This window comes from Epinephelus moara, chromosome 24 (genome assembly GCF_006386435.1).
Source record: "Epinephelus moara isolate mb chromosome 24, YSFRI_EMoa_1.0, whole genome shotgun sequence".
Lineage (NCBI taxonomy): Eukaryota > Metazoa > Chordata > Actinopteri > Perciformes > Serranidae > Epinephelus > Epinephelus moara.
In genome coordinates this window covers 38,125,273-38,197,361 of record NC_065529.1, presented here as the reverse complement: position 1 = coordinate 38,197,361, position 72,089 = coordinate 38,125,273, and the positions used below count along the sequence as shown (strand labels likewise).

The 72,089-nt window shown below is 40.1% G+C and overlaps 4 protein-coding genes and 1 long non-coding RNA gene across 6 annotated transcripts; 3 read left to right on the top strand and 2 right to left on the bottom strand.

The window, feature by feature from the left end:
- Window positions 1-14,357: 14,357 nt before the first annotated feature.
- On the bottom strand, window positions 14,358-17,863 carry LOC126386814 (adenosine receptor A1-like). The gene is made up of 2 exons (XM_050039410.1): window positions 17,488-17,863; window positions 14,358-17,217 (listed from the first exon to the last, which is right to left on the bottom strand). The coding sequence occupies exons 1-2, from the start codon at window positions 17,814-17,816 to the stop codon at window positions 16,566-16,568; spliced, it is 981 nt and encodes a 326-aa protein (XP_049895367.1). The 5' UTR covers window positions 17,817-17,863; the 3' UTR covers window positions 14,358-16,565.
- A 14,935-nt stretch (window positions 17,864-32,798) lies between these two features.
- On the top strand, window positions 32,799-34,856 carry LOC126386813 (adenosine receptor A1). Its single transcript, XM_050039409.1, has 2 exons — window positions 32,799-33,368; window positions 34,220-34,856. The coding sequence occupies exons 1-2, from the start codon at window positions 33,013-33,015 to the stop codon at window positions 34,854-34,856; spliced, it is 993 nt and encodes a 330-aa protein (XP_049895366.1). The 5' UTR covers window positions 32,799-33,012.
- Window positions 34,857-40,646: 5,790 nt separating this feature from the next.
- On the top strand, window positions 40,647-42,689 carry LOC126386818 (uncharacterized). Its single transcript, XR_007569538.1, has 2 exons — window positions 40,647-40,821; window positions 42,136-42,689. It is a non-coding gene; the product is annotated as an uncharacterized LOC126386818 (long non-coding RNA).
- Window positions 42,690-45,161: 2,472 nt separating this feature from the next.
- rplp2 (ribosomal protein, large P2) lies at window positions 45,162-47,821 on the top strand. The gene is made up of 5 exons (XM_050039412.1): window positions 45,162-45,211; window positions 46,993-47,116; window positions 47,201-47,249; window positions 47,340-47,435; window positions 47,688-47,821. The coding sequence occupies exons 2-5, from the start codon at window positions 46,994-46,996 to the stop codon at window positions 47,762-47,764; spliced, it is 345 nt and encodes a 114-aa protein (XP_049895369.1). The 5' UTR covers window positions 45,162-45,211; window position 46,993; the 3' UTR covers window positions 47,765-47,821.
- A 4,429-nt stretch (window positions 47,822-52,250) lies between these two features.
- On the bottom strand, window positions 52,251-58,016 carry LOC126386676 (uncharacterized). Of its 2 annotated transcripts, none has more exons than XM_050039169.1 (6): window positions 57,668-58,016; window positions 55,629-56,257; window positions 55,416-55,526; window positions 55,038-55,099; window positions 53,063-53,329; window positions 52,251-52,911 (listed from the first exon to the last, which is right to left on the bottom strand). In XM_050039169.1, the coding sequence occupies exons 1-6, from the start codon at window positions 57,679-57,681 to the stop codon at window positions 52,873-52,875; spliced, it is 1,122 nt and encodes a 373-aa protein (XP_049895126.1). In that variant the 5' UTR covers window positions 57,682-58,016; the 3' UTR covers window positions 52,251-52,872. The 2 variants fall into 2 exon arrangements, with proteins under 2 accessions (XP_049895126.1, XP_049895125.1); XM_050039168.1 differs by having other exon boundaries at window positions 55,629-56,260; window positions 57,668-58,015.
- Window positions 58,017-72,089: the final 14,073 nt, after the last annotated feature.

Sequence of the window (72,089 nt, the reverse complement as noted above, 5' to 3'; positions counted from 1 at the left end):
GGGTCATGCCTTTGCCATCCTATAAAAAAAACCTCACTTCCTGTATGTCGGTGAGTAACTAGCAAGAAGTCATGGTGAGGGACATAATAATGCAAGAGAGCGTTTCATTGGATGCAAAATTAATAAATGCCACCGAGTGCGGAATGAATCATCAGCTTTTTTTGTTGTTGTTTCCACAAAATGACAAACTTTCAAAAAAATAATAATAATAAATTAAGAATATCTACATAAAAACTTTTTGGTCATTGTTGGACATCTACTATTATTATTATTATTATTATTATTATTATTTTTCAAAATACTGAGGCTGATGAGAATTTTATAATTTGAGTTAGAGGTTCCCTATCATAACCTGAATTAATCAAACAAAGCAAAAGACTTTCAGTCTTTAAGGGACTATGCCTGTCATGAAACAACTTCCATAGCTACTACTGTCTCTGTCCAAAATCTGGCATCGTAAAAACAACAACAAAAAACTGTAATAGGACAGGGTTTCCTGAACTCGTCTGCATTTAGAAGTCCATGTCATGCCTTTTTTTTAGAGGACTTTAACATTTGTTTTGGGATATGATTTGGTAAAAACAAAACATAACAATTGTACTTTTTTCCGTGCTGGTCAAGTGAATTGTCGAATCAAAACTTTACATAAGCAATGTAAAGCTTTAACGACTCCACTTATGCTAACGAGGATGTGTACAATGCCCAGTCAGTGCTGATGACGTCACCGCTGTATTGTAAGCAGGCTCTCAACTGGATGTTCCCAGTGGAGAGACAGGATCCTCAGACACTGGCGCCATAGAGACTATTAAGGCCAGCTCAATTCTCAAAAGTACACTTACGTAGATGCAGATATATACAGATATGTGAGTGAATGCTCATATGCATGTACACAGTCATGCTACATGAACACAGTATCAAGCAGAATGTTAGGAAGTAATTAATGCAACAGCTGGAAGATGTGTTATCACAAATTATTCAGTGTGTTTTTTGAGGCTTCCTACATGTACAGTATGCTGTTACCATTAATTCTGAAGTAAATAGTGTTTTTATAACCTCTGACAAGGAGCGGTTGTTTCTCATAATTTTTACAGTTCACAGCAGGTCATGCGTTCTTTACACCCTTCCCACTGTGTAGATAGCTGTGTGAAGGGTCACTGTGTTTCTGGACTACAGACAACAGTAGTTTACAAAGTTGTACAGCTTCTTAGACCAGCAGGAAACAAAGAGGAAAGACTGTTTCACTCTCATTTCAAAACATTTAAATAATTTTTCACATATTTCAGCGTGATTTCTGTTTGCACTGTAATCAGTCCTGTCATTATTGAACTTTGGGCACACTGGGGTAAGAAAAACATACATGTTGGCAAATATTATTTCACACAGATTTCCTTCCTGCTTGCTCCTGGCAGTGCACAGCGCTCAGAGAACTGTGTCCTCCATATGACACCTGCACAGAGAGGCTTTACAATAAAGCAGGCACAGCATAAGAGGGAGAGGTGAGAATAACACAAGGGAAGGTTAAATTACTGTATGTTTGGGAGACCACTGGTTGTGTGAACATAAACCTACTTCTTTTGTGCACTTATTCATTGAGTACATTCTTTTTAGTGTAGGTGACGCAGGGAAAACATGGAAAAAGAAAAAAGAAACATATGCAGCATTATTAAGTGTCAAGAAAGAAGCAACGTGGAAGGTTAGATGAGAATCCCTGAGCCACTCAGAGCAGAAATAAAGGCAAAGCAGCCAGAACCTTGTGTGAACTGTAACACAAGCAGCGCTGAGCCTCGTGAGAGCTTGACACACATCTGAAATGGAGGACAAAGTATCCAGGAAATAGTGCTGTAGCTTGTATTTCCTATTCTCTGGGTGTCTGTGATAGAGACCAGCCCCTGCAGAGCAATCCAAACTGCCGCGGATCCCAAACAGATGCCTGAGCTGGCACGAGGTGGCATTACCCTGAGAGCAGAGAGTAAAAGTCCTGGGAGCGGTCACTGCCCCGAGTCCCAGAGAGAGAGAGAGAGAGAGAGAGAGAGAGAGAGGGAGAGAGCAGAGAAAGAGTGGCGGGGGGAGAGGGAGCAAAGAGCCAGCGCTCCCCTTGCAGACTTGTCCCGTCCGCTTTTCTGAAACAGGCAGTGCTCTTTTGAAACGGTGCCAGTGGAGGCTGGCCCAAAACCCTTGCAGCTGAAACTTTTATAAGCTCAGTGTTTGCGAGCAGGAAGAGAAAGACACAGAGTTAAGATGTGTTTGCAGCTCCTCTCCTCCTCTCCGACCTGCCTGAGATGTCAGCACAATGACTCGTGCTTGCTTTTTTTGGTTCATTTAAACAACAGATTCTTCAAGAATGTGTACAGAAATGCTCTGGAAAGAAGACTGCATGAGGAGAGAAAGGATTTAAAGTATATATACGGACGTAATTGCTGAAAAAAAATGAAGAGTCAGTGACGTCACACAAGAAGCTGTCTTGGATACTGCCTGAGGAAAGATACTCAGTGTCTGTGGCACTGTGGCGTGGACACATTTGAAAATTAAAGCTCCACTCAGGACTCACACATTGGATTATTTTAGTGTTTTTCTTGTAATTCTTGGTGGTGATCCACATGAAATATTATCTTTACATTTGCCTGTTTCCAGATATTGACCCCACACTTGCCCTTATTTTCACTGCAGAGCTCCATGACACAATTTTGTTACTTGAGGACGTACTGTGGTAAACATACCCGACCGCTCGCTCGGTCTGTTATGTTGACTGTAAACACTGGTTTCCACACACCACTACAATGAAATTAAATCAGAACCTCAGTGGTTACCATTCTCTCCTATAGGCTCTGCAAAAATTCCGAATGAAAACACAGGCAGGTGCAGAACAACTAAAGACGTCCGGAGTGACTACCGAAAATGGGAACTATGAGGCATATACTACCTGGGACTGATGCCAACTGCTGACAAAAGGCTTTACTGCACGGTTCTGAGAGAAGCCTTTAACTCATTTGCTCTGCAATGCTTCAGGAATATCTGGCACTGAATTGTTTGGCCAACTGTAGATAAATCTGTCAAACCCTTTGGCTTTGTTACAAGACAGCATGTAAGTACTCACTTCTGATTTCTTCAACCAAGCTTATTTCTCTGTCTGTTCCCCCCCGCCCCCTCCCAGCCCCTAATCCTACTGTCAAGTGAGATGTCTATTTGATGACACATAATCTACAGTTCATGTGACTGCTCCCCTTTATGTGGTGAATGAACTCTGTCAACTCTGTGACTTCACCTCAGAGCAAAACTCTACTCTTATGCGTTTTCCGGGTGGATTTCGTATCTTTGCTAGGACCGTGTAAGCACAGTTTTGTGACTTCATGATTTCTTTTCCTGCCTCCCTTTCTCCTCGCTGTCTCTCCCTCTTGGCAGCAGGGCAAAAGTGGGCAGGGAGAGAGGAGGGCATGGCCCAGAAACTGCTCTCAAGCCCCAGCCCCTGTTCAAGTGGGGTTGCTTGCTGGTACACTACTCAGCCTTTCCCTCGACTTGCAAGCGAAAGAGAGGGATGTGGAAATGCATTCTTGTCTCTTTTCAAACCCGCCTTTTTTTTTTTTTTTTTTTTTCCCTCCACCGCCACCATGGCCTAATTCTCTGCGGGTGAACACTCGCCTGACCTGTACAAAAAATCTCACCTCCAGGTATTTCTCATTTTTGATTCTGCTTCTGTTTCGGCCTTGATATTCCTCTTTGTACTGAAGTCTCCCTTGATTTGTTTCTTTTGCACTTTTACACTTCCTTCACTGTCACCTTCCACACTGTACACGTGTCTGCTTTGCTTGCACCGAACAATGCCTAAATCTCCACCGTTTCTTTTCGATCAACACACACCGGAATATCGTCTTAAATTATGTTGTTTTTTGAGTTAAATGCATTAAGAAATAATGACCAAAGCATTTGTATAAAGTTACTGTAATGAGCAGTTTACATACGATAAAAACACATGCCCCGAGTCAAAAGAAAGTGTGGTTGTTTAATTGCCTCTTAAAGTACAAGACTGGTAAAAAAGCAACATTTAAGTATAATTTACTGCAAGTCGGAGCCTATAGACACTGCAGCTACAGTGGCTCGAACAAACAAATTTCCCCCCATCAAAAGTGATAATTACCTCTAAGTTTCAAACAGGAAATTCTCTGAGATAAAAGGTATTTAGCCCTTTTTATTAAACATTTTGGTTTCTGTGTTGCAGGGTTGCTACAGTACGAAGGTGCGAGAAATCTGCACCACAGGCAACACAAAATATCCTTCAGCTGTACTGCGGCTACTGTTCGCCATGTATTTTACCACGAAATGAAAAAGAATCCCACGTGGGTGGAATAAGCATCTTGTAAAATATGTGGTTTGTATATCACACAGGCGACTCGTATCATTTTCTGATGTGTTCTTGAGCGCTGCGGTCTGATAGACCTGTTCACAAACCAGTAGGAACCAGATTTCTCTGATGCAAGCATTGTTCTATACATGAAGGGGCTTGCATTGTAAGATTGCAAGGTCTCGGTTTTTACATCAAGCGTTTTCGGTTTGTTTGGGATTTTTAACCACAGGAAGTATAAAAGCTTTTAAAACATTCACATCAAAATGAGGAACATTTACAAAAACAACTTTTTTTTTACTTACAGATTACACTTCTTTATGAACTGGACTTATTGCAAACTGGGTGAACACTTTGGCTCATGCTACTTGGTGTGCAGCAGCTGTGTGTGGTTTTGTTTGCATACAGTCGAGTCAGCGTTTGGGTTTGTGTTAGAGTGTGTGATAACGGCAGATTATGGCATACTGTACTGTACAGAAAGGGTGAATGAAGGGAAAAAAAGGGGGAGGGCGCAGGGAGGATGGGCTGACAAGGGAGAAAATGAACTTATTTCCTCCTCCCCCCCCTGCTCTCCTCAGATGAACTTGCTTGATGACATGTTGTTTGGAAAGCCATGTCCTCCGCTATTTGCGTTTCTCTCCTCCCCTTGGTTAGAGTGACTCTGTGGTTACCAGGATCAAAGTCTCTCTCTTTTTTTTTCGTTGTTGCTTTTATCAGGTCACACTGCATACACACATCCAGCTCTTCCTGTTTGTTAGCAAAACAGATTCATGGGCTATAAACAGCATTTGATTTGATTCTTTTGACTACAGCTGCTTTACATAAACTATACCACTTAAAACTGTTCTGGTTCTGAGCAAAAGCCATGAGAGATCCATCTTGAGAGTAACATCTGGAAGATCCAGATGTTCCACAGTGTCCTTGCATTTATTTTAATGTGTGGACTATTGGATTGGCAGGTTTCCCGTGACAAGATAGAGCCACGTATGACAAAAGATCACTGAACAAACCCCTGAGACTGTCTAAAGTTTCAGGCACTCTTTGTATTGACATCTAGCCGCTAAAACTCTGACTACAACAAACCATAAAAAGTACTTGCAAAGACTTTTTTAGCCTGGTCTCTTGAGTATGTCAGTGTGTAAAGTAAAGCTCCATCTGTCGTACTTTACTGAGCGGTAAATACAGCAGGATATGGATACGGCGCACAGGCCAAGAAACAGGAAACTTTCATAGCTCGTAATAAAACATACACCACAAACAACAGTGCTCCAGCCTCATCACTCAAATAAAACAGCATGCTATCAACAAACCCTCAACGAAGCACTTAAAAACACTTCACATAACATGAAAATATTTTAAAAAGTAGATAGTGGATAATATAATGCTGAAAGTATTAACACAACTACTGATTTTTTAAACACCAACGGGAGATATGCAGTCAAGTAGCATTTTAAATAGACATAGGTTTTCACTATGCCGACCGTTTCTGTGATACCATGTCAATTAATACAAAAATATGGTATATAATATGTAATATAAGATGGTGATTTTAAAAACCATTTTAGTTTTGTTGTGTCAATCTGCATGACACTTGTTACAATCAAAAAGTATTTGAAATGTCCACCACCTTTGGTACAGGGGTATTTTATGTTAATTTTGCCTTGCATTCAATTAGCACAAAGGAAAAACAGTATGTTATCTTAAAAGTGTAGCACTAGTTCTGACATCTATTGACACTAAAATTAAAGGCGACAGCAAATGTCTGGCCACATGGCATTTATAAATTGTCATTCCCTTTGCTAGACGTATTGCCTGAATCCCTAAAGTTCAACCAGTTCATCTAATGACGTCCTGACATAATATAGGGGGCCATTTCCTCTCCAATTAGGACAAGTCAGATATTGAATTGAGTAGTCCAGTGGTTTCCAGCCACAAGGGGTCATGAGATTCATCTGAGGGGTCACAAGATGATTACTGAGGTAAGAAAAAACTACATTTCATGACACAAAAAGATTCTTTTTTAAATCTTTGGTTCTGTCATGTTAACTACTACATAGTTTTACCACATCAGGATTGTAAAAATGATTCAAAATTATTCTATCTACTCACAACTCAGCCCATTGTCACAGGCTGCATGACTGAGGTATATGTTGCTCTTTGTTCAAGGTAACTATGCAGGAAGTGTCAGCTACTGCTTGCAAATAGTATCACCAGAAAAACACTCGTTTCGAATGATCTCTGTGCGCTTGGTGTTACACCACACTTTATTTGCAGGCTTTTTTTTCCAATGCTGTGTTGGCGATTTTGCTGCTTACAGTCAGGCACCCAGTCGCTAATCATTTATAAAGTCCCAACCTCATCAGCAAAATACTTCAAGAAGAAAATAAGAAAATACAGGCAGAGTCTCTGCAGATAAATACACAACCACACACTTCTACTGGATCATAAGTGATGATTGAGGGGGATTACTTTTGTATGAGTCTATACATAGTTTTTTGGGAAAATCCTGCAGGTCATAAGCACAAAAATCATTGTGGGACACTGGCTCAGACAACAGTTGATAAATTAGAGATATGACAAATTTTCCCAGATTACAAATGGATTTTAAGTTTAAGTCTTTTAAATCGTTTTTGGTTTTTATAATGTGTAGGTTTGGGAAGAAATACTGCAAAATGAAAATTTAAAGTAAACGGGAACATGGCAAGAAAAAGAAAGGCGAAACTCCCTACAATACCTGATATCTCCAAAAAATTAATATTGGAATGGAAAAAAACTGATATAACACCTGACTTGAGGAAACATCGCCGCCGCCAGTTACACCACCAAAAAATAAAATAAACAAAATCCTCTCTCCTCTCTAGTTTGAAGTTTCCGGCCCTGGATAAGTGGATGATTGGCTCCACACATTAAAATGCAGCATATATACTGCAACTTTAATGCACTCAATGTCAATCTGTGTGTGGCCAAAGTAGACAGAATTATTTTTCTGGATTCAATATGCAAGTACTTTTCAGAAAATATATCTCATATTTGTTGCTCCATCAACATTAAAATTAATTTGGAAATTATGTCCCAAATCGAGACGCCAAGACAGACATTGGCCTGTTAGATGGAAGTGAACTCCTGCTGACCTGAGTTTGTTGGAGAGGATGCATCACAGATGATGAGATTCAACTGGAACCTCGGGCTCACACAAAACATAACCACTTGTCCCACATATGGACAAAGTCTGCTTATAGAACAATGGACCTTTTCTCTCAACGTGTGAACACCTAGCTCACATAGCACAAACAGTGCACTGAGCATCTGGCAGCAAGCTATGCCACCATACCTTACTGTGTGGTATCATAGCCCCTTTCTGACATGGCATCCTCTCATTGCTTGGCTGCCAATACTCTCCTCCCCCCTCAGTGGTGGGTTCTGCCATGCTGCATCCACGACATCACCCCCTTTTTTGTCTCATTGAGATTCAGCTTGGCACGCAGACAATGCCCATTTCTTGGCACCAAATATTGGAGAGAGCTGCACAAGAGAACCAACCTCAGTCTTTTCCCTCACATTCGTCCCCCCGTATTCCGCCGATCATCATGGACCAACGCCAACTTGTAATGGGTATTTTTTTGTGCCTTCGTCTACTAAATTCTCAGTTTGTTCGGCACCTGGCGTTTGACAACACGGATATCTTTAACAAGTTGAACGTTTACAACTGTAAGACGAGCTGCTTTATCTGAAGCAACAATGAATGACCGTGTCAGCGATATGTTGATTGGCATGAGTCTTGCATGAAGGTCAAGGATTTATAACACTATTCCTTCGTTATACTCTGCAACAGAGCAGCCATTTTACTATCGACAGCAGCCTGGGGAAAAACAAGTCAAACCATCACTTCCGGGTGTTAAAAAAACACCACTAAACAAACAAACAAACAAAAGACTTGCTTCCATTCTTGGTTACTCCTACCCACCCACCCACGTGGACTCATAATGGAGGTGCTAATTATTGTTAACCAATAGCATAGCTTTTGTCAAAATTCACAAACAGGATATTTGGAAACTATCAAGGTAAGAATGACTAAAAAAAATCAAAGTGTACCTATTTGCATGCCTCACTGGCCTGTGATTATAAATGTATGACTCCTGTAAATTATAACTACCCTATCTACAGTTATGGAAGCGGATTCGCGATCACCAAATCATGTAAAGGTAAAAGAATGGACATTTGAATCAAACTGATTGCTGACAATTCCATGAAACAATGCAAACACTTAATTTGTGCTTGTGTGGGCTAATCTAATGATTGTTTTCATTTTTTAAATTTTATTTTCTATACATTGCTTTTATAGTAAGATACTGAAAATGAAAAAATAACTTGTGAGTCGTATTGCTTCTGTCCATATTGTGGTGTAAGCTCCAAGTGGTTGATAACTTTAAATACTTTAAATGGTTAAGCAGCTATAAATCCAAACAAATAAATTACAGAGTACAAAGTTAATGTTTTGTTCACTTGCCCAGTTGGCCAAGTGGGTCAGAAATCTACTTGGTCAAAGTCAATTTTAACTTGCCTCAAAACATTGTTTTATTTGTAAGTAGTTATCAAATCTTGCTCTCAAACTTGTGGCATTCTGCGCAACACATAGTTGGAGTTTGCTCACATCATCTAACGCCACCCAAGTAAACCTCTGTTTCCAGTATAACTGACATGGTGGCTTGCGCTTCAGCTTAGAAACTTTGTCTTTACAAGCTGCTATTCTTTCGCAGGGGTCTGATCAGTACTGCCATGTGAACCTCTCAGGGATGGCTCACTCATTCTCTACTTCATCTACTTCATCGTCAGCTCCAGAAAAAAACTATGTCTTTAATTCTTTTTGATCAGGCAAGTGAGTTGCTAGATTTACGAGCCAGACATGGCACTTTACTTGACCCAGGCAATCCTGATATTTCACCAGAGAACGACACAGTAGTGGTCCATGTACACACGTTTTCTTGTATAAGAAGTTAAATTGACTCCTGAGTTATCAATCCCAACAAATAGCCTAAATTACAGAGTTCAAGGTAAATGCTTTTTTCCAGGCAAGTGGAAATTCCCCAACCAATTCCCCTAATTGGATCAGATATCTACTTGCACAGAGTCAATTTAGTAATGGTTATCAAATCTGGCTCTCAAACTTGCAGTAAAGTGTGCAATACATAGTTGGAGTTTGGCCCACATCCTCTAACCATGCAAGTTAACTCTGCGCCCAGGATAATTGAAGAGCTTGCTTCAGGTCATAAACTTTGTCTTTACCCTCCGCCATTTTCTCTCAAAGTGCCTGACCAGTACTGCACATGTGCAGCTCTGAACAGAAATGAGAAGGAAGCGAGATGGCTCTCCTCTCAGCTACTTACATCATCGGCTCTGGAAAAAAACTGTCTTTAATTCTTTTTTACTACTTGCGCAATCGTAGTGAATTGCTGGATTTACTAGCCAGACGTGGCATTTCACTTGCCCCAGGCACTCCTTAGTGTTGAGCCCTGAGTTATTCTAGAAGTTATGTTTCACCAGAGAACCACACAGTAGTGGTCCTTCACCACAACAAATTGTGTTTGTAGTCCACACAAGTTTTCTTGAATAAAAAGTTGAATCCACTCCTGCTTTCACTCCATTCCCTCTGCTTTGGCCAGCCAGTTAGAAGAGTTTGATACCATTTACCGTCTAATTAATTCAACATCTCAATTAAGGCCTCCCACTCTCTGATGCCCTTGTGCCTTTTCATTCTGCCCCAATGAGCATGCCCTGGCACCACCGCCGCACAGCCTGCCAAAACATTTCAATCACTGTCGGCATTAATTAGGCCAAAGAGGAATTCAGAATGTTAATGAACTGCCCAGCCGCTTTTCAGCGACCATGGTTCACATGCTAATTTATGCAAAGCGTCCTAGCCTTTGCGTGGGTTGACCATCGTCGTCTACCATAACAGTGTCTGGGCTCAGTCAGCTCAGCCAAAGTATGGCTCTGTCGGGGCCCAGACAGCTCTGCCCAGCTTGTGTCCCAGACTCTAGCTGGCACAGTAAACAGACTCCTTTTTCAATGGACTTGAAGTGGCTTTCGCACTGAGCAAAAAAAGGGCAATATTCTGAAGTCAGACCTTCAGCTTTGCTATTAAAACACTTCAAGCAAAAACAAAAATCACTAGCAGGATTTTCTTGGCACGTATTTGCAAATCAGCAACAATCAACCCTCTGAAATCATCTATAAACAAGCAATTCCTTAAGCCAGTCTCAACACTCCCTTTACTATTATTTGGGGGGGAAATAAACAGTATGGATAGAGATTGGAGGAAGGAGGCAGAAGTTAACAGGTTGCACCACAGATGTTGGGTACGGGTGCCAAACAACTCCCTAAAATGGCCGAAGTGCTGCCATTTTCCATCTTTCTCCTGTTGTATTCTGGTTGTAGAGACAGAGGGGACTGAACTGGGGAAAAACATGCTTAAACTGAGCTAGTTTTTCTGTCTGTTGGGAAGTCAAGCTGGAAAGCCAAGTTTTGGAGTAAATAGGTACTAATTCTTGGCACAGCTGCCCTTCATTATAAGCCAATTTCCCTAAAAGTAAGCTCTCTGTGGTGATGGAAGTGTATTTTGTCTTTAATGTGCAGGTCATTAAGAAAGTAGTGGCATTTCTTTTGCACATTTCTAGTGTACACTAATGTGCAGTGTATTTGACACCCGTCGTTCAAACACAATGGTCAAATACATTTGCGCAGACTGATGCAAGTGGTCAGATACTGTCTATCACTTACATGAACACAGTAGCACTGTCAGGCTAGTTGTAAGTCTGAAGTACCAAACCTTGACTTTGTAATTCAGGCCACAATGTGATGAGTCAAGAAGAAAATGCTCCTGAAAGGTAATTCCTGATAAAACTGCTACCAGACAACCTTCCATGGCAGGGGTGCCATTTGAATAACATTGTTTAACAGTGTACATGTTTTTATGACTATTTTGGTTACAATAACAGTCGTTTACTACACGCACACAAAAATCCTGAATGTTTTAACAGTTAGTTTTTTTTCTGGAAAGTGCTGCTACTAAACATGCTCCAAAATGACTGCATGTGGTAAAACCCTCACATCTTGACCTCTACACAGATTAGAAAATGATTTTCAGCCACTGTTTGCCAAAGGTGGATCAAAAACCTCACTCATTCTCTTTTTCTCTCACAGTTCAACCAACAAGTTTCCACTGCCACCTTCAAAAGTGTCTGTCCTTAAGGCTGAGGTAGTAGATTGAATAGTTGTGGGGTTTGTGTCCTCCCTCTGAGATAACTATACAATCTACTGTCTTTCCTAAGGAGACAGGTTGATCTGCTGTGAAGACGAAGCCTGTATGCACATGGAAAGCTCCGTGGATAGAAGGAACTCAGATACACGGACTAAAGTAGATTTAAGAGATAACCTGTCACTCATCTCTCCAAGAGAAGAATGCAGATACAACAAAGACATCATATATTTACCAGACACAATAATAGATCTGCTCTACTCTCACAACATGTATTAAAGTTGGTACATATTGGGTAAAGTCTTGTTTTAAAGGATATTTACTGGTGCCTGAAGTTGAGCCTAGCAAGGTGAGGTAGTAGGTTGTATAGTTTGTGGGATGGAGTAAATCCTACTCAGGTGATAACTATACAGTCTATTACCTTCCTTGAGAGGTACAATGAGTGCTTGGAATGAAGCTCTCTCACACTGACCGGAGCCACTCTGACACCATCTTGTGGCCAAAGACTATCACCACTCTGGAAATTATTAAAGCTTTGGGAGCTCTATTGTGTGCATCAAAAAAACATCCACGTTTAAGTAACCACTAGCTGGCAGAGTTAGGAGAAACTCCAATAAATATGGGGTGTGTCAATCCTAAAGTCAGAACTCCTAAGTTTTGTACTCAGAGAAGTTGGAGGCAGTCCAAATGATTCCTAAGTAACTAAGACCTCCTCACAGTCAGTAATGTGCTGAAGGTAATGCTTCTCATTGCATCAGTGACTTGTAAAAACAAAAGCCACTTAATGCGGATTCAATGAGATCACCAACAAAGCAGAGCAATCCAATAACATTGGAGATGACAGTGCACAGCTCTATGGTACTTGGACACCTTGATAAATTCAGCCTCAGCCTTGAGACAGAACAATTCTTCAGTCTGTCAGTTCTGCAACTGCAATAAATACACAAATGAAAGTAATATCATTGCCATGGCTGGATTATCCAGTAAAATCTGTGCTACTCGTACCCAACAACAGTGAAGAATGACAATTTGTTTTGTCAGCTGACATGCTGATTTTTGATGCAAGATACAACATACTTAACTAGTCAGTATTTTACTTTGTTTCATGTATGACATTTGTGGCACAGTTGGGAAAACATCTGAAATATCTTTTTATTAAATGTATCCACTTATGTGCCACATCTATCAATTTATTTATTATTGCCAGCACACTATTGTATTTCCAGCATGTCTTATCAGTTTATAACTTAAATTATTGCTCATTTTAAACAGTCTGATTTTATTTTACTCTCTCGTTGCAGATGGTAATTGCCTGAAACATTTTAATCCTGATTATATCATGTTAATCATGTCACGTGACACTTTGTTTCTGAAAAGTGCTGTATTAATAAAGTTTGTTCTTATTCTTAGTTATTTTTATCATCATTATTATAACCAATGGTAGTAATTTGTCCCGCACATTCTTGTATTAATTAATTCAAATCACATTCACTGACACAGCCTGTCAAACACCAATCACTATGCCATCTTCATCCACAGCAACACGGACAACCCCGCCCTTTCTTAGATTAGAAGTTGTCTTTATTCCTCACTGAAAGTTGCTCTCAGCTAGAGCTTTCAAGAGGGAACTTTTAGCACCATAAAGGAGGACTCTTGAGGCAAAAAATGAAAATAACTGAGCTGTAAGTGACAATAATGTGTGATTTAAGAGTAAGCTACACAACAAAACCTACACAAGTGTGGGAGCAGCACTATATTAAGAACTTCTCAGTAAGTGAACAACAAAGAAGTCAGATAAAGTACAAAGAAAATCCAAACTAAATCTGATTCCCTGCTGCTTTGAAAGGCTGCTGTTAGAGTAACTGTTAATTACAAAACCCATAGAAATAGAAAATTCATAGAATTATGACGTTTCCCCTTAAAGTTAAGACTACATCCTGGTAGAGTTAAAAGTTATTCACAAAGCATCTCAGCCCTTAAGAGAGCTCCTAAGGTGAATACTGTTGGGAGTTGGCATGAGAACTTTTTCAGTGCTGAAGAGAATAGTGGAGAGACAAGAAAGCAGGAGCAATAACACTGCATTAAGTAATGGCACGCTACAGATTATATCATGGAAAGATAATTTTTGTGGTCAATCTTATTCAAGATAGGCTTGCATCTTCTACCCAACACAGTTATGCTTTAACACCAGAAATGAAGTGATCACAACACTAAGGTATTTGGCAACTGGAATACTGCAACAGTGCAGCAGTGATGACTTGGGTCTGTCTTTACCTTTCATCAGCAGAGTGATCCACAGACAGTGCTTTTATATTGTGATGCAGTTCATTTAATTTCCACTGGGTGTCCACATCTCGCAGGCTCACAAAAGGGCCTGTCTGTGCCAACCATTCACATCTTTTATAAAATACCTCACAACATGGTCAACAACACTTCCTTACTAAAGTAAAAATGTTTTTCCCTTCCTTGCTTAGATTTGCTTTAAATCACTCCTAAGATAGGATTCCTTGCTCCAAATTTTAAGACTAAGTTAAGAGCTGTCTCTCACAATGTTTGTGAATATAGCCCCTGATGCATTGCTAAAAAAAAAAGACCACAAGCCATAAATATTCAATATTCTTTGAGTAAAGTTTAGAATATTAATCTCACTGCAAACCCACAGTGTAAAAAGTTATTTACTAAGATGCATGTTGTAGTTGAAGTCAGAATACACGGAAATGCGTGGTCGTTTTATACCCAGAATCAGATCGGGGGACTGATAATAGATTGACATCGGTTTAATATCTCAAACATAGTTATGTCAAACATGCAACAGCCAAAGTCTAACACAAACAGAAACTGAGACATTGTGGTTTAAGCCTCTGCACATACTGCACATTAACATTTTACTGGAATTGTATCTGACATGACTGCTGATTAAAGTTTAACTTTACTTCAGAGTCACTACCTACTGTATGTACAGAGGAAAACAGGGCTGTATCTGTAGCTCCTAAAAGTGAGGAACTGAAACTATGGTCTTAACTTTAACATATCTATCTAAAAACGTGCAAACATCTGATTATCTGACATCTGACTAAATTTCTGAAATAAGAACTTAAGATAGAAACATAAAAACAACTGACAGCATAATGAAAAAAATACTGATGAGTCAAAGAAGAAGTCCTATTAATCTCTTGATTAAAGTAATGTACCCATTAAATCATGAGCAAGTGTTAATGCCACATTATTTTGAGAAGGTGATGTTATATTCCTATCTCGTTATGACACTGTACGTAAGAAAACTACAAAATTGCCAGTAGCTATCACTGAAATATCATTAACGGGTTTTAGGTTGGATTTCTTCTTCAATTTAGCAGACGCATGAATTTCTAAGTACCTACTCTTGCTTGTTAATAATAAAACAGACAGACAGTTATTACAAAACAGTACAATAAATAAAATCTATACAGTGTTGTGCTTATGTTTTTTGTTATTGGTGGTAGCATAACTGGTATTGGTCAAGTATTAAAACACATTAAGCAGAAAAGGTTGCAGCTCTGTAGTAACTGCAACCTTTGTGAAGCTTGTAAGGTTTGATTGTTGTTAAAACTATAGTTGACTCAACTCTTTGGTCATTTTTAAGGTTTTATTTTGTGGTGCTGTCATGTTACTGCGCTCTTTTGAAATGTGTATCTAGTGTTTTTTCTTCTTCATAATCCATTACTATGTAATCTAATCCAATACAAACACAGATCAAACTATAGATTTACTAAAAATGATCACTCAGCTGACTTCACAACACATTCACAATCCTAACTTGACAAATACCGATGCTTGGTCAGAGGCCCGTCACATCAAAATATGACATGCTAGGTATCCCTCCTGCATCATTTTTGGACGTTCAGGGGCAGCTTGTCAATTTACGGTCATTACATAAAGTCTTTTTTAAAAATAAACTTCCATTTTCACAGATAATATACAGTTTGGCTCCTTAGAAGCATCTTTTGATAGTTAGGTTTAGAAAATCACCATGGTTGGGCTTAAAATAAGTATGATTGTCACTAACATAACGGCACAAGACATACGTCACAAGCATAGCATTATAAACATACTAGCACACTACGTTGTTATTGAAACAACTCTTTGACTTTTGGTTTCACACGGGACACAGACAGCCGTCTCCCAGCTGGAAGTCCACAGTTTGTTTGACCCCTACCTCCTGCCCAATGTGGATTTTTTTTCTCTTTATACTACGATAGCTGCCCGAAGCGTCAACAAAAGCCGCCGCCTGGGTCGTCTCAAACCACCAGCTTCGGGTGCCTGTGTGCGTTGGTGTCTGACACCGACAGGCCACTGACCAAGCGTCTGTATTTGACAGGAGTGAGAAATTGTTGCAGCGCTGTTCTGTTGGATTATATTACATTGTACATGGGTTTTTTTCTGGTCAGGTGTACATGCAGTACAATGCATGCCCCCAAAGTCAGGGTGACAACAACGCTTAAAATTCATCGATTAATGTGGACAGACCTAGCATCCATGCATCATGTGTAAAAAATTTGATTCTTTTTTCAAATATAGTGACGGTAATTTCCAATACAGAGTGTGCTTTCTGTTAAAACGGACATGAAGAACTGGAACTTGAGCAGAAACAGAAACACAACAGTGATATGAAACTTCCCAGTAGCCCTTTTTGGCGACAACCCAGATTTCACAACACTCACACACATGCTCACCTACATATACAGGACACACACACACACACAGATTCCTGAAAATGACAGATAACAGATCTTTCAGTTCAAACGGTTCGATGTGTTGTATGAAAACACAGAATATCTTACTTGTCAACTAAAAGTTAGCTTTTAAATTTCAGTTCACTTCACATACTGTACATGACTTTAACTTTTTACATAATATTAATATGTTTTACAATGTTTATTGATGCTTGACAGTCAATCAAACCTGCTCCTTGAGAACAAACAAGGAAATCTTCCTTCACTCAATTTGTGGCACACTGTTCGGGTTACTACTGAGATTGTTGTCTGTTGTCTGGCTTGTCTGAGATCCATTTTCATCTCCACATGCTAAATGCCGTCTCCAGAGCTTCAGGTACGCTGTCTTGATCTTCTGTATTTTGAACGCGTACACAACTGGGTTTACAGCCGAGTTAGCATGAGAGAGCAGGATCCCGACATAGAAAGCTTCCTCTGGTACAATATTCAGCCCACCGAGGTAGGCAATGCAATTCATAATGTGGAGAGGGATCCAGGACAGGGCAAACAGAGCCAAGACCAGAGACAGAGATCCTGCCAGCTGTTTCTCTTTCTTCAGGTAGTTCTGAGACTGGATTTGGGCACCGTTGCCTGGTTTGTCTCGAAGGTTTCCTCGGATGATGCGGAAAATGTAGTAGTACAATACAGTCATCACCAACAGAGGTGTCAGGGTGCAGAGGAAAAAGTTGAAGTAAACCAGGTATGACATGGGGATCACATTTATAAACCTGCAGACCTTAGTTGAGTTGACTGGAGCAGCCAAGGTTTCATGGTTGTACCATCCAAGCATTGGAGAAAAACTCAGTGGCACTGCAATAAGCCAGCATGCTGCTACGACAAGCCAAGAATGTCTCTGTGTTACAGTCCTTTTGTACCTAAAACAGAAAACAAAACAAAACTGAACTGAAAAAAAAAAAATCACAATGCAATTCCAAATGATAAAAACAGTCATGAAATCTGCAGAAATGTACAGTAAATCAGGTCCTTTTTGCAGTAAAATCCATCTGAAAGTGTCAGAGATGAGGTTGAGATAAAATGGATGATGACAAAGCTTATGGCAACACTTATTAGCAACACTAGGTTACTTTTCTCTGCACAATAAACTGTAATAAAAAAATGAAAAAAAAAAACAATAATAATCTTACCTGAGAGGGATATACACCCTGAGAAATCGATCCACTGCAATAGCCGTGAGAGAGAAAACCGAGACCAGTGTCAACAGGATGACAACACAGCTGATGAAGAGACAACCATGGAATGACGTCTCCACTCGTCCGTCCACCAACACAGCCAGCGGTATGGCCACACAGCCTACCATAAAGTCAGCCACAGCCAGGCAGATAATAAGGCAGAAGGTTGGTTGCTGAATGATCTTACTGGTCCACAGCGCCAAAATGACCAACATATTACCCAATAAACAGCTGATGGCGATCAGCACCTCCAACAACGTGTAGATCACTTCTCCCACATCCATTGTGCTGCCTATCTGCCTAATGTTTGACAGTCAAACGGTGTGGCAAGTCTGAATGTGGCTCTCAGGCTGAATGTGCTGTGTTGTGACATTTATCATTCATCTCGGTCTTGTGAAACCTTTGAGGAAGTCCTGTTTTTTTTTTTTTTCCAAGCTCTGATAACACTCTGAGATACTCTGCCTGCAAGCTGTGCATCTGCATTTTTTGTAGGTTTATCTAACTGTACTTGTATGTTACTGTATGGTAATATTTAACTTTTAAAGCTGTACCATGTCCAGTAAAAAATAACATAAAATCAAACTATATGCTGTTGCAATAGATTATATGGATAATACAAAGGTGTACAATATGAGCCCTCGTGTCATTTTTGTCCAGAGGAAATGAGACTGACTTCTTGACAAGATTTGTAACTGGTTTACAGATAAATAGTTCCAAGCACTTGTGAAGGCGTTCATTCTTATCAAGTCGTCTTAGCTGCATAAAGTTCAGTGATAACTGACAGTAGTTTGTCACCATGTTACTGACTCCTTGTTTTTAAACTATCACTCTGGAGCCTGAAAGGTAAGTTAACCACAACCACATTAAGATTGTAAACATCCAGGCCAACAAGTCACAATAAATCCATTGATTTCTATCAAGAACATTGGTACAGCTAGCATTAAAAATTTTTGACAGGGGTGGCCAGATGGGGCCACTGAAAATCCTAAGGCAGCAGACCAAAAAAGGCCAGAACTAGGGCTGCATGATGTTTGACAAAATGATAATCCAGATTATTTTGATCAATACTGATATACCAATTATTTACCACTATTATTCACTGATTTTTAGGGACAGAGTATTTTTATCGCACTTCCACATAAATAAACAGCGCACTGCTTTCACTTCCATGTTATGCAACATCCCCACTACTGTACAAATCTTTGCATCAAAAAACAACTGGGCCTTACTCATAATTTATCCTCTCAAAAACCACATAAAATTGTACCAAAGCTTTTTTACGCAAAATTAAATCAACAGAGCACTGCTTTTATTTTCAAATTGTGCTACATTGCTGCCAATCAACAAATATGGAATGTGATTACATTGGTTATTTCAGACTGTCTTTAAGAGTTGGATGGATAGGCATCTGCTGCTGCTGTATGTTTTTTCTTGTTTCAGTGGTTACTATACCGTGACATGCTGTACAGCGTCAATGTTATAGATTTTTGAGATGACGCTGGACAACGATTCAGAGATTCAGTGTGGTAACGTTAGCTTCATTATCTTGGCCTTTATGCATTCACTGAACCATTTGTGGTGTTTTTTTTAGGTGGTTTAAAGTTAGCTGTGTTGCTTTGCAGCACTGACACAAGTCTCATGTACTCTTTGTTCTCCCCTAAATCCAAAATACTTCCAAACAACGGATGATGATGGTTGATGAACAAATTATTTTTGTTTTGCTCGTCAGCTCTTCAAGCTGGGGCTGGCTTCAGGCTGACTGTTACTTTGGGAAGTACTTGGTTTGATGAGAAGCAGAGTTTTTTTTTATGAACAGAGCATGTATTTCAGACCTAGAGTTTGCTTATTTTGGTCCTAATCAGGGACTAGTTTTGTTGCAAAGTTGCATAATTGCCTAGAGTTGGTTTGTGTTCTCATGGCAGCATTTACAAGCGGACCAGATAAAATGCTTGTGCAAGACAGCTGCTCTGATTGGTCAGAATTTCCATGCCGGAAAAAATCGAGGAAGTAAACAAAACGTTGAAGAAGAGTACACTTGCAAGATAAATGTGACACTTTTTAATGTCACAATGGAGGGAACACTACGCAGGTGGATTTTAGTGCTGGTGACTGTGGACTATATTGCTGTTATTGTTCATTTTAGGCAAACAAGGCGCGGCTCCAACTAGAAAAGAATGTTTTGATGCATTGGATGTGCTGAATGTGCATATTAAGGCAGTACAGGAGGAGGTGCACATTAATAATCCTCCAGGACTGTAACATGCTCATGTTTAACCCAAACAATGTGTCACGTGACTGCAGTTGGTTCGGATCAAGGTCGGAACATGTTCTCACCACAAACAAACCGCACCAGAGGTCGCTTACAGCCGGACAGAGACCACCTCTTCAAGAAGGTCTCGGTCCGGTTGTTTTGATGCACACCTGAGTGCGATTACTGTGTTCACACCTGCCCAAACGAACCTAAGGGGGCAAACGAACTTGGGCAGGTGTGAACTTGGGCAGGTGTGAACTTGGGCAGGTGTCATGTTCATTTAATAGTGGGAAGCCAAAATTGTGATCATGATGAATATTCAAAAAACTCTGCAGCCGTAGCCATAACTGGATTTCAGGAATTCTATTATGCTGTTGACAAATAAAGTCTAGTTGAAAACTATGCAAATATGAGTTAAGGATTTGCATACTGACACTTTTACATGGTACTTACTCTGGCCTTTGTATCTCTTTCGATATAGGCCACTGATACATAGTTTCCAACATGGGGTTTCAATCTTTCGTTTCATTTCTTATATTATATTACAGTTGACTTACAGTACCATTACACTCAACATTTTGAGTTCCTTAATAATCCTGTTTCAATATTATGTACAAGTTGGGTGATTCATTGTTCTCCAAATAGGCTGACTGCTCTTTTCCTTGAAAAGACAATTTTTATAATTTTATCAGACAGTCAACTGAGCTGACTGGTATTGTGCAGCAGTGATCTGACGTGCTGCTTTGCTCAGTCAGTTCAAGTAATCCTAGTCATAGATTATCATATTTGTATATCAATATAACATTTATTTTCTCATAAGCACCGTACACAGTCTCTGAGAAATGTCCCCGCTTCTCCCACCCTGACACTAATCTTAACGCTAAGAATGTTCTTGATATTGATCTTGATCATCTCAAGTTTTGTGTCTGTGGTTGTGGTTGTAGAGGTGGTGATACGCGTCAAATGATGACGTGCAATTAAGTTGCCTATCTCAGTGTTTACTGAGCTGTGGTGTTGTCAAAGAAAAATCTATTCATCCATAGACATTGATATTTGAAACGGTTCCAAACCTAATCTTCCACAGTATTGATACATCAGTACCAGTTGTGACTTTCTTGCTCTCTTGTTAACGTTCATTACAATCATTCTGCTATTCTCCAGAAAAGTTGTTGTCATGTTACATATATGTTATATTTTGTAATGTATATAACATGATGTAAATTATCTCAGTTGTCTCACACAAAACAGTAACAAAACTAATACAGCAAAATCAGTTGTCTTGTTGTTAAACACACTCTCTTTCAAATATCACGAGCCTAAATTAAACCTACTTTTCTGTTACTTCACTCTTAAAAATGCCGTTGAGTTTGTTCATGTTTATAATTCGTACAGTAATTTACATTAAGCTTTACATTAAGTGCAATTACATGGATATGAAGAACCCGTGTATGAGGCTCATCCCTGTTATGATCATATTCGGGGTATGGTGTTTACATGAGCACAGAGAAATCAGGTTATTCATATTCCCTGTATACATCGTGGTTTCTTTCAGAGTACTCCAGCTGGCATACTGGGGTTACTCATAAGCAGAATATGGGGTTTAATTGCTCAAACACATGAACTAGATGCTCCAAAAACCCGATCATACATGGATTACTCATGTCCATGTAAACACACTCACTTTCTATAATTAAAAAAGAAAAAATCACATTTAGTGTTCACATTTTGCTCTCCTTGACCTAAACAGAACAATCTTCTGGAAATTGTTGCATCATTAACACTTTGCATATTTGATCATACCTATCAAGTTGGATCTTGACCTCACTGAAGCTGCCTAACTTCTGATTGATAGATCACTGTGCGGGTGGTGCACATAGTAAACACTCATCCATCACTAGAGACCATAGTTAATATGCCTACAAACCATTTCTTCATTGGTTTCTCTTCCTAGTCGCCTGCTTTCCCTGTTTTTCTCTTCAACATTTGTGTCAGAATAAAGATTTGAGAAGGGCAGGGTGGTGGGGTTTTGCTACTAGAGCTGATTTTAGCCTTATGTTTACAACATGACAATGCAAAAGGGTATGTTCAGTTCTCTGGGTTAGGGTTACGCTGGTACTTTCAAACAGATGAGGTGATGACAAGGGTTGGTCACAACTGGTATGTTTTTGAGAGGGGCCTGTTACGCTTTTATAAAGTGATTGCTGAAAGGTGGAGGTTAACACTGACTTAGAGTTTTGGCCAGATTAATGTGCCGGTGTTGTGTGATCAAGTAATAATAACAAAATGTGATTACAGAGCACAACCTCTTAAGAGTCACCAACTCCACGTCTTTTGGAGGCAAGAGTATTACTGAGCAAGCATGACAGAGAAAAAATATGTGCTAGCAAAGCAAACACTGACTTTTTCGAAAATGCACTATATTAAAAATTAAAGACGATAGTGAAATATGAAAGTGATGATAGCAGCAGTGCCACGAGGAACTGAGAATTCTTGCAAAAAAAAAAACTTTCATCAAGCACTTTCACCTCTGACAGAACTCAACAAAGAAGGAACCATGAAATCAACTTTTGACCTGACAACTCATGTTGAAACTTAACGCATCTTTTCAATCACAATCAATCTGAAATTTTAAAAGTGGCTCATAATATGTCACTCATTTCTTAATTATACCAATTCCAAGAGGCATGCTACTGTTGACTATGGGTATGCATCTGCTGGCACATAGGCTACATTCATACACTTAGCTGTGGTATTCAGCAAGGGCTTTAGCCATCATGCCTAAATTAGTGATAGGGAAAACTTAAAGTTGAAAATAAATAAGTTAAAAAAACATATGAAATAGAAAAGTAGATAAAATAGTCATAAAAACTGTTAGGCAGTGACAAAATGTCTGCCGCAAATGACAGGTGTCTTGCAAATTATTTTCAAGTGCACTTTAACTGTTATTTATTCAGCACAGACACAGACACAGTAATGTTATAAACAATATTCACACTGGGGCAGGAGTGACGTTAGCATCGTGTTGATGCTGCGTTAGCATTAAGCTAGTGTTAGCTAGCTTGTCTATGTGGCTAACGTTAGCCGTTGGCGGCAGTTATGACTTTTACAACGAGGCTTCCCTTAAAATGAGTGATGTTATTTGTGTTTCCCGAGTACTTCTAACGGATAAATGCTTGAAAGACCAAAATACTGTAGACTGTTTATTGTCTGAGCATTGTAGAACAATATGTTGCTGTTACTCGGACAAGTATTGCATGATGACGTACATTTAACAAACGCTACTGCCCTCTTCCCCGTTTGGACCAGAGTACATTAGCGCTAGGTCAACCGTTGGTGTTAAGCTAACTCACCTGAGTGACTTTTTTACCCCTGATAAAAAAGAAAACTAACTGAAGCTTGCATAGCAAACGTCAAAAATACATTCACTTATTAGCCAATATAATGACATGTTCATAGACACAGTCTTTAAACCTGCCCATTAACTTTAAATCAAAGTAGACTCACCACTTTGATGTTGATAGGAAGAGAACACAGGCCACAGAGAGAAGTTTTAAAATCGCCATCTGAGTTCATCCTCAATTAACAGCGCGTCCATGTCTTCAACAGTTGGTTATATCCTCCAAAATTCGCCAAAACCGAGAAAACCGGCGACAATATTTTGTTTTCTGTCTTCTCCATGACACGTGACAGGTGAGCCCTTGGCCTGACGTGACGTCACTGACTGTTGCACGCGGTTGCACGTGTGTGGGGCAAGGCAGTGCTTGTTTTTTATATTATCATGAAACATCCAAAAGATTTTAGACCGACTTGGGATATAATTTGTTGTTCTAATAATCCAGATTTTAGGGCATTTGAATATCTAATGAATTTTGTTATTCTAGTTGCTAAATTTAGTTTTCACATACAGAAATTCACTAATGTCACCTCCTGATTTTTTTTTTTTATCTTTTCTCCTAAAACATAAGACTCGTCTGTCATTCAGTTTGTTCACTTTGTTGAAAAACAAAACAAATGCCAGGCTTTTGGAACTTATGTTGATTTTTTTCCCTCAAATCCTCTTATAGACCTTTTTCTTTGCATGTACCCCTGTTTATCTTCTATTTTTTTTGTTTGTTTGTGTGTTTGTTTGTTGTTTTTCATATTCTAAATTATGTTTGCTTGGTTGTTTTATGTAACTTTGAATTCTGTTACTTGTGCTCTTCACTTTTGTCATACTTATTTGGTTTCTTTTTTTTAATTACATAATGTTTTCACATGCTGTCTTTCTCAATAAAAAATAAATAAATAAAAAAATCAGAGGCTGAACACACAGAAAAGAAAGAAAGAAGAAAGGACAGTCACTATGAAAGAAAAGGCAATACTATGGGGTTGAGGAAGGAATGAGGCCTCGTTTTTTTTGTTTTGTTTTGTTTTTTGTTTTGTTTGTTTTTTGGCTACCCAGTGTCACAGATTAAAAAAAAAGACTCATTTATTTGCCAAATTAGTAATTAGTAAACCTGCTTAAGACAACATTGTTAAACAGGCAAAGTCCTGTGTGTATTTATTTATTTTTTTTTAACAAATGTAGCCGACTTAGTTACTTTCCACCATTGCAGAATGGTAGTATACACACCCATGGCAGCCAGAGCTGGCCAGTACTTTTTGATGAAGATAGGACTATTGTGTAAATGGTCTATTCTACTCTGTAAGATCAGTGGTGTTACTTTTAATAACCTACAGCATCTGTACAAAGAGAGATCACCTCTAAAGCTCCGTCAGTTGTCTCAGACTCTGTACATCCCCTCCATGCTGAGTTTCAGATGCCTTCATCAGGGCAGAGGTTTAGCCTCCCTAAATGTAGCACTCAGCTATACAGGTCATCTTTTGTCCCGTCTGCTATCACTTATCCTAACGAGCAGTGATCCTACATGTCCATGATTTACCCCTGGCAGTGTGTGATACTGGATACTGTGTGTTATGTACTGTGTCTGTTTTGTTGTACTCATGACTTCTGTCTGTGTCTCAAATGGCCCTCGGGGACATTTAAGTTCTACCTTACCTTACCTTACCGTACCGTAATGCTCCAACAATGACCTGTGTAGCAACAACTACAACTGTATAATCGAGTGTTTGAGGTCAATAGGTCAAATGCATGAAATCTGATACCCTAACAATACTATTAAGAAAGAGAAGAGTGTGCTCCTTCTAAGGAAACACTAGAAATGTTAGAAAACAAACATTAAGTAAAGCAGTTAAAGCTCTAAGGATATCAATTCCCCAAATAAATGTTCTTGATTGCTTCAATGACTTGTCTTTATTTAGTGAAATACAGCTTTCCCTGACTTTGGCAGCTAATTCCCTTCGAGGCACAGCCAATAAATGCATGTGTAACAGTTCGCACTTAGCAGGAAAGAGTTTTGCATCGAGTAAATCTTCAACCCTGCTGCATCCGTCATCTATCATTTGCTTATCAGGACACCTTCTCATGTGTTATTTCATCAGAATTTGCACCCTCCCATTAAAGCTGAGCTATTTCCAGCACACACACTGACTATAATTATGCCCTGTATGTTACCCCATCACACATTAATGGCAAAGAGCTTAAAGGAGAGAGTTTAGAGGAGACCAAACTAGAGCTAAAAAGCAAATTATGGTCTTATATCCAGTCTGCAACAAGTTATGTGCAAGAATAGACAAAAGTGACTTTAAAACCAGAGCACAAATGTGTTGTTATCATTTAGCTTTAATTTGCATCAGAGGATGTAAGCTGTGGGTTTGAGTTATCACGTATCTGCGCAATAACAACCTTTGCTTTTATGGAAATGCGGGAGTACGAGTTATTGTTTACTCGTTTGCATCAAATTTTCCTACCACAGCTTTCAAAGGGTCAGTGTAAGGATAATCTCTTCTTTAACACCTAGTTCCTGTTTGAAATATGTGACAAAACAAGAATAGCACACTGTGAAAAAGATGTTTAGATATTCAAATGAACGACTGGAGTGACACACAACAACAAAAAACACCACAGCACACTGCCAGCCATCTCATTAGAGCCATTAACTCCTGTCGAGGGAGATGGTCTGCTAATATTCAAAGCCACTCCCTTATTTATTTTTAATTTTCCGCTCCATTCAGCGTATTAATTTGAACACTCATATCCTTTCAGAAAACTTCTGAGACTGACCGATTAATATAGACACAAACAGACACAGAATAGCCGTGGAGTCATTATGTCAGAGTGAAATAATGCTGCATTACGCTGGGATGCTCGCTGAGGATGTTGAGAATAATTTTCTTAATTGGAACCGGTAATAGAAGATTTACTGCGGCACATGCGCAAGCGGTTCCCTGCACGGTCATAATCGAATTCATTACTTCTGTCTGTAGATGATGACGAGTTGTGTGCTGCAACCAAAGGGAGTCTCCTGTAGAAGAATATCAGTGGAAGAAATTATGATGTGTGTGTGGTGATCAATTATAGCATATGTCTAATGTCTTTTTTTTCCATTGGCCAAAAGAGTCTTCATATTTGCATGATGATGATGATGATGATGATGCATGTATTTTTACTGACATTTTTCTATTTCTATTTCTGTTATAATTTCTCTATGGATGCATGGATGCCCCACCACCTCTCCTATATAGATCGAATCACAATGTTTATTTCCAATAATTTCCGGATAGAAGATCTTTGAGTCACGCGTATAAAATCAACTAAGCAAACCCTGCCACAGTTAGTTAGTTTATAGCCACCTAGAAAGGCCCACATGAAATCAAAATCAGTTTAGGTGTCTGCTATATTTAGAATATTTTCACTGCTTATCCTTGCTGTCAGAGTTTTTCGACGAGAATTAAGGCCGTTACAACAAAGCCACCAAACTCATGGAATTAGTAGAGCACAGAGTTGCTGGTCTACTGCTGCCTCGATTGGTTAGTGTGTAAGGTAAAGCAGGGCAAATATTCAAATATAGTGTACACTTACACTGATATTGATTTTTTAGGTAGCTAAAATAGGTTTTGCTGTGGCCCTGTCCACAGAAGTACATTGCTTAGCTTCCATGCTTTATCAAAAATGATCGCAAAGCAACAAAGCACAGTAGAAATGTTAGATAGGTCAGGCGATAGCGATTAACTTTTAATCTTTAAATGTTACAGCTATGGCTGAAAATGAAAACAGAAATCATCAAGTTTGCAGATTTTTATGTCTCCCCATTTTAATCAGCTGCCAGTTGTCTACCCAAGGGTTGCACTGATATTTTTTCAACCGATAACAATAACCGAATAACCGAATAATAACCTGCTTCTCATGGCCAATAATCGATACAGTAACCGATAATATCACATTTTGTATTCTAAAAAAAAAGTGTTTAACCTGTAGTTTATGAACACCTGAGGGTAAGAAAAGCTAAGATGTAGTGAGAAAAATTTTATTTTTAATTTTATTTATATATACTTTATTAAATTCAATTTTTTCACTCTGTTGTCAATTACACACAGGTCCAAACAGGACCTATACATGCACTAAGTGGAGAGATGTCAGAGTGGGGCTGCCCATGACAGGCACTCCGAGCGGCTGGGGGGGTTCGGTGCCTTGCTCAAGGGCACCTCGGCAGTGCCCAGGAGGTGAGCTGGCACCTCTCCAGCTACCAGTCCACGCTCCATATTTTGGTCCGGACGGGGACTTGAACAGGGGACCCTCCGGTTCCCAACCCAAGTCCCAATGGACTGAGCTACTGCCGCCCCTAAAATATGGATATTGTGGATATAATATTCCATAGCTCTGACCGAACCAAATCAAACTGACATCACTAATGCTAACACAACACAAACAACCTCACACATTAACACATTTAACTCCAACAAACAAGCGGCTGTGTCTCACAGACACGCAGCCAGAGAGGTAACGATACAAATAATCACTAACTGTAGCATCACATGGCTAGTGGTCATTAATAAGTTTAACAAAAGAGTCAAGCCTTTTAAAAGCTCAGTGTTGGATGTTAGCCGCTGCTGCTAATTAGCTCGTGCTAACATTCTGGAGACAGTCCTTCAGCGCTGTGTCTAACCTGTGTCGGGCAGGCGGAGATCAGACCCTCGGTGCAATCCTTTTGTCTTCCTCAGGAACTGTGAAAGATGTCAACAACGTGACATATTTTGCCCTCTAGACAGCGAGCTGCAGTTGTTATTTTAATTCCCTGTGTTTATTGGCAGCTTGCAAACCAAGTTTAAGGGTACATGTACCGTCACCCACTGTGTCGGGTGTGTAGATGCTGCCCTTGTCATGTCAGTGAAAGCAGTCTGGCTTCGTGTTATCGGCGCTACTTAAAGGCTACAATTTTAATGCATAATTACAAAAATGTCCCATTATCTGCCTGATACATATCATGCATCCCTAGTCAACCTGGAAGTGAGTGTTGCTGCTAGCACGACATCATTGTGATTCAGTCTATAGGAGCAACACACACAGATTGTGGAGGTTTTACCTATTTCTTTGTTGTTTTGCGTGTCTTTGTAGTCATTTTACATCTATTTGTGGTTTTGTGTCTCTGCTGTAATTTCGGGATAATTTTGCATTGCTCTATAGTCTCCATGTGTCTATATAAAGTAATTTAGTCTGTTCTTTGGTAATCCTGTGTCTCTTTGAAGTGGTCATGTGTCTCTTTAAAGTAATTTGGTGAGTTTTTGTTTTGTGTTTTTGGTCAGTGTCCCCATTTTTTTTGTTTTGCCCCGTTTTGTTATTTTTGTCTGTTTGCTGTTTCTTTGCAACTTTTTTATGCCTAGTTAGTACTTCCCAAACACATGTATTTTTGCTTACACCATACTATTTTTAACTGAACTGAAAGTCAAATTTATCGATGCTATCTTCAAAGTTTTTTTGCAACAAAAGCATGTACTTGCGAAACACTGGGCATACAACTGATATAAATGACTATAAACTATAAATGATATACTTTATTAATCCCCCCGAGGGGAAATTCAATTTTTTCACTCTTGCTGTCAATTCCACACAGGTGCAAACACACACATGCACAAACAGGACCTATACATACACTAAGTAGAGAGATGTCAGAGTGAGGGGGCTGCCTTGGCCAGGCATGGACTGAGCTACTGCCGCCGACTTGAATTATACTGCACGAGTTGTGTGAACGGAAACGGATGTTTTGATATAGTTTTGCTGTTCTTGAACACAATATCCAGTAAATCAATACCACATTATATTTGCTGATATACAAATAGCCATTTTGTGGGTGACATATCCTTTAATTGTTAATCTATAACCACAAGGAAGATTTTTTTACTTCACTGAACAGATCCAAGACAGGAGAAAGGAAACAAAGTGCTACGATGACATGGGCGGACACTAACAGTGCAACAATTACAGTATAACAGAGCTCTTAAGTACTGAACCAATATGTTCAACACACACTGCAGTATTTGTGACATTTACTGTTAATGCCTCTCCAGATGTAATAATGCATGGAGACTCCCACTTGAGCTAATGAAGCATGTGGGATGACAGAGGCCTAATAAAACTGATTCAGTGTCAGCTCACAAACACTCTAATGCACACACCAGAGCCTGAAATCATATAGGCAATGTCCCAAAGCAACATCCTGAGTCATGGCTTTCTCTAAAAAAGTAAAGTGATTGGACTGCATCTATTTGCAGGCAGACATTGAATTTGCTTCCTCAAGCAACTGCAGACCATCTCTTTGATTGCTTGCTCAGTCATACTTGCTGCCAAATTCTTTTCATTCTCTGACAGACCATTAGATTAAGTTTTTATAAGTAATTGAACTTTTGGATCTTATTCCTACTTGCAGTTTACCCTGCAGAGTCCAAATTAGAGAGAGCATGGACGTAAATTATGTGGAAAACAAAATAAAGAATAAGAGATTTTAAAAATAAAATGTAAGACTGACCGTGACACTAAAACATTTCATGACTATTTTCAATGAGCACCATTTTAATGTGCACATAAAACATTAAAAATGCTCATAAATGACAAAAGAATGAAAGGTTTTTGCAGCATGTACAGAATTTTAGTTAGTAGATGGAATAAATATTAAATGAGTTGGACTCCAACAGATACAATTACTCCAGCCCAGTCTCCAGAAGACAATATTGGTATTTGCAAACCATTCAACCGACAAACAACAGAACTGGCTGTTTTTTAGAGACCTGTCGCTGTTTTTCCAGCTCAGTTTGTGCCAAGAAAAAAGCAGTTGTTTTTTTTACTGAGACATCACCAAGTTTCCGGGTATTTTATGCCAAAACACAATGTTTTCCCAATCATAATCAAGTGTTTTTTATGCCTAAACCTAACCACATAACCACACATTAACCACAGCATTGTTGAAATGTAAAGTTTCAAGATATCGCTGTCTCTCTTATTGTTACATGATTAAAGTGGAACATTATCCTTAAGACAAGAGAATACTTCAATTCTAACAACAGCTGACCCTCATGACACAGGCTGAATCCACCTTTCAAAACACTAATAAAATATTTATATCATTGGTTTGCATTAATGTCCCTAATTAGTGTAGTGAAATGCACAGATTGCTTCCCTTAAAAGAGGTGGTTGAACATTTTGGGAACTGCTCTAATGCAAGTTAGATGAGAGGATTAATACCCACCTCACAGCGGTCCAATAAATATAAGGCTACAGCTATTAAGTGATTAGCTTAGCTTAGCATACTGGTAGGACTTGGCGCAGGGAAAACAAACTCAGCAGCTCCCAGCACCTTTAAAACTCACTTCTCAATTAACAAATTATATTATAGGTTAGTCTGCGCAAAAACAGAAGTTTCAAAATACCAAGTTGTGGTTTTTACGAGGTGTTCTGGCCAGACTACATTTTAGTCAGGGGTGGGGACTTCTTGGAGCCATGTCGTCACATGTAGAAAAGAGTCCTGCACACTGTCTAACTTGCAAAATAATGACTTTAATGCTGCAATGTTTCGGTGACTGGACCTTCATCAGGCAGACAGTTTTGTAACAATAGCCCTTTTTAAATAGGAATTGTGCAAATTTGCAGGAAAGCCCCATCAGTCTTCTTTCAGCATTGGCAGTATAAAAACAAAATCGGGGAGTGCAGCAAAATGCCGCCTACCTGCTTTTGGTTATAGAGAATGTGCCTTTTTCGGGGCAATGGGGGGCGTGAGCAAGTAACAAAACATGTAGCTCAGCGTGTGACGTAAACAGTGACGTGGGAGGGAAGCCACGGCTGGTCAGTCCTTCGGCGATTCTCTCGTAAGTTGGCCCATTCTTCACCGTCCCCATCATCTGACGGTTAATGGCCTCTTAGTTTGCGAGGACAAGGAGGGTGCACAATTCCTTGTCTCCCCAGTTGCTCATCTTTACAGTGTCTGTCAGGTTTGTGTTTCCCTCTTGCTATTAGCTGCTCGCTAATTCCTGCTATCAGCTGTTTGCTGTTTATCCACCGCCAGTGGGGTGCACGTGCAGCGTCATCAACAGCTCCTCCCACAAGTCATCAAAGGCCCTCCCTGGCCTTTTTAAACCAAAAAGGTTCCGCCAATATGACTACCCTACGAGGCACCTCGGATCAACTTGCCAATCCGGCTCTGTGTGTCTAAACACTTGCTGCTTGCTGGCAAAATGGCCCAACATTCGTGGAAAATCTGGCAGTGTAAAAGGGGCTATAGAGAAACCATCTAAAATAGGAGTAGGTTACATTATCCACGTGCAACGGAAAGGCTAAATACCAAACATCAATTAGTGAAACAATCAACATCATACATAAAATTAAGAACATCCTTATTGTTAACTTGCATTCTCTAAGCATCAACACACACATAGGAAACTTGGTAATAAGTGCAACAAGGCCTCCACAGTGCCACAGAGTAAAAACTGTCATCATGACAGGGTCTAATAATGCTGGATTTTTGAGAGTTAAAAAAGTTAGATAATAAATTGGCCACCATACATTCTTTAAGATAACTATGAGCAACATGTTCTCATCCTTACTCAGGATATTTTGCTGCTTAGAAAGAAGCCCTGGCATGACTAAACTGATGCCAGGGGCCAGGACCGACAGATGGGTTTAGGCAACAAAACTAATTGCTTATGGTTAGGAAAATGTTCTGGCTGCCATTGGAAAGGCAGCAGTGTGTCGCTATTCAAAACACTTGGCACTGATTGGCACACACGTGGCAGAAAGACGGGATCAGCGGTTACGTTCAGGTAACAAAGCTACTTCATTATGGTTAGGAAAAATTTTCAGATGTTGCTAAACAACACTCAGACCTGAGTGGCACAAACGTGGCTGGAAATGTGCAGCGGCGTGTCGCTACCAAACATTCAGTTTTAAGTGGCACAAACATGGTGGAAAGATTGAGTTGGCAAAATCACTTTGTTACGGCAAAACCATCATAAACAGCTTGGCTTTGAGTGGCACAAATGCATGAGCTGCTGCTATTGTTTGTTGGACACAAACACCAGTATCCTGGGTCAAAGTCCGGTGTTTGTTGCTTTTGTTGTTGTGTTTGTCACTATAATAATGACAAGGACACTCCCCAAGCCCATTTTGACACCCTGGAAGTGAGACCAGGCTGCCTATGACTTAAGCATCCCTCAAGTTTATTTAAAAAGAATTGAGCAAAAGATGAGCAGGACATTTTGCGGCCGAAAAATGAAACATCTGTGCCGTCTGCTTTACAAACTGTTATATTGACTCTTATTTCTTAAACATAGCTTTTATCTCAGTCTCGTGCTGACATGAATAAATTTGTAATATGATATAATCAGCACTAATGCTCATCAATCTTCATCATTATTATTATTAACACTCTCACTGCATCCTGCCTATCATTACGTAAGTGCCTCTCAAAAACCACACTCATAATGTGCGTAAAACTATTGCTGCAGGGTGCTGCAGAAAGCAGAAAGCAAAGTCCCTCCCCTCGATTTTATGACCCGTTTCTCCAGAGTCGTGAGAGAGTGACCGAGAGGGAGAGCAAGTAAGGATGTAGAGTGGTGATGCTCTGGTATCCAGTTCTGTGCAAAGCTTGAACAACATGCTGAGGATGAATCGTTCAGCATCCCTTCAGGAGCACAAGGGCTACTCGTTGTGTGAATGTAGCAAAGAGAAAAAGTAGACTTCTTTCAGCTTGAGATTAAACATAATGGGAGAAGCAGCACTCAAAGTGGAGGCAAGAAGTTTCAACAACCAATAGTGATTTTTTTTTTAACTGAATAACAGTAGGCGAGATCTGTAAGTAGTAAAAATGTCTTCCTCTCCTGGGATCAAGCGTCGGGAACATGTGGACATGATGTACATCTCCATTGAGACAGCCATAGCCCTGGCTTCTGTAGTGGGGAATGTGCTAGTGGTGCTGGCTGTGTGTGTGAACCGGGCTCTCCGCAACACCACCTTCTGCTTCATCGTATCTCTGGCCGTGGCTGATATCGCTGTGGGGGTTTTGGTCATCCCCCTGGCTATTGTCATCAGTCTGGAGTTTAACACTCAGTTCTACACCTGCCTCTTCCTCTCCTGCCTGCTGCTGATCATCACCCAGAGCTCCATCCTCTCCCTGCTGGCCATCGCCATCGACCGATATCTGCGGGTCAAGATTCCCACCAGGTGAGGAACTGTTTTAAAACCAACTGGTTATACTCTTATTTGAAAGGTGTAGTTAGGTTGTCCCTGACAGATTAAAAGACAGCAGGGATTGGTGTGGTTAAGATAGTGTTGGATGAAAAATATTACAGTATCAATCAAAATAGTTCTCAACAGTCTGTTTACGGTCAGACCGATAAAATATTCATAACAGAGAGCAATGGGAAGTTGATGTCAGCATAATCCCTGACTGGTTGTAACTGCCTGTTCCAGTCCGTTGCAGCTTTACTGATAAAAATAGGCTCTGAAATATGATGACATAAGTGCTGTTCATTCACAAGAACGATACCATCAGAACTAAATTCATACACGGCATGTATTCCTTCCCATACAAGTCAAATCAGCTGATAATCTTACTTTCTAAAGCCGCCCCAAGAATATTTGAGAACAATCCATTGTAGTGATTGTAGTCTCCTTTTTATTGCTTTTAGCATCAGAGAGCTAAATATGTGCTTTTAGCCTCAGGGACTCAATTACGAGGAGGCAGTCTCAGTGTTGATGTCTGACATGGTGCTATATTGTTGTCTGGTTTAATGTAAATCAATGGGCTAGACATCAGAAGCTTTTAACCAAATGAAAATGTCCCTGTCTGCCTAAATAACTGACATAAGCACAGTTTGTTATGGGATTCTGGCAGTCGCCCATACTACTTTTTCTTTATCAGCTGGATCCTGATGTCAAAAGCTGTCAGTTAAGATCTATGGATCTATGGATATCAATCTATGGACTGGCATTTGTTGAAAGAAATCCAATGTGCAGTATGTATGTGGGCATTTGGGTGATTTAAAGACCTTGCTTGTTTTCTAATTACTCAGGTACAGCACCATAGTGACCCAGAGGAGGGCATATGTGGTCGTCTGTCTGTGTTGGATCCTCTCCTTCCTCACTGGGCTGGTTCCGATGATCGGATGGAATAACCTCGATGTTCAAGGAAACCTCAGCCGCTCCAGCAACATTGTGTGTGAATTCACCACGGTCATGAGGATGGACTACATGGTGTACTTCAATTTCTTCGGCTGGGTGGTGGTACCGCTGTCCATAATGATCGCTCTCTACGGGGAGATCTTTAGGGTGATCCGGCGACAGCTTAACCGGCGCGCTGAAGCCACATGTGACGGAGACAGGTACTATCGGAAGGAGCTGAAGCTGGCCAAATCACTGGCGTTGGTGGTGTTCCTCTTTGCTGTGTGTTGGCTGCCGATACACATCATGAATTGCATCACCTTCTTCTGCCCCAAGTGTACCATACCCAAGTTTGCTCTGTACGTAGGCATTTTCATGTCGCATGTGAACTCAGCCCTCAACCCAATGGTTTATGCATTCAGGATAAAGCAGTTCCGCATGACAGTCATCCAGATCACTCGTCGCTGCGTGTTATGTAAACCCACAGAGCCAACTCCATGCCCCACTAGCACACCAGCCCTGACGGAGAAAGTGGATGTAAACTTGTAACAAAGAACTGCAGCACTCCTGCGGACATGGCTTAAAATGAAACGGTGCAACAGTGACACTCACGGGATGAGGTCATGTTTGGAATATCACTCCATTAACCAACGAAAGCAATGCACTCCACTGAGTCACGGGACAAGTTCATATCTGACTCTTTCATGTTTCTTCAACACTACATTTTAAGAAAACGAGCCTGCAATCAAGAGAAAAATAATGTCCCCATTACTCTGCATTATTTCGTCTTCACTTAATGCTTCCTTGATTCATATTGAATTATACATCAACATAATGAGTGATGCAACAAACATTTCATGTTCAGAAAGCTTGTTGGTAAATTCACCAGAAATAAAAACATATCGCTTCTTCATTCGATTACTAATGTTACAGTTTTTATTTCACATTTACATAAAGTTAAAGCTGCTGTTAGTAACTCTGTGGGCAAAAAATCATTTTCCTCTGCCCACTCTATTGCCTTGTAGTGCTTCTAATGGCCTCACCACCTGCCCGCTCTCACCAAAAAACGACAGCATAGGTCAACTGTGCAAGCAGTTATTATGACCTATATTTATGTTTACTGCAAGGCGGCGCCCCTTAGTAGCTGTAGTAATATTACAGGAGAATAGGATAAGTGTTGCAGCATAAAAAGTGACAGTCCGTGTAAAAATGTACAAATATTAAAGAAGTCCCTCTAGGATGGGTGGCAGGGGTGGTGCATGGGTCAAATAAACACAAACAAACACAGGACTTTCACCCAGGAGACTGGAGTATGTGTCTCAAGTCAATGTTGACTTATCTTAATACCAACCTAGCCTAGTATGCCAGTACGCAGTATTTATTTCGTTGATGAAAACTATGATGAAAACCAGACGATGACAAGGTAAAAATAGAGCTTGATAATAAAAGCAAAGACAAAATCTATGACAAAAATGTTAGTGGTGGGCTGTTGGAAGCTGAATACAGAGAACGGCTGTGCTTGCAATTATCTTCAAATGCCACATGAGTGACAGGCTGGCAAACTCCAGTAAATAGTTTGTGCCAGGATGTTTCGCTTGCCAGCAAAAACATTCACACTGGAGCAGCGTCAACCGTTGGTGCGAGTTGCGAGCTGTAATTCAGCAGTAAATAAGCAGCCGTGTGTGTCTGACTGTGGATGGTGGAAGTGTTAAATGGATTTGTGGAGTTTAAGTTGCACTGGTGGCTGTTAGCAGCTCCACTTATAAGCTGCTGAACGGTAGTGGAGCAACATCTGATCCCCTCAGTACTCCACTCAGTCCAGACTGTCTCAGGAAGGTTTATGGGTTGATGCTGTTTGACAGGCAGAAGGCTCAGTTATCTGTGAGTGTAGCTGTGTAAGAGTTTTCTCTGACAGAGATGAAAGTTTAGTTTTTAATCACCAACTCTGAGAGGACATGATTTTAAAACTCCAGACTGACATATTGCAGATTAATAAAAAATTCTGGCTTTAAATAAGTTATCTATCTACTTGTATATCTACTTCTTAACAGTGAGATTGATAAGTTGGAGTTTTCATTGAACCTGGGTACAAATCCTAGTTGTCTTAGACTAGTTCCTTGTGGTGTCAAAGTTTTTGAGAGCATAAATTGAGAGACATTGAGCTTTTCAAATGACGAGTGTGAATATCACCCCATTAACCTATCAAAAACTGCTGCAGAAATGACAGTTTGTAAGTGTGTAGAAATCATTTTTAGTTGTAGAAAAAAATTGTCTACATGAAATTTCTATACAAGCTGTCACTGTCACGTTAAACAGCTGAGAGTGGGACCCAAAAGCGAGACTCGGAGACAGGAATCGGTTAAAGGTGCTTTAATTGAATGTTGTGGCTGGATGGCGAGGCAGTGCAGTGAGGCAGGGCGAAGGCGGGGTGGAGAGACGAGGTGGTGGGGCACAACGGAGAGGCACGGTGAAGGACGGGGGCAGATCCAGCAGGCGCAGGCAGAATGCAGGTGAGCGAGGAGGATTCCTGATCACAGGAGAAACAAGGTAAGTCACAACGAAACAGCAACAGGAAACACTGGCAACAAGATCACTGAAGGAGTCGAGAGTCAAAACACAGTATACCGCGTGGGAAACTGGACGATCTGACGACGAGTGGCTGGAGAGACCGGGCTTTAACTGAGACTGATGAGAATGAGGAACAGGTGCGTAGCCTGCACACCTGCTGGCTCGCTGGACCCGCCCCTAGGAGAGAGGAGACACAGACACGGGGGAGGGGAGACATACTGGGAACACAGACTCATGACAGTCACCTTGATTTAATTTCTGATACATGAATGAGCCTAACTGGATTAGTTTAAAGATAAAGAAAACATATTGACTAAAATGTCATTAATTTTCAACAACTAGAAAGTTTCGAGTTTTCATTACTAAAACTATTAAGGCTAAAACTGAAATGTGACTAAAACTAATAAGAATTTTTGTCTCAGGACTAAGACTAAGTCTAAAACATCTGCCAAAATGAACACTGCTAGGTTTTTTTTTAGCATGCTACGCTAGTGACATATGTGACCTGTTGTATGTGAGGTATGTCACGTGAAATACAGCATGTTCCATTAGTGACAAAAGTACTTTTTTAATGCCAAACCATGATGTATTTCCTAAATCTAACCACACAGTTTTGTTATGGAGCAGAGCTACGACCATTTCATGACATTAAGGACGTGTCTAAAACTGCCACCATCAGAACCGTAATATGCCTTTTTGGGGCCGGCCATATAGGTCGTTTTGGAAGTCAGTGGAAATCAGCCTACTCTGTCGTTATGGTATGTGAGTGTGATGCGTACCATATGTGAACAAATACAACCAATCAGAACCGAGGAGTCTCTAACGCAGCTGTCAATCATGTCAACCACTGCTTGTGAACTGCGGTCGCCAAACTAGGCAGTGTGATCAAATATGAATCAAGATTCTGTTACTGCATTGCCTATTTCTCCCCTCAAATGTTTTCAGAAACATATATTAATGTACTGCTTAGCTGTAAAATGTGAAAGTTGGTCCAGCCGGTGAGTGTTTCTTTTTGTTCCAGCTGTTTCCAACATGGGGTCCATGTCACAAACTCTCAATTTACAGCTTACAGCTGTTTTCGGTGCACCGCTGTAAATTCTAGCAAATGCCATTAAAGGCAATAGGAAGAGGAGGAGGAACATGCCTTTTTTTTCAGAATATAGTGACAGTGTCAGCAAAAATTATAATTTTAGCTTGGCTCGTTATCAGCTGGCAACTAGCTTCTAGCGGTCCGGATCACTCTTCAGAAGGAAGGATGGTGAGGCATTCAGGTGCCGTTCACAACAATGGCTTTATTGCAGTCTTCACCACAAAACAAACATGGCTTATCTAGACAATTTATGCTACTGCTATCATCACTACTTGCTGCATACATCTTCACCATGACACTCGGAGAGAGCTGCTTCCCTCCATACACACAAGTACGTCACACATTCACAGGTTACTCACAAGGCCCCCACCTTTCAAGGGGTAAAAAGAGTGAGCCAGTTACACAGCGGTACTTTGAGCTAAATGCTAACTTTCTCACAAAAACAATGCTAACATGTTGATGCTAAGCAGGTACCATATTAACCATCACAATTTAGAGTGTTAGCATGCTAACATTCAGTAAGTAGCAATAAACAAAAGTTTTGTATTATTTGACAAATGTTGACCTCATGGTGGTGACGGATGAAATCTCAAAGGATCAACAAAGTTACCACATTTCATCCGAGGGGGAACATGACGGTCTATATCAAATATCGTGACAAGTGATCTTGGAGACGCTGAGTTATCTTATCTAGTTAAGTGAAAACTTGCTGGTGGTGCAAGAAGAAAAGTCCAACACATTCTCACTCTGACCTCATCACATATCGTTGCTGGGTCATGGACGTCCAGATAATAACGTGAAAAGTACCCTGGGCAGGTTGGTTGTTGACGTTCTGGAGCACCATGTCAAGTTCTGCCTTATACATGCATTGTCTTCTTTCAAAATACACTTCCATTTTCACAGGAAATTTACGTTTTACCATTTTTAATCTCTCGCAAAATAAACGCACCATGTCAGGACAACAACGCGAATTGATGTTTTGTTTTTTTTTTCATGGTTGGGTTTAGGCAACAAAAACGTGTTAAGGATTGAGCAACCACCCATCCTACTCTGACTTTTGCCACCTTAACTTTCGTTCTTGTCCCACCATGTCTCCCCAACGCGTCTCCCCAATGCCACCAAGCATCATTAAACTAGAACGGCGACCAGCCGCAAATCATGCCGATATTAAAGAACTGCTTTTTTCGTCAGTGTCTGACACTGCAAGTCATTGCCCAAGCACTGGATTTCGAGGACTTCAGAGTGAGACCAGGTTGAAAAGTCAGGAGATCACTGATCCATCAGGATTCATTCTCTGGGCACCATACATGTCGGTACTAAACTTTTTGCCAACCTATCACAAAGTTGTTGAGTATGCTAAATGAAGATTTGATCGCCGATGACACCGAGATACCACGTGATACCAATTGTTACTGGCTCAACCTTCTTCCCCTCTAAGGGTGGTGGCCTTGTGGGTAACCTGTTAGTGTGTGACATGTACTTCATGGTGTATATGGAGGGAAGCAGCTCTTTTGGGGTGTCATGGTGAAGACGGTAGGCGGTAAAGAATGATGATAGTCGGCAGAAGGAAGTGTCTAGATAAGCAGTGAAGACTGCAATAAAGCCATTGTTAGTGAACAGCACCCGAACACCTGACCATCCTTCCCTCTGCCTCCACTAGAAGTTAGTTACCAGCACGAGCCAAGCTAATTTACTGTTAGTAAGCCAACATGTTCACAGTATGTTTTTTGGAAAAGCAATAATAACAAAAGCTAAAAAATTGTTCATCTACATAAATGCTATAAATAAAACTTTTAAGCTGGACCACAGCGGTGGACCGACTGACCAAGAGACCAATATTGCCGTAAGGAGCCAAGCAGCACAGCTAAAAATTAAATTAGATTAATTTGCACACGTCTACATCGGACGTTTGGGTAGTCACGTAAACCAAAGCAGAAGAGTAAGAATGGGAGGGGAGGGAGTACAGTGTGTTCTGAAATTTTATGATTGACGGAAAAACCATTCAGTACAAAGAGCAGAGACGAGGCCCTGCCTGGAATGCAAATGACCAATAAAGCCACTAAAGCAAATGGGACAAAACTCTGGCAACATCAAAGCAGTCCAGTCATTAGTCTTTATCACAGGATGCAGGCATTTTTTCAGCTAATTCAGCTGGTTTCAGCCATATTTCACTGGCTGTGGCAGGGTGTTGAAAAGCCTCTGAAGCATTTGAGCAAATTACCCAAAGAGCATTATGGTGAAGTGATTTATTCCAACTCTAAAGCTAAAGCTTCTGCTAAAGCTGAGCCACTTCTGCTTGGTCATCAGTTTGACTTCTGCCTGGTTTCAGCCCATGTCACAATTCTGTTCCTCCACCAGCAGAACTTAATACTTAAGGAAAAGAGTTCTAATCTGGTTTAGAATACATATGTTTAAATTTTTTGTCATTTGATATGTATATTTGATGTGACAAGGCCCACAGATACATTTATCCTTCTTATATTTATGTACATTCACCTGGCAGGAGTGATGTACCCACCTGAGACTTGTAGGGTTGAACAGTTTCACATGAACATGTCATTTGAAGCCTTTACTCTCTATCTATCTATCTCTGTCTGTCCCTCCCTCACCATACGTATTTTACCATCTGTCACCTTCATCCTTGATGAGGGATTTGAAACTGCTGAGTGTGGCCTAATCCCCAGCCTTCGTCTTAGTGAGGGACACGCTGCGTAACTATCCCGGCATTTACCGTCTTCACACCGCACACTTCTGTGGCTGGTGGCCTACCTAACGCTGAGGGGCACAAGCATGGTGTAGCAGACTCTCTATTTGGTGTGTTCATCTTATCTTCATCTTAAACTAATCTTCTCTGAGGTAAGACTGTTCACATTTATCCTAAAACAGCTGCAAAACAAAGATTGTGAAACTTTAAGATCTTAACCTCCTGAGACCCAAGCTTTTGTTTCAATGTCTCCTAGCTATTTAGGATAACTAGGACCTGGAAAGTATAATAAAAACTAAGCATCTTCTTTGAACAGTAGGTAGTATTTGAAAACAAGAGGTGCTCATATGGGGACATTGGGTTTGTTTTTTGTTTGTCACAAGTGTGCAACAAAATATAAAACTGTTCATTTCAGTGCCTGAAAATTGTTGTGCAAAAACAAAATTGCAAGTAATGCAACATACGTTCAATGCTCTGTAACTCTATGGCTTAGGGGTCACTGTTCAAGTCCAAAACTGATATCTTAAGCGCTATATTGTAGGCAACTAGACTTGCTTGAGTTTCGTGAAGACATTTCATCCAAGAGGCTTGGAAAGTTCTAATGGACTGGTGCAGAGTCGCAGACTTTAAACTCTATGTGGGTGTGAACCTTTAAAGAGTCGCTGAGGTCACATGAGTTGTTGACCCATCTGGCCATCGTGTGTTGTTCGGGTCAGATTGGTCGAGGTGTGGATGGGTATTAAGTCGTCTGGGGAAGGATCCCAAGACTGCATTGTAGGTGGGTGATAAGTGGTGTCGTAGGCCACCTCCTCTGCTCAAGAAACTCAAGAAAGTCTAGTTGCCTAGGATATGGCCCTTAAGATTGCCTTGACCTGGATGTCTGAGAATCTTCACTGACACGTCTAAAGCTGTTAATTTCAATGCCTGAACATGGCTTTACAAAAACAAAATTAAACAAAATTTTCCCTGGTACATACTCCAAGCTAGAAATGTCCTTTTTTGTCTGTAAGAACAGTCTGTCGCACCTAATGCTGTGATAATACAAAGGTCCCAGTGTCCTCAAATGAGTACTTTCTAATAAGCTTGTTCCTAAAATTGATCAAATTTGTATTCTATATCAAATATCAAGCTATATCAAGCATAAATAAACAAGTTTCAACCATATAATTCGATCAGATTTTGAACATTGTACACTTTTTGTGTCGGGATTGACTGCAGACTGATTTGGCAGAAAAAGCCACCATCTTGTTTTTAGTGTCTTGTGCTCTTGCTACCATTCGATGGCACATAAAAGTGTCCACAAACAAGGACAACAGGTCCAAGTTAAGCAGAATGAAGAATAAGGTGCAGCCATCCAAAAAATTCGATGTTCTCATATGAGGACGCAGGGTCGCAGGAGGTTAAGTTTCCAAAATCAATACTTTTATCAAATCCTTTTTTTATCAATTAAAAAACTTATTTTGCAGGATCAAACCAAACTAAGATGGCTGACACGGACACACCGGAGGGTGTCCAGGACCTGGAATCTCCGGAGGAGGAGCTGGATGACGAGCAGACAGCCTTGCTACACTTTGGAAAATACTGTGAAGCCCGGCGTGCGCTTCCTTGGGACCAGTGGACCTTCAGAGAAAAGGCAAACTATTATATGGACCGCATCTTCCTTGGGGTCTTGATCATTTTTTTGCTCATGTTAGTGGGAGAATGTGCCTATAAAGTGTGGTACGTCACAAACGTGAATAAGATTGCACAGTTGGTGTCAGACTCGGTGGTCTCTCTGTACGACTGGCTCTTCACCCAGCAGAAACAGGAGGAGCTGTTGGAATTGTAGGTTGTTAATAAAGCTTTTTTTTTTAGTGTTTTCTACAATGTTTTAGGCACATGTGGTGTTACAAATAATCAGTAAGGATTTAAGTCATAGCTCTTCTATTGTAACTACAATAACAGCAATGCATTACTGATTTCTGAACGACATTTTTTGTGGTGAATTAATGGAAATAAATAATGCATGCAATTAACCGAATTATTGTTCTGTCATACAGTGTACTGCACACAAGCTTTATAGCATCCCCAACGTCTGATGATTGTCCTGTGGTCCTGTGGTTTTATTCTTTTATTAAAAGTTGCTGTTATATAGTATAGTATATAGTATTTTCCAAATTAAAGGTCCAGTGAGTAAGATTTTGGTGGATCTAGTAGAATCTTGCAGTGAGGATTGCAGATTGCAACCAGCTGAAACTTCTCCCAGTTCAAATTCCTTCAATACTCATTGTTCAGGAGGTTTTTACCAGGAGCTGAATTATCCACAGAGGTCTCTTCCTCTCCAAAACAAACAGACCAGGTGATTTAAACCAGTAAAAACACTGAATAAAGCAGTTTCACATAAAAAAAAAATTGTTTTTTTCCCTACGCTGCCCATCACAGAGAGGCTGCTGTGAAGTGTGAATGGCCCTATCTAGAGCCCGTGTTAGGTTTCTCCATCTGGGCTACTGTATAAACAGGGCGGTGCAACATGGCGATCTCCGTGGACGAGGACCAGCTCCCTAGGTAGATGTAAACAGCTCATAAGGTCACAAACCACAACGATTCTTATTTCCAGGTGATCATACATAAAAGAAAATATATTTATTATATTATGTTCCATTTCTTCTCATATACCCCCCTTAAATCCCACACACTGGACCTTTAAATGAATTCAGAAATGATCGTGAGGGAGTTTAACTGAGCTCTGACATGATCAGTCTCCTCTACTCATTTACTCAAATACTGTACAGTTGTGAGCTAGTTGTACTTTACTTTAGTATTTCCATGTTACTCTAAATTCTACTTCAGATGAACATATTGTAGTTTTGCTCCATTACATTTTATGTTACATCTGTAGTTACCAGTTACTTTGAAGGTTATTAAAATGCAATATAAGATCCATTCTGACCAGTTCCAATGTTACAATGCTGGAGAAATGCATCAGTCATAATAATCCAAAAATATAATATTATATTCTAAAAGGGACCATTCTGCTGCCTAATGTGTTATTTTGCTATTTTGGTACATCTTGCTGTCAAAACCTCTACATTTTAATCAAAATGATGGATGTGGGAATTTTAGAGAAGAGCTTTTTCTTAATTTCCAAGCTGCCAGGTTGCCTTATATCAATAACAAATACAGAGTGCTGATCAAATGAAAATGTTCAATCAAGAAGGCTGAAGGTAAGGGGTGGAGAAAAAGGTAAGGAATAAAAGAAAGAAAAAACAAATTACAAATACTCTTGCATACTTACAGAGGTGGAATGTAACTAAGTACAAGTACTCAAATACAGATTTTAGGTATTTGTACTTTATCTTCCTTTCATGGCACTCCATTTTTCACTACACTACATCTCAGAGGGAAATGCCATACATTCTGCTCCTCTACAAGTATCTGACTTAAGAAATTTGCATATAAAACATATGAAGACAAAATAAAATATAATGCTTTATTATTAATTAAACTACTCAACAGTATAGAATTTCTGCAGCAGAAATAATTACTTCATTGATCATTTAGTCAACTGACAGAAAATAGTTTGGCAACAATTTTGATATTTGTTCAGTCATTTGTAAATGCAGAAAAAATGTAAAAAAAAAAAAAAAAATTATTACAATTTATTATTGTAGCTTCTCAGATTTGAGATTTTTGCTGATTTACCTTTTATCTTTGATGTATAATAATCAAGTTTTGTTTTTTTTCTGCATTGAGTACTTTTACTTTTAATACTTCAAGTACATTTTCCCTGTTATACTTGCATATTTTTACTTAAGTAACATTTTCAGCGCAGGCCATTTACTTGTAACTAGGGTTGCAACAGTATGAGGTTTTCACGGTACAGTAACCATCTCAGAAAATATTGCGGTATCACGGTCTTACAGAGTTAATATTATGATCAGTCAGAGTGAAAATAAAAGTGTGATTGTTTTTTGAACAAACATTTTATTGGCATAACTGAAACTTGAAACCATTTTGTTTATGGAAGTACGTGTAAAAATTCAAGAAAATGTACACTGTATGAAAACAGTCAACTTTTATACCATAACATACCTTGAAACCTGTATATCACAGCAAGTCTACTTGTAACAGAGTATCTTTACAGTGTGGTATTTGTACCTTTACTCAGCTACAGGATGTGAATAGATCCTCCCTCACTGCTCACTTGTCATATTCAGTTTTTATTGCCAGTGTCAGCGGAGATCATCTTATTGCACCACATTACAATAATAAAAACACACAATACTAAAAATAATAATAAAATAAAACAATTATTTTAATTATACTCTATTCTATATTGTATTTGCAGGTTAATATTAAATACAGTTGCAGTAAATAATGGGATAAATGTGACAGATTTCTCCCTATGTTATGATGTTAATCGGTATGATGACGTAAACGTCTGTCATCTAAATGGACCAATGAAATCCACGTATTCCACTGCTCTATAACTTCCGGTACCTCCCTCTTCCTCTCTTCCGGATTTCCTAGCGTGACCGACGTTTCGTGTCTGTTTAGACTTAAGTAAGTCAATATTCAGTCAATTTAAACTGTGTATGTAGATATCATGTTGTTTCGCTGTGTGTTTAATGCGACATGTTCGTAACGGCTGGTTTTAATACCGACAAAACTGAAAAGGTGCCGGAGCAGCAGCCGCTGTCAGAAATGGAGGGCTGTTGGCGTTGTAGGAAAAACACTGTCCGCCATGCTGTCTGTGTTCGCGCTAAATCTTATGTATCACAGTTGTTAGATGCCAAATTGCTGGAGGACTAGAAAGCACAGCTGAAAACGATACAATACCAACTCTTAACACTGACCTTTGATTCTTCACGTAGTTGGGGTGTTAGCATCGTCTCAACACATGCTAACAGCTAACGGAAGCTAAGCTAACGTCTGACTGGGCTCCTCCCTTATCATGTTCACTCGTTCATTAGAGAGAGAAATACAGTATTCTGACCAAACATGGTGTTCTGGTGTAACTGCATTGTTATGTCTAACAGTGTTTACTTGATATACGTAAACCAGAATGTCCTTACATGACTGTTGTAGTTATAAATAAACCTGCTGAATGTGGAAAGCAAAGCAAAGACTGTGAGCCTCCCAGTGGTGATTGTGAGCAATGACGTGAGATACAGGTACAATACTACATTTAGATCCTTTTTAGGAAAGATCCTTGTACTAGTCTAAGAATTATCGTACACAGTTACAGCCAACTTTGTACATTTTAGCACATGAGAGCTAATGTAATTTGTTAGTTAACAGTTAATTGTCAAGAAATACTAAGAAATCTGAATATTCCTGGTTTTCTCTCTGTGTCAAAAAAACACATCTTTGGGTCTGTACTGTCGCTCAAACAAAATAAGCAATCTGAATGTCAACTTCGGTTTTAGGTGATTGTGATGAGAGGCTTTCTTGCCATTATTGTGCATTTTATATTCCCAAACCAGACATTCATATAATAATCAGCAGATTAATTGATGATGAAAATAGTCCCTATTTGAAAAAAGAATCCATTATTGATTAACAATTATATTAGTAGTAATAGCCGTAGTTTATTTTGGTCAATATCTAACTTATATAAAATATACACAAGGAAAAAAGAAATAGTAGTAAAAATACTGATAACAATAATAAGTCGGGACTCTTTTTAAGCAGTGACAAACCAAAGCAAGTGAAGCTGACCGAAAAGGTGTGGGCTGAAGCTTTAGCTTATTTCAGATACCCCTTTTACAGTAAGAGTTTTGTACATCTTTTTAGATCTATACAATGCAGATGAAAGAAACAAGCAGAATATATACTGTTTCATAAAGTGCCAAACAAACATTCATATACACACTATTGTTTTATATTTGTTAATCATCTTATTTAAAACATTTCTAAGTCTATTAAGTGTTTTATATTTCAGTTAATCGTTTGAAAATGTCACAAAATCTGGGACAGTTGCCCATCACACTTGACAAGAGTTCATGTTGACATATTCACACTGCTTGTGTCCATCCAATAGTCCATAACCCAAACATATTGACAATGGTATAAAACAGGAAGAAGCAGCTCATGATTTTAAAAACAGGAACTATTTTGTCAATTTATCTTGAAAGTTTTTGGTGTATTTAACGCAATTTAAAAAAAAAAAAAAAAAAAAAAAAAAAGGATGGAAGGCAAAGTTCCAGCAGGTTTTGGAAAGCCTCTGTAGTTGGAGTCTTTCCATTATTTTACCCTCCCAGACTTGGCGTCAGAGTTGTGTAACTGGCAGAGTCGCACTCAAATTGTTCACCTGTCATTTTGTCTCTCTCTTGTTATTACAGAATGCGTTACGTGGCCGCTTACCTCCTTGCTGCGCTCGGTGGAAACACCAGCCCCACTGCAAAGGACATCAAGGCCATCTTGGGCAGCGTGGGAATTGAGGCTGATGACGAACGCTTAAACAAGGTATGCCATTTAACGGTGTATGTAATGCAGTTAGAAAAACTGAAAATGTTGTGTGGCTTAAAATAATCTCATATTTCTCTGCAGGTCATCAGTGAGCTGAATGGGAAAGACATCAATGAAGTGGTGAACTCAGGTAAGGGTCTCTCAGTGAACATACAACAAAGATTTCAAGATGTCAAAATGAAAGATGGCTAAAAATTGCATTTCTTTCTTTTGTCCACAGGCCTCTCTAAGTTAGCCTCCGTACCAGCAGGTGGTGCTGTGGCGGCTCCTGCCGCTGCAGGTGGGGCCACTGGGGCTGGGGCTGCGCCTGCTGCTGGTATGTGTCATTCTTATCTTCAATTAATAAATGGATGTTTTCTGTATGTGTAGGATTGCTTTAAGTTCTACATGGCATTATCAAATATTGTATTTCAATAGCACTGCAAATACTGTGATGCCCACACAGATGAATCTGTGGTTGCATTTAGCAGCTCTAAAATAAAGATGACTATATTGGGTGTCAGTGCTGCTAAATATTCTTGCAGACATGTGTCTGTAGTGTTGACTGTTGTCTGTCTTGTCTTTCCAGCGGAAGAGAAAAAGGAAGAGAAGAAAGAGGAATCTGAAGAGTCAGACGAAGACATGGGCTTTGGACTCTTTGACTAATCTGCCTTCTCTGTGTGTAAAAAGCAATAAAAATGTAAAAGGTTTACACTCATAAAATTGTCCGTCTGTCATTTTTAATTAGTTTAAGAAAGCTCTCACAACTGGCCGCGCAAAGCTAATTATTCTCAAAGACGTTTGCATTCAGGGGTTCTAGAAATAGATAGTCTGGCTTTTGACGCTTGATGTTGAAAGTTATTTTGCTGCTGGCTAAAAATAGTGCAGACTGAGCAACCCCGTCATCATTAGGCAATCCAGACCCAGCATGTGGTCAGTCTGTCCGGCTGTTAGCTGAAACCATATAATGACTCCAGCTTAAAGGGCCAACACAGAGATGGCCTCACCACCACAATTAAAAACAAGATTGAAACCTGATATTCCTTTACAGCTGACTGACAGTTTGAGTTGTCATCACGTATGTAACAACACATGGTTATATTTTGTAATCGAGTTTTACATTAGTTTTGTTTGTGAACAGCAATTAAACAGACCTTTTTTAAAAAAACAAAAAAACGGTCAGTTGAGAAACAAAATGCTGTATTTTTTCTAATTTGTAATTAAGTTATGTTTGTAACTATAGCTCAGATTTTGTGGTGAGACAGTTCACAAATTCATTGTTAGTTCGAGCTATAAGAAAACAGACGTTATTGACGAACTTGTGAAACATGAACTTAAAGTAATGATCAGAGGAATAAGAATCTTAATTTCTAGAGCACTTTTCATACAAGAGATGCTTTTCAACAAAGATGCTTCACAAAAGCTTTAAGGTCAAGATTGGACACAGACAGTCAATGATAAACAAATAGAAAATAAAAGGTAAAATGAACAGACACCAGTAAGAACTGAACAAATGAAAGAGTAAATGTAAAATAAGAAGAAGAATTACATTTAAGGGCCACCTGGTGGCTCAGTGGGCAAAGCAGGCATCCCATACACAGAGGCAATGTCCTTGCTGCAGCAGCTGCAAACTCAGTTCCAACCTGTGGCCCTTTGCCACATGTCAACCCCACACTCTCCTCCTTTCCCATTTCAACTGTCCTTTAAAATAAAGGCAAAAAGCCAAAAAAACAATCTAAGAACTACATTTATTGATTAAAGCTAGACTTCAAAAAAGGCTGTCAGCTGTCATCTAAAAATGTTAACTGAGTCTGCATCTCTTAAAGCTTTTGGAAGGGTACTCCATAATTTTGAAGCATTACTAACAAAGGTTGTTATGCCTATACTCATGTACATGTAACTGTAAAAACAAGTAAAAGAACCTTAAAATCTATTCTAAAAGATGTAAGGTAAAAAGGTGAAGTAAATGGTATAACATTTCTCATTAAGCAACAACTTAATTGAGCTCCGATAGATGTTTCTCTAGGTACGATTTTCAAAGGAGAAACAGGACTTGTTTCTGAGATAAAACCCTAACCTCAGCCTCAGCTTTTTAAAAAGAGTATCAACCTGAGGTTTAAAAGACAGGAAGTCGTCAAGCCAAATAATGAGATGTTTGTAACAAGTGACGACCTCTAACTTCTCTCCCTGAGCAGTTATAACATCAGGAGTGTCCACAGGCTTCATAGCATTTGAGAAATGCATAATTTTAGTTTTATCAGCATTTAGTTTGCGCCTGCAAGGACACCTGAGTGCAGCAGTGCATAACCTACACCTCTCTTCCTGCTTTGATGAGCCAACAGTCTGCTGAGAAACAGCAGATATGCTGATATAACAGCAAGGAATCAGACTACGTGTTGTTTTGAAATGTGACTCAATGGCTGTGTCACAATTCATCCTTTGTTATTTCACTTTTTGATACAACATTAATTTATGACAGCTGACTGAGTCACTGACACTGGTGACACAATTCTGCTCCCCTGCACTTCTTGTTTCTGTCACACCTGTCAGTCATGTGAATTTGTGTCAACCTACTAGACATGTCCAACTCTAAATGTCACATTTCACACTGGAAGACAAACAACTCCTCTGAACGGAAACGTGATTTTCCAGAGCGTCACTATTGGCGTGACAGGAGAGTGAAAAACAGAAATAGCAAAACAACAATGTGATGCTGTAAATGCAGCGTCAGCCGAGGGACACACAGGAACTTCAATTAAAAGGAAATTATTTTGAATGCACATGATATCATCCAAGGGTTTTATAGTCCTAAATGGGATCAATAAGCCAATGGTATGTCCTTAGCCCACGAATTTAACGACCCAAACATAAGTGAAGAAACATGAACGGAAGGATTCAGTCGCACAACTCACATTAACACCAACTAGATTTGTACATGGCAGTGAGTGAGGACACCAGGACGACTGTTTTCATGCATTCATTGCATCTGCTATCTCTTTTCCCTTATGTGAGTACATGTGTTGCATAACACTGTGCTGCTGGATGCACAGGAATCCCCTGTGAGCCCATTAGTTCTGTCACGGCAGGATAATAGAGCAGCCCTCCGTGCTGGTGGAAAGGCCTCCTGCCTGCAGGGGAACCTGTTCCACAGGTGAGAGCCATCACTGCACGCTTTAACCACGCAAGTGACAGACTGTCACCTCTCATAATTACCTAGCGTCTGGGAATCTATTATAGATGCTGTAAACAATCTCTGCAATCTAATTCACACCAACACACATTACTGATGCCGCTGATCAGCTCACGCTGTGCTGACGGCTGCAGCTGTTACTGCCGTGACATGTTAAAGTCAGTCTAACAGGAATGTCCTTAAAAAAACGTTCTCATGCTGCAGGCTGTTGGCGCTGCAGCTCAGGAGGTATGTTGTAAGATAACAGAGGTGTGGCAGAATCAGTCTCATTTACTCCTCTGCTTTTACCAGCTAGCAGGTTTTATCTAACTGAGCAGTGCCTCTGAACCTTTGGGCTTTTGAGCTCTTAAAATGAAGCGCTGGCTGCTGCTGACCTTTGTCCCCTGCTGCAACAAAAGCAGATTTTTGGAATTTTTTAAAAAACAGATGAGGTTAAATTATCCAGTGATTCACTGGAAACAGCAACTTAAAGTCTGAAACAGCACACTTCATTTTGTTTGTCTTTCCAAGGTCCTTTTTAATTGTTACATGAGGCTTCAAATTTAATAATAAATAAAGACACTGCAGGCAGTGTGCTTGCGCTGGGGCCCATGGGGTAGAGGGGCCCGATTGCCACCATTAAATACGCCCGTGTTCAAAGAAGAACTCACATTAAATCAAAAATAGTGCAATTTTCTATATATGCCCTCAAACCACCATCATGGTTTTCTGTTTTTGTGAAAGCCCTTAATGGTCTGGCCCCATCCTATCTCGCAGACCTTCTAACCCACTATTCCACGCCCAGGTCCCTGAGCTGACATGAGGCTCCTGGCTGTCTCACGCTCCAGACTTCAGCTCAGGGGTGAATGTGCCTTTGCTGCGTCTGCCCTCAAACTGTGGAACAGCGTCCCCCTCCCAATCAGATCCGCCCCCTCCATTGACTCGTTTAAGTCCAGGCTCAAAACCTACTTTTATTCATTAGCGTTTGAGTCCCCCTGATGTGGTTTTCCCTGACGCATGCCTGTGTGAGCTGTGTACCTGACAGTTATGTTGCCTCTCATGTATGTTTTTTTAGCATTTTATTCCTTTTGTACAGCACTCTGGTCAACGTGAGTTATTTTAAAATGTGGTTTATAGAGAAATTTGAGTTGAGTTGAGAATAGCGTGCACTGGAGCCCATCGTAAATACCTTCCGCCACTGCCTTGTGAGCTCCTTTCTTTCCCCAGATTTGGAAACACTGCTCATTATCTCCGTGACCTCATTACAGGAACTTCCTCTGAAATCCAGTTGTATCTCAGTTTAGGATGACGTACAGGGGCGGTATGCAGGCATGCTGGGGCCTCACAACAAGAGGGTGAAGATTCTATGTTCTTTCTGTGTTAGTGTGGGTTTACTCCGGCTTTCTCCCACAACCCAAAGACATGCAGTTTAGGTTAACTAGTGACTCTAAACAGGTGTGAATGTGAGTGTGAATGGTTGTCTGTCTGTGTGTCAGCCCTGTGATAGCCTGAGGACCTGTCGAGGGCGCACGTTGCCGAGCAGTTCCATATAATGGATGAATAGACGATTAGTAATTAATCCATCTACTTGACAGTCAATAGGCCTACACACCCATAATACATGGTCCGGGAAATTCAAAGCATCATCACACAGTTCAAGTCGCATTTCAACCATTATTTTTCCATTATTATCGTCACACAGATCTAACAACAGTGCTGCTGCCAATTCCAGCAATTATTTTGAATTTATGCCATCATAACTTAAGATTCACAACTTCCTAAGAGCCACAGAAAGGGACACTCCCATCCAGGAGCAACTGCAGTGTTAACCTGCTGCTGTTTGATAAACTCACATTCAGGAAATAAGTATTAGAGCTTGATGATTATTTCTTGCACAGCTGAAGAGATGTGAGTTCAATAACTAAAGAGTGACGGCTGACAGTGAGGTGTGAGCTCAAAATAACAAAAAACAAAGCACATATCTGAGCATTAAATATATTTTATTTGACAATGTAAAATGAATGCCAGCATTCATATCAACAAACATATAAATTATAAAACATTTTAGCTTCTATTAAATAAGGTTTTGCTCATTTTGCAATCCTAAAAATATAAAAAAAATATATTGCACATAGGTGTTCAGCTTATATACATCATTGCATGTCTCTTTTCTATCATTACAAATCAAAGTACAGGAAGCACAGGATTTAAAGGTGGATTTGTAAAAAAAAAAAAAAGCATCACATTTTTAGTGTCACTGAAACATTGCTACACGTAGTACGACTGTGCTTATGTTCTCAGTTGATCCCTCATGTGAGACATCAGTCAACACCACAGGCTCAAATCTACCAGAGCCATTCAACCGTTTTTCAGAAAACATCCTGTTGCAGCAGAATTACACAAGTTTTCTATCACGAAACTGTAAAAATCAAAAGAACACAGCAACAATCTGTTGTTTAGATGCTTAAGATGTGTGTAAAGTAGCCCACTGTGTTCTTAAAAGAGGAAGTTCATGCTTGCAACACATCCTTAAGCACATGTGAGGTGCTGAGAGAAGTTCAACGCTTCACTTGCAGCGGTAGTTTTGTTTTTGCGTGGCTGCCTCTCAGTCGTCACTGTCGGACACTGGATGATCAGAACATGCCTGGAAAAGACAACAAGAGTTTGAAACCAAAGCTCTTATTTGTTCTTATCACAGATATGCAGCACATATTTACATTCAAGCTGAATCAATATGTGTCTCTCTCTCGTGTTTAATGCTCTCTCATGTCTTTTCAACAGGGTTCGCTTCTTACTTGTTGGTATTCAAATCGGTCTTGTAGATAACGGTTCCCCAGGCCAGTGATGTGGCCTATGCTGTGCTTTTGTTTGGAGAGCCCGGCTATCCTCGCTGTAAAGTCGAGCGTGAAAGCCAGCTTGACCAGCTCAGGTGCAGTCGGTAGGACAGTTGGAGGATTGTGGGTCGGAGATGCTTCTGTTTCGAGATACGCGTCGGCCAACTTCTGGAAGGAAGAGTATGACATCCTCGTGAAGAAGTTGCTCAGGGTGGGGTTGTCTTTCAGCTGGAGGAGACAAGGAGAGGAAGGTAGTCAGTAAATACGGTGCACTTTACCCTATAAGGGATAATATACGTTCTCAGTGAAAGGATAAATACACCATAAACACTGCTAACATACATTTTTATATTTTTGTTTTTTTTTCAGGTGACTGGCCAAACATAGATGATGATAATTTCATCTCATTTTAACTTTTAACAATCACACATTTAAAGCGCAATTCAACATGGGCCCTGTTTTCCCATGTGTTTGTGTCTAAGTGACAGATGGGGACAACAGTCGCAAAACAGGCTGCAGTGTAAACACTTGCGCCGTTTGCGCACTGTCAATTTGTGTCCACTAAGTGTTTGTTTTCACAACTGACAGGCTCGGATCATTATTCAACATGTCTGGCAAAGAGAAAGACTTTTTTGTTAAAGAGTAAGATCCTTTTGGTTTAATAAGAAACAGCCCTGAAATCGCTATCGCCAAACCCACCAGACTCCATTTAAATAAACAGCAATTTTATCACACACAAAACACACTTCATTTAAAGTCGACAGAAACAAAATAAAACTCATAGAAACCATCTTGGTTCATCTTTACACTGTTCCAACACTTGGAAACTCTGATTTGGCTGAAATAAACACTAAATTCACCCAGTTAGATGTGAAAATATGCTGACTCTATACATGCTAAAATTATTGTTTATTTAAATGGAGTCTGGTGGGTTCGGCAAGGTGATATCAGGTTAAATAAAAAAGATTTTACCCTTAAACAAAAAGGTCTATCTCTGTAGGGATTGTTCCCATCATGTTGTCAGACACTTATAAACACAATCTGAGCCTGTCAGTGGCAAAACAAGCACTTTTAGTCATCATAAATTGACAGTGCACAAATGCCCTAATGGTTACACTGCAGCCTTTTACACCACAGCCAGCTGCAGCCCTGTCGCTCACTACTGGACCAGTTTAAAAAACTGTTGTTCTCATGAGACACTTAGACACAAAACCATGTGAAAATAGGATCCAGGCTGAAAAATAACAAAGTTTCCCTTTAATACTTTCACTAGAAATTAGTTTAACTGTTGATTAATCAAATCAGATCAGTCTTAAAGTACCCAGACATGCTGAATCACTGTTTACTGAAGCCCAGGGTGATGTCATCAAACTGCTTGTTTGTCAGACCAACAGTCCGTTAAACAAAGCAGTAACATGACACGCCGTGTTATCAAAGCAGGTCTTGTGATTCTCTTGATACTTTCAATACTGGTATCAGTATTGCACATGCTCTCTCAGGGGTTTCCCAAAAGCGTGATGAATGACTGAACCCATGCGGAGGTCAGAGAGGAAGCTCAGGTCAGAACAATAGGAACTGTTTCACCAGAAAAATTTAAAGTAACTCAGGACGTCTGAGAATAGTTGTATAAAACAGTGGCTTTTCTTTTTAACATGAAGCTGTGTTGTGGAGTTTGTACCTTTTATTAACTTGCCTTTATAACCCTGTTTATAGCTTTATTAGTGCGTTTAATTGCTCTCTGTTGAAACTGCTGAAGCACATAAACACTTCATGTGTGTGTTACTTTGATCTGACCATCGTTAATTCTTTTATAATTAACTAATAGCATAATCTTATCAATAATCACACTCTCTCTGAGGCACTTAAATAAACTTTAATTTAAATATTCCCTAAGTGATTGAACACAACACAGAGTTTCATCAGCTAATATACCAACCTTGTCATCGATGGCATCGCCCTCCACCTTTGTCAAAGCAATGATCCTGTTGAGTACTTCATCTGACAGAAAACAAAAGCAAGAGGAGGTGGAATCAATACGCTGAACAGGATGCCATCTTTGAGTTAGTATAATAATGCAGAGCTAAGCTGCACGGCCGAGAGAAACGACAGGATGCTGATACATTTCCTACTTTCCCAAAGTCAACACAGCTTTCACAACTCAAATGTAGGTCAAACTACATTCGTCAGAGAAATGCTGTTTGTTGTCTGGTGTGCATTCAACTGCCTGGTTATGTTACATCACCAAATGTTCTGTTTTAAAAATACTGTTGTGCACTTGCCACATTTAATAAAGGAAAGAGAAACTGTTTCTCACCATCAGAGAGCGGCTCAGCTTCCTCTTTTTCTTGAACCTCGTGGATGATTTTTTCCAGTTCCTCTGACATCTTCTCGTAGTACGAGTACGTCGACTCCACGCTGACCACATCTGCAAAGACAGGAAAGTTTGTAAATGTACTTCTGCAAAAACAGCAAATAGATTCCCTCTAATTCAGGGTACATTAAACATTTCTTATAAAACAACTCTTACCTTCAACTCGGGTGATGTCAGCAGGGTGGAGATCTTTAAAGGGTTTAGTTGGTTTGGTCACAGATATCAGCTTTTTGGAGAACCTTCGCTTCAGAGATTTTCTCCTCATGGACTTCCTTTTTTGGGAAGCAACTGGAGTTGTGGGCAGGCAGGTGATCGCAGGGTCAGAGTCCTCTTCAGCTGAGGAGACCTCGGGGATCTCCGATGGACTGTCGTGCTCTTCGTCTTTTTCATCGCTACTCTTCCGAGAGAATAAACCAAGGAAACTTTTCCAAAGCGAGGGCTTCTTATTCTTCTTTGGCTTTTTGGCGGGTTTCTCCGGCTCCTCAGGACGGCTCTTGGGCTGATCTGCTTGAGGTTCGATGGCACTAAACGTACCAATTTCCAGATCGTCTGATCCTTCGGCCAGGTGAAGGGAAGGGTCGCTGGAGTGCCGTCTTTGCTTTTTCCGCAATGTCACCCACTTTTCTTTCTTCTCGCCCTTCTTGTCCCCCAGTGCCCCGTCATTTAGGCTGAGGCTGCGCTTGACGTACACCTCCAGCAGACGGATTGTGTCCTTGTGAGGCACAAAAATCAGCTGGCCGTTATTCGGCCTTTGTGTTTCTGTGTGTGTTTCCATGATGGGAAGGCTGCTAGAGAAAGAAAACACCATCACACAAACAATATAAGAAGATTGCTGCATCAAATGTCTGTTCTCTGTACTCCAGTCAGATATCACTTGTGCACTGAGAAGCTTTTTGAAAGACGGCTTCAGTTTCTAAGTGAAAAAATGCTAAACAATGCTTTGCTCCAGGTTCTAGATTGTGGGGGTTTACAGTATTACATGATAATTACAGGAATATCTTTGGGTTTTGAAGTGCTGGTTGGACAAAACAAGCATCCTGAAGATGTCAATTTGGGCATTTTCACTATTTTCTAACATTTTATAGACAAAAAAAAATTAGTTAACAATTAATCAAGACAATAATCAGCAGCTCAGGGTTGGAAATTAACTTTCTGTCCATCTGCCACCGTGGCTGGTGGACTCTTTTTTGGCCGATGACTGAAGCTTATCTAGCAGCCACTTGCATATTTAACCAGCATTTGGCCTTTGGTGACTCCAACCCTGCAGCTAAGTAAGTAAGTGATAATTTTAGGAGTAGCAGTAGTTGTGCATTTATTTCAGTCCTTGTTAATGACTCTCCAAAAAGAAGGCATATGAAAAGGAATAAATAACATAATGCATTAAATAATAAATAATCAAAAAGGTTGAAAGTGTAGAACACAAAAAGTCCCATAACATTTCATACACAATAATGATCAGACCTCAGTTTCACATATGTTAACACAAAGACAAAAGCAAAACAGAAACAAAAGCAATAATGTAAGTCGTTGGTTGCATAAATGTTTCGTAGGCATTATGAATTATTGTCTTGTTAAATCCACTAATCATTTCATCGTAAAGCCAGAACTGACACTGTATAATGATGATTGGAGTTTTCGTACAGGTATTTTTTTTTTAGCATTTTATCTATTTATCTTTTTGTTGTCCTGTGTTGTATGTCATATTTTTATGGCTGCAGTATGGGTGTAGAGCCCAAGACAAATTCCTCACCCTGTGGGCCAATGAAGTTAATCTCGATCTTGATCTTAAAACATTTGTTTAAAACAACCACAAGTATTCAAATAGCTTGTTTGTCCGCACAAGTCTAAAAACCCAGAGGTGTTCAGTTCATTATCACTGCAGAGTTAAAAACAGGAAGCTGGAGCCATTTAACTCCTGCTCAAAAATAACTTCAACAATTCATCATCTGATAAATTTAACCGTGAGTAAAACACTTGCTGATTAATCTAGTCGACTAATCAGTTTGAAACTACAGAAAAACACAGAGTCCTGCAGTAACTGTTGAGTCTTATGACAGGTTCTGGGTATCTCAGCTGCAGAAATGTAAAACGGATTTAAAGACTACAGAGGAACAGGAAGAACTCAAGAAAAATAAATGTCTGTAATATTCTGTAGATGCTAAATTAAAACAGATTAAAACTGTATCTGAACTCACCTCATCTCCTTCATAAACAGCAGAGCCGTGTATTTTCTTGCAGAGATCGTGTCAGTATACAGTGGTTATTCACAGTGACTGAGTCGCAGCAGGTTCGTGTCAGGTTGTATATCATGAAGGGACTCTCCAGGGTGCGTCTACCTGCTCACATTCTCCACCCATGTTTGGACACGTCCTCCTCCTTCCTTACCTGCAGCTGTCCGCGTCATAGTTACTGAAAGGAGGTGGGCGGAGGACGAGGAGACAAACACATCTCTTCCTTACCTTGTACGTCAGGTAACAAGGTTTAAACACGTTGTTTTGCTGATTCCCTGGAGCTCTCGGTGCCTCAGAATCTACTCCTCCCCATGGTGAGGTCACGTTCTACAGGAAGTATCAGCAGCAGAAGCCACTTCCTATGAAAAACCGAGTTTAGAGGAAACAGCTGAAGTATCGTCGTCAGGGGCGGCGCAGAGGGACGGCAAAGGGGGCCATAGCCCAACTCATGCCCCCCTGGTAAAAGTAATAAGATACATGGCTGTTTTTAAGCAAAGATCGTGGCATCTTGTGAAACTAGAATCAGAATACTTTTAAGCAACTTGTGAAGCAGGTGTGTAACACTGTAAGATTCAATTTAAGGAATTTTAGGTGTATTTGAAACCAGCTCCCCTTAGATGCGGCAAAAATATACATGCATTCAATTATTTTTGTCACACCTGCCCCAATGCAAACACTTTACAAGCAAACACTCAAAGCACTGGACAAAAAAACATCATGTTATCTCCTAGTGTTGTAGTACTCGAGATCAGTCTTGGTCTCGAGACCATTTTTTGAGGGTCTTGGTCTCGTCTCGGAATTGAGGACATTTTTACTCGGTCTTGTCTTGGTCTCGGACTGGGCGGACTCAGGTTTTTTGAACGAGACCGGTCGAGACCACCACTGATGCTTTTTGTCCGTGCTTTACTGATAAGAGTGAAAAAGACCATCTCAAAAACAGCTAAAAACTTCAAATCATTGGTAGGATAAAGATTTCCCCCAGCTGCAGCTGCTACCTGCCCTGTGTCAGTGTGAGTGACTGACACGCCCCCTGCACACAGAGGATGGAGACGACAGGAGGAGAGGCTGTGTGAACTCAAAGATTTGTTTCATTGTGCTCTGCAACGACAGAGCAGATATTGTTTTTGTTGTTATATNTTTGTAGTCCGGCTTTCAAGATGCAAATATCTCCATATTGTCCAGTTGACACTCCATCAAACTTTGTATGACAAGACCAGCCACTTCACCTTTGCGCAACCCCCCCCCCCCTTGGTCTTGTCTCGGTTGGTGCGGTCTTGACTACAACACTATTATCTCCTCTGTGACATCATTCAAAGGCATCAGCTACTGACCTTTGACAGGTTTGTGTGCCTCGCTAATGCTAGTCTAGTGTACAAAGTGATTAAATACCTGGCTGCTCCATCATTATAATATATAGTAATATATAGTAAGTATAATATATAACTGGAATCAGACAATGGGAGGACATGTAGGACGACCTAAAGGGGCGACTGCGCAGTACAGCATAGATCTACTGAGTTTGGTAGATCAGTCTTCTCAGTGCAACAGCTTTGTTGGTTTTAAATTTAAGATGACATCATGGCTAAAATGATCCCAATCATGTTCCCATCACATATGAACTCAAACACTCGATCTAACAATATGAAATATTTTTATGTCTTTTTTATGTCTACAGGGACTACAGATGAAAATTAGCATACAGCTAACTCTGGTGCAGCTAAGTAGATGTGCACTGTCCCTATTAAATAAAATTAAATTAAATACAATTGGAAAAAAAAAAAAAGAATCAGAATCAGAAATACTTAAATGAGCCCCAAGGGGTAACTTGTGATTTATTACAGTTGTTCAGATGTAGAGAATAGCAAATTATAAGACGTAAGAATAAAAGTATGAAATAGAAATATGTCAATACAAAGTAATAAATTCAATAAATTAGAGTTAAAAATGTGCATTACGCTACAGTGTTAACACTTGTACTTAAAATAGTAGGAATATAATATATAATATATTTCATCTTCACCGTGCTGAGTCTGTCAGTGTGTAAAAACATACAAATCTGTGAATTGTGCGACATTACACTGTGTAAACTAGTGCTACATTCAGAAATATAAAATATGTATTGTGCTATAATGGTTAAAACAATATTTATATCAATAGAATAAAGACAAGAATAAAAATAAACATTGGAAGTATGTTCAGTTATGTGCACTGTATGTTGAATAACTGCACAGAGTATTTCAGCAGTTGAATTATTGCACGTTTAGGAATGTGAATACATTTTTCCATAACTACACAAGCTACGTCATATAAAATATCATCAATATTCACTCCTGAATGTTTTCAGATAACAGCGGTCAATACACAACATTTACCGACTAGTTTAAGGGGAATTGGTTGGCAGTGCTGGTACAAGATTTAACACACACAACACAAAAATAGCCGATACTACAAGTCTGCACATGTGAAACGCCCACTGTAAACTGTACACAATGCTACATGTGGCTGTAACCTCAGGGCGAGTGTGTGTGTGTGTGTGTGTGTGTGTGTGTGTGTGTGTGTGTGTGTGTGTGTGTGTTGATGATGCCTTCAGTAAATAAGTTAGCCTGAAGCTCTTTGTTAAACACGTACAGACTACTTGTTGTTCCGTGGAATACTCTATCATTAAATATGAAACTTATGAAAACAAAAGTGACTTTCAGATGTTAGTTACTGATTTCATGTTACGTGTTTTATGTCTGACTTTAAACATCTAGGGACCTTGTTGGAAATAGTATTTATGTATAGTGTGGAATATACTTTACTCACTTTAAACAAATGAAACAAATTAGACAGGGAGACCAAAGGAGGTGCGGAAGTGTCATTAAAAGCAATAAGAGGCCAGGCTATGTTTGGGATACACACTGTAAAATGTTGTTGCTTATTTTTTTATTGGTGGTTTCTTATTAGGGGCTGTTCTTTATTTATCAGAGGAGGGGGGTGGCGGGGGTGTGACTCTGTTTTATATTTTTTGACCCTCTTCGAAGCTACAAATATTTTTCTTGACCCTTCACCATAAATTAGTTAATAGACTTTTTAAACTTTGATCTTTAAAGGTTAAAAGTTTAAAGTTGAAGTCAAAATCCTAAGGTTAGAAAAAAGCCTTGGCTTTTCACTCTTGTCGTGCATGCTGCTGGTTAGTTCGTGCAGATGGTTTATTTTTGGCCAAATTTTAAATGAGATGCAGAATAAAGTGATTTCAAATAAATATCACTATTTCTTTTTTCTTGATGGAAGTGTGATGATGTGTCCAGGAAAAATCAGAAATTTGAAAATCCAACGATAATTCCTGTTTTTACAGTTTCTGGCTGTAATAAATGCTGTAATATTGTCGATTTTTAAAGAAAACAGGCGGGTTCGGAAGGCATGTTTTCTTTAAAAATCAGCGGTAGAATAAATACAAAACACAATCATTTAAAACTGTATGCCCCTCCCCTTAGCCAAAATAAAAAAACACAAGTCTCTCCCCAGTGCTTTAAAAAATATTTGAAATGCCTCCCCCTTTTTGCACCACCCGATCATAAGTAATGAACAGTCCCTTACTGTGTTTTTAGGGTCTTATTTTTAACTTTTCTTTCCTGTGAAGCACTTTGTGACCATGTTCTGTGAAAGGTGCTGTATTTTATAAACGTATTTACTTGCATTTTTACATTGATTTTGTGTGTTGAGTTATGCTTGGAGGACACAATCATAAACACACTTTTACTTGTATATGTATAGTCAGGTTTATATAGTATGTAGTATGTAATAATGAGGATACAAGTAGGGGTGCAACTGTTATTGATTAATCTGTCGTTTTTATGATTAATCCTTTTTTTTTTTGGTGGAAATGATGTCAGAAAATTGCACAAAAAAAATACGTTTTCAAATCTCGGGGAGCATCTAAAGATATTTTGTTTTGTCCAGCTGTCCAAGTGTGTTCATTTTTATAGTTACAGATTCATTTACTGTCAATCAACTAATTGTTTCAGCTCTAAAATATACAGTATCTCACATAAGTGAGTACAGTGAGTAGTATAGATTTACCTTCCTCTGAAAATTACTCAAAACACAGCCATCAACATCTAAACAGCTGGCAACATAAGTGAGTACACCCCACAGTGAACATGTCCAAATTGTGCCTGAAGTGTCAATATTTTGTGTGCCAACCATTATTATCTAGCACTGCCTTAACCCTTTTGGGCATGGAATTCACCAGAGACAGTTGTCTTGGTGCTCTTTCAGCATGTGTGGCACCTTGGTGAAGAGCACCAAGACAACTGTCCCTTGCCTACAGTCAAGTATAGTGGTGGCAGCATCATGGTTTGGGGCTGCATGATTGCTGCCGGCTCTGGGGAGCTCGGTTCATTTAGGGAAACATGAATTCCAAGCAGAGCATGATCGCACCTCTTGAGAAACTGAGCCGCAATACAGTTTTCCAACATGATAATGACCCAAAACACACCTAGTAGATGACATCTGCCTTGCTGAGGAAGCTGAAGGTGAAGGTGATGGACTGGCCAAGTATGTATCCAGCCCTAAACTCACCTGTGCACCTGTGGGGCATCCTCAAGCTGAAGGTGGGGTAGCGCAAGGTGTCTTCACATCCATCTGCTCCGTGATGTCATCATGGAGGAGTGGGAGAGGATTCCTGAAGAAACCTGTGAGCTCTGGTGAATTCCATGCCCAAAAGGGTTAAGGCAGTGCTAGATAATAATGGCTGGCACACAAAATATTGACACTTTAGGCACGGTTTGGACATGTTCACTGTGGGGTGTACTCACTTATGTTGCCAGCTGTTTGGATGTTGATGGCTGTGTTTTGAGTAATTTTCAGAGGAAGGTAAATCTATACTACTATACAAACTGTACACTGACTACTTTAAGTTATATCAAAGTGTCATTTCTATAGTGTTGTCCCATGAAAAGATATAATGAAATATTTGCAAAAATGGGAGGGGTGTACTCACTTATGTGAGATACTGTATAATTATCATTATTATTATTTTCATGGATTTTTCCCCATCTGCAGCTTCATACCCAGATATTCTGTATATTCTTCTGTCAGTAGTTTTGATGGTTATATTGAATATGATGTAGTATCGTTTTCTCCAGGCCGTATTGACGGCCCAAATAAATTCCTCATCATTTTCACCTTTGTAATTAGTGAATCATTGACCACGAGCAACGTGGCAGTTACCAGGCAGAGCTGTTATGACTCACCTCCGACAGTTTTCCCAGTTTTTGTCATCATTACTTTTCCCTGCGTGAGCTGTGATTGGCCCGACACAAAATACATAGAGCTGTCAAACATTTCCAGGAAGTGATACTTATTACAGTAAAACTATTTTCATACAGGGAAAAGGTTTCTGTCCGTCTGCTTATTTCCCTATCAATAAACCACATTTATGACCAGTGCATATGACTTCATGAGTAATCTATTATCTCTTATCTGACTTGTTTACTTGAAACATGAGACGCTTTATGTGACTGAAACCAACATTACCGGTTAGTTGTCCAGTTCCAGTCACAGCTGAGTTTAGAGTTAACAAAGCAGCTTCTTTTTGTTTGACCTGTCAGGGGAGATGACAGCAGTTTGATCACTATGAGCCTCCAGTGTATACCCTGTAAGTTTTCTGTAACTATTTTACATTGTGAAAAAGGGATGTGTAATAAAGGTTTACATTTATATATCAAATTGGGAGACATTCCAGGAAATTATTTTTAAGTTGGTCAGGAGACCAGGCATTCTTTAGGGATCTATTAATTTGTAAATTCCAAAAAATGTGGCTGTGACTGTTGAACATATGGAATCCAGTTTGACCATAACTTTGTAAATCTGTTCATTTGTGGGTGAAGTGACGGACGAAGTTGATTGAATTTGAGATTGTTATTCATCTTAAACACAAATGACTGACAACGTCTTAACATCCCCTTCATGCTGAGTTTCAGATGCTGAGTTTCAGACGCTGAGTTTAGCCTCCCTAAATGACCCTTTATGTCCATGCTACCCCTGACAGTGTGTGATACTGGATACTGTGTGTTTTGTTGTCCTCAAGATTACTGTCCGTGTCTCAAATTGCACCTGGGAGACATTTAAGTTTACTTTCCCTTACCTTACCTTACCTTACCTTACCTAGTACCACAGTAAGGCCACAGGGTGTCACTCTAAACACTGTGTGAAACAGTGTTGTCTCTATGACACAACTAACATCCAGTCCTGTCCCCATGAATTATCAGACATGTCACTATTGTGTTCCTGCAGGCAGAGCTGGATTATAACTACATTTTAATAGAGTATTTTCATTTAATGCTGTTACGGTACTTTATGCTTCTACTACACTACAATTCAGAGGGAAATACTGCACTGTTTCCTCCAGCACATGTATTTGAGAGCTGCTTACAGATCAATGTTACAGCTTATGTTACAGCTCACCACCAGAGGAGGACGCCATTAATGTTTACATCTTGCGCTGTCAGAAGCACAAGCCTCTCATCCATTTGTAGATGCACACTTCCTTCTGCATGTTGATACAGTTGGAGGGTGTAATTTGGTAGAGAGAAAATAGTTACTATACGAAGCTTCTCACAACAAGATCTGTGGATTATCTTGAGTAATCGGATCATGATTTTTGGAAAGAGACATTAGCTATGTTTCCATCCAAAAGTGATTCGAATCATTGGGAAATGCGCATTAAAGGAAATATGAATCCTGTGTTTCCATTAAATGTACGGACTTTGGTGAAAACTACGAACTTGCACGAACTCCGCAGAACCGGAAACAAAACAAGTCTCGCATTCTTCTTCTTCTAAGTTTTCTGGCGGTTGGCAACCAGCTTGTAAATGCATTACCGCCTTCCCGACCCGGAGTGTGGATATCACCATAGAGAGAGGTGCGCTACGTCAGACTTAATTCGAACATAACTGTTTCCATCCCCCGTTTTGCGAATCAACATTTATTCGAATCAACCAAAACCCGGCTAAAGTGAGTGTATTTTAGTTTGTGTGAATCAGGGGACTGTAATTCGAATTTTGGCGTTTCCATCATAATTTTCTGATGCAATACTTCTAGATGCGCATCTAAACAGGCTGATGGAAACATGGCTATTGATGAGTTTTTCAAATGAATTTTGGGGGGGTTGAGCACCACAAGCTGAGTGCCATCTAGTTCCATTATATAGGAGAGAAGGCGGACACACTCTGCAGCTCACTACAGGTAAGAGGGAATCTATGTATTTTTGATTTTGATGTGAACTGTCCCTTTAACATGTAATGAGGTGTGTTTTATGTTGCAACATTGCTCAATATTTCTTGCCTTGACTCTCCCGATTTTGAGGTTTTCAAACAGTTATCTTTACAGAAGTTGAACACATGAGTTGCCGTGTAAATGTGTAATCTAGGTACAATAACAATACAGTGAATCAGACCTCCTAAATACTCAAGTCTGAATCAATGGATCTTTATTCTGGAGACTTTTCCTTTGGTTAATGGACAGTAATCTTCCCATTGTTAATATAATTACGGTAATTGTCTGTATAATGTTCCTGATTCATCTCTGTAATGCACTACAGCTGGATGACCCACATGCTTGGCACACCCACACCGCCTCTCTAATCTCATTGTCGTTAACATTTCTGGCTGTCCCAGATGTGAAGAGCAGCCTGTGTTCACTTAAAGGCAACGCTGTCTGATCCCGGGTGATACTCAGGTCACCTTCTTCATTTTTCATGGGTGCTAAGCAGGACAAATGTGAGACTCACGTTTCGTCCCACAAAGTCTGGCCATTGACCTCCAGGGCTGACGCACTGCAGCGGAGCAGTCACCGTGCAGTTACCTGTCATAAATCTTCATCTCCTTGAATCATTGCTCGCCCTCTCTGTCGAGGGACTCCACTCTCCAATCTTAAGATGATAGATGGTGGGGCAGGTGGAGCAGAACTGAGCTAACAAAGCATACTCAGGTGGATACTGGAGTGGATACAATGGCTCCATTAATGTAGCCTCTACATCTAAAATTATTAATTACCTGTGTGCACAATGAACCCTAAGTGCTGTATTGATTTACTATAATATCAATTATAATGGTATATTTGATTTATACTGAGAGCTGGACACTGATGGGCCTCAGAGCGCCATCCCATGGGGCTGAGGAGGTACTGACAAATTAGATTCAATTATAAATGAAAGTTTTTGGTAATTTACAGAGCTAATTATTTTTATCTTTAAATGTGCCAAAGAATCCACATATTTTTTTTAAAATAAATGTAAAATTAAAAAGCGAACTTTCAAAGTTATGTTTGGATATCACTGGTATCAATCATTAGGTAGATACAAACGATATGGTTAACCTAATTTTTATAAAATCAGTTACAGAAAACACAAATTTATGCACTTGTCCAACCACTTCTGTTGTGCAAATATTGGGAGCTGGTTAATCAAGATAAGTGCTAACTTCCCACCCAGGTGCCATCATACCACTGCAGAACAAGGAAGGAAACAAAGGAAAGTAATAGATGTAGTATAACAGAGAGCACATTAGATAATAGAAATTGAGAGTGTTTTACGACTAACATTACAGCTGTACACTCTTGGTAGAGTTCTGCTGACAGCCCTGTGTGCATACATAACTGCCTCTGGAGATGATGGAGAAAGCTTGCAGCAGGCCTCAGGAAGTGCGCCGCGCTTTGAAGCCAATTTTTTGAGGTGGCCAAACACTGGAATTACATCCATCACGTGATGCCATGTGGCCCAAAGAAAACTTTTTTTCCAAAGAGTTACATGTTGAAAGAGATGTCTGTATTCCAGATGGAGCTCGGACATCCGGAGGGAGCTCGGAGTAGAGCCGCTGCTTCTTCGCGTCGAAAGGGGTCAGTTGAGGTGGTTCGGGCATCTGACTAGGATGCCTCCTGGGCGCCTCCCGCTGGAGGTGTCCCAGGCACGTCCCACTGGTAGGAGGCCCCGGGGCAGACCCAGAACATGCTGGAGGGATTACATATCTCGTCTGGCCTGGGAACACCTTGGGGTCCCCCAGGAGGAGCTGGAAAGCGTTGCTGGGGAGAGGGACGTCTGGGGTGCTTTGCTTGGCCTGCTGCTCCCGCGGCCCAGCCCTGGATAAGCGGATGAAAATGGATTGATGGATGGATGGATGGATGGATGAAAATGGATGGATGGATGGACATCTGTATTCCTTCTCGAAATTACTTGTTTCACTATCGGGATTTGAACCATTCAATCCGATAACATTTGCAAAGTCTAGAAGAGCCACCTGATCGAATCATTCTATCCCAATTGAAGTTAGCAGAGCGCTAAACAGGAAGTAGCTGGCTCGGCCAGCAGAAGTCTTTTTGTGCATCTGCTCTGTGGGCCACACAGTGCCGAGGCAGAGCCGATCATCTGGGTTATTTTACACGCAGCAGTTTTGTCTTTTTTGGCCTCATGCCCCACTGACCAACTTTCATAGGAATTAACGAGCCTCGCCCACAATGGTGTATCCAATTCATCTTGTGTATCCATAGCTTGCAGTGGCCTATGCAATAATGGTATGTCATCATTTATTTGCTGAATCTACTTCCATTGCACTTTTACCTTTTATTGATACACCAACTTTTCCACCTCCCCCAAGCATAAAAATCTTTACTGCAGTTATTACAAGATTTCATTTTTACATTTTTGGCATTTACACCTAGGTTTTTTCTGCACAAACTGAAAATGTGCATAAAAATTAGTGAATGAAAACACACCCACTGTTTCTAGCTAATGTTGCCCAGTGACACAAAATAGATCAGTTTTTTAGATGGAAAAAGTGGGAGACAACCTCGCGCCAGTAAAAGCCCCAAAGCGTGTGGTGAGAAAATACGACCCTGAATACATTAAGTTTGGTTTCATAATGGAGAGCAGTGCTGCTGAGCCGAGAGCACAGCGTGTTGAATGTGGTGAAATTCTGTCAAATGAGGCGCTAAAACCATTGAAGCTACAGAGTGAATTATTCACTCTGAATTATTAAAAATGACCAAAATGTCTTTTAAATAATTGAAGTTTTAAGGAACAAAGTCCGTCTGCCATGAACTCTCAATCAGGATCACAGGAGCTTCTTGTCACATCACCAAGAGGAGAGAACACGAGGGCATCTGTTAATGTGTAACATGGTTTTATATTTCCTGACAACATCTGAAACGTCGCCAATAAATGCAGAAATGAACAGCTGGTGAAATGTCAATCTCAAACTTGAAATGTAATGCAAATACAGAACACGCCTGTATCTGTCCTCTCTGATAACTGACAAACGATGGAGCTTGTAATAACCGTCAACAGATCTCATAAAAGACTGAAACCAACAAATGTCTTCTCTGACTCCATCACTGAATATGTTTTAAACCTCTTTAAAAATCAGGTCATAACTGAGCTAACATAGCTGAGCAGTGTAGATTTTAGCAAAGGTTTGTCAAACAGAAATACACAGTGTTTGTTGGGGACTATTTTCAGTCAGGGATTTGTGAGTATTCACAGCAGCAGGATGGTGACACACCAGGGTGTTAATGTTCTGGGACACCGTGTCAAGTTCTCTTCTTTCAAAATACACTTCAGTTTTCACAGGAAATTTGCTGTTTATATACAGTCTTTCAAAATAAATGCACTACCGCAAATTGACTTTTTTTTTTTCCTTCAACAACAAACACACATGGTTGGATTTAGGCAACAAAAGCACCTGGTTAGGTTTAGGAAAAAAGAACAGGGTTTGGCTTTAGAATTTATGGGACACAAACACTGCTCTCTTGGGTGAAAGTCGATGTTTGTTGGACCCATCCGCCACCCCAAGATGCCAGGCACCTTTAAACTATAATGGCGACTGGCCATGTATCATGCAGACGTTAAGGGACGCCTTTTTTCTTTGGTTTCTGAGACTTTCACTGCCCAAGCGCCAGATTTCTACGACTTCAGAGTGAGACCAACTCTTTTCACAGCCCAGTCACCAGAAGAAAATATTGGCAATGTATGTTTCTGCAAACCATGAATACTTTACATTTGTACGTTTCATACATATCATATCAACCGTTTCCAAAATGACGTAGTATATGAGCTGATTTTGTTACAGAGAGGTAGAGGGACTGGTGGATGGTGTGACACCTAGACAAGACGCCTGCCAAGCTTCAGACCACTGCAGACTACTTTTCAAGAGCAACAAACAGCAAAACCATTTTTGTTTTTTTAGCGGGTCATTGTTCATCATTTTCAGGAGCTATTTTAGCCACCAAAGTGGGTATTTTTTTAGCGACCTGTTGCTGTTTTTTCAACGGGGATAGTGCCACAGAGACTTTGCTGCATCTCCAGCCAGGATTGTGCCACCAAAAGCTAGTATTTTAGCCAAAACATGATCTTTTCCTAACCCTAAATGCAATGACCTGGCTCAAACTTTCAAAACACTAATAAAATATTTATTTCATTGGTTTGCATTCATGTCCTTAATTAGTGTAATGAAATACACTGATTGTTTCCTTTTAAATTGGTGGCTGAACATTTTGGGAACTGCTCTAAGCCAAGTTAGATGAGAAGATTAATTCCTATCTCACAGCAGTCCATTGAATATAAGGCCACAGCTACAACTGATTAGCTGAGCTTAGCATGCTATAAAGACTTGGTGCAGGGAAAACAAAATCAGCAGCTCCCACTAACATAACATATTTTAAATTAATCCGTACAAAAACAGAAGTTGAAAATGTTGAGTTGTGGTTTTACGAGGTGTTCTGGCCAGACTATTTTTTGCCCGGGGGCGGTGACTTCTTGTCGACTGATGCTGGATTTTTGAGAGTTAAAACTTAACCACAGCGCTGCTGAAACACAACAAAATGTAAAGTAGCAACGTATCCGCTACATAAAAACATACAGATGTAATGCATCTGTGGTTTGCAGAAATGTACAATTCAAACATTTGGACTGGTGATTGGGTTGGGTTGTATCAGAGAAATGAGGAAGGTTTAGCTTTGGAAACTTTTCCTCCTGGAAATTACATCCATATATTAATAAATCCTAATTATGTTCTGCTGACAAACATTATCACTGCCTGGATTATGTTCATTATGTTAGTGGGATCAATTCTTTGTGTGGTTTGTTGACAATAAGAAAAATAAATAATGTCACCAGCCCTATCTGTTAAAGGGATAACTGAGGAAAAGACTAATTGACTGTTTAACCATCACCCAGATAATATTGTGAGATGTATTCAAGTTGATTCATGTGTTATCTTGATAACATAACTGGGAGGATGTGCGGGATGACTCAGTGATATCAGGGATTTCCAGCATGGGCGAAGCGAATGCAGCTAAAATCCCACTGTTATCACACTGTGTCAGGATGCCTGGTCTCCCATCAGCCCCAGTAAGACTCAGGGTGTTCCCACCTGTCCGTCCTTCATCCTCTCCAGTGCTGAGAGAGCAGATGGAGCACCTCATAAGGTTAATTTATCATGTGCCAAAAATATGCGGCGTGCTTGCCTGTATGCACCCTTTCCCTTTTGGTGAAGATCTTTTTGCTTTTCCATTTAATCATCTTCGCCCTGTGGTCAACAAAGAAGCTATAACAGTAATGCAAACCCCATGTCTGAACGCTCCTGGTCAGCAAAGTCAGGGCACAGGATCAATGGCTCGAGTAATACTGTAGGTGAGCACAGCTAATCAATATTAAACCCATGAGGATTGCTGTGCCACTCAATATTACACCCCGCTGTGCTCCGAAGCAACACTGCGTTCGCACTTTGATCAAAAATGTAATGGCAAGGTCACAGCAGAGGTGATCCAGCCCGATGCCATCGTGCGCTCTTGTCCTGCGTCCAGGAGAGTTACCGTCACTGGAAGAAACAGGAGACTTTGGAGGGATTTAATACAAACACAAGCTGCCCAGTTCCAAGTGACTTTGCCCTCTGGAGGGCGTGAACTACAGTACACAGCGCTGCTGTCTGTGCAGGTCTGAAGTTGGCTTATATCGTGTCTGCTGACAGAACAGTAACCCAACCCAGCTGATATGAGTCTCACTGTTTGAGCTTTCGTGTGAGGCCTGTCCATTGTTTCCCCTTAAAGGAGAGGGACACAGCTCATCACTAACTTAAAGAGTCATGCAACAGGGATATTTTTAGATCCATTAAGGGTTGCAGTACAGTCTGCTGTGTCACCGTGATCGGACACTCTGCTGGTCTTTGCATGGATTTCATGAGGGTGATTCTTTATCAAAGGCAGGATGGATGTGATCTCCTCGTGGAACACCCGATGAATTATAAATGACGGCCTCACGTTGGCTTTGACCTTGCCAGAGCCACCTGTCTGTTAAATGCTAAAATGCTATCAGGACTCGTCTTTGGGGTATCACCGTACGATCAGTGATCAGCGGGGCAGAAGGGCGGCCCGCTGACCTGACTGTTAACTAGTGACAACAGGAGCGGGCCTCTGGACACACTGCAAAAACACAGCCAGTATGTTTCAGCAAGACTCCCGACAGCTTCATTTTACTGAGGGAAGAGAAAGCACAATGTATCCACAGATCAAACTGAGACATTGTCTTAACATACTGCCCGAGAACATTTCCTTGATGTAACTGTTTGGGACAGTAAAGCATCAAATGAAACAGCCAGCTCTCAGCCTCGGAGGCCAAGATAGATAATCTTATAAATGATTCATTTGGTCTGCATATTTAATTTGGTGCTTTTGCTTTTGAAGCTATCTCAGTCAAAGGCATTGTCAAGCTCACGGCGCTAGAATTTTCCATCGAGATAAGAGTCGTGCTAATAAAAAGAAAACGCTAATCTGATCGATATCCCCGACAACAACAAAAACTCCTCAGTATGTCAGCTTTCCATCTGTTGCATTTCTGCATGATTTGATAATCCTTTTTGATCTTCCCATCATCTATTTTTAGCCGGGCTGTATCCTACTCACGTCTTAATTAGATAACAGGCTTGTTACAGAACACACAGAGAGAGAACGTCTGCTCCTCCACTCTGCCATCTACATCACCACACCAGATATATGTATTATATATATAAAAACATAAACCCGGCTCTTTTTTCCCCTCTTGTGATGCGACACGTTGGGCCCACTGGGGAGAGGTTTGGGATAGAGATAAAGGCAGAGGGGAAGAGAGAGAGGGATGCCGTCATGATATCAGTGCAGAGAACCAGCAGTGAGAAGGCGTTAATAACAGCTAACATGAGGTGATAATGAGTATTCAGCCCTGCAGCCATACACTGACACTTACACCTCCATTCTTCACTATTATTGTTGAGCAGAGGATAAAGTTTACATTTTGCTTGATATCACAAGTACAGTTCATCCTAGAGATGAGCAGAGAAAGTACATTCACTCCAGTACTGTACTCAAGAACAATTAA

Excerpts from the sequence above, each read along its gene's own strand:
- LOC126386814 (XM_050039410.1), bottom strand. The coding sequence starts at position 17,816 with ATGGATGTGGGAGAAGTGATCTACACGTTGTTGGAGGTGCTGATCGCC. Across the intron at positions 17,218-17,487 it reads AGGGTGTATATCCCTCTCAG|GTACAAAAGGACTGTAACAC; the intron begins GTAAGATTATTA and ends TTTCTGTTTTAG.
- LOC126386813 (XM_050039409.1), top strand. The coding sequence starts at position 33,013 with ATGTCTTCCTCTCCTGGGATCAAGCGTCGGGAACATGTGGACATGATG. Across the intron at positions 33,369-34,219 it reads CGGGTCAAGATTCCCACCAG|GTACAGCACCATAGTGACCC; the intron begins GTGAGGAACTGT and ends CTAATTACTCAG.
- rplp2 (XM_050039412.1), top strand. The coding sequence starts at position 46,994 with ATGCGTTACGTGGCCGCTTACCTCCTTGCTGCGCTCGGTGGAAACACC. Across the intron at positions 47,117-47,200 it reads ATGACGAACGCTTAAACAAG|GTCATCAGTGAGCTGAATGG; the intron begins GTATGCCATTTA and ends ATTTCTCTGCAG. Across the intron at positions 47,250-47,339 it reads CAATGAAGTGGTGAACTCAG|GCCTCTCTAAGTTAGCCTCC; the intron begins GTAAGGGTCTCT and ends TTTTGTCCACAG.
- LOC126386676 (XM_050039168.1), bottom strand. Across the intron at positions 53,330-55,037 it reads GCGATGCCATCGATGACAAG|CTGAAAGACAACCCCACCCT; the intron begins GTTGGTATATTA and ends TGTCTCCTCCAG. Across the intron at positions 52,912-53,062 it reads ACCGATTTGAATACCAACAA|GCATGTTCTGATCATCCAGT; the intron begins GTAAGAAGCGAA and ends TGTCTTTTCCAG.